This window comes from Acartia tonsa, chromosome 14 (assembly GCF_053477335.1).
Source record: "Acartia tonsa isolate MP-2025a chromosome 14, ASM5347733v1, whole genome shotgun sequence".
NCBI classification, from domain to species: domain Eukaryota; kingdom Metazoa; phylum Arthropoda; class Copepoda; order Calanoida; family Acartiidae; genus Acartia; species Acartia tonsa.
Genome location: NC_137273.1, coordinates 39,517,569 through 39,589,657, shown reverse-complemented (window position 1 = coordinate 39,589,657; position 72,089 = coordinate 39,517,569). Strand labels below are relative to the sequence as shown.

Below are 72,089 nucleotides of genomic sequence, written 5' to 3'. Positions count from 1 at the left end.
CTATCAGAAAATACATGAAAATCCACTTGTCAAAGTTCAATTATTATTTATAAAAAGTACCTTTCACTTGAAAAAGGTAGCGCATTTATTATTCAATATTATTAAGTCTGAAAAAAAAATCTGTTAAAATTCATACGAAATTACGTAAATACAGGATGCTTAATAAGGGCATGCTTTTATTATATTATTACTTGAATGATTATAGAGTTGCTACAATTTACCTAATTGTTATAGGAATCATGATGCCAAGTTTGATTCAATAGTACAATTCTAACATGCTTAAATTATCAATAAAAGAAGGTATGGAGAAAGGAAAGTGACTTGAATGGAAGGAGGAATAGAAAGCTTTTATTAAAACAGACTAACCGACAGACAGACAGGAACTCTTAAATAGCAGCTTTGCTATTCGTAAATAGTTGTTAATAATACCTGATTAAGATTATTATTATTATTATTGATATTATTGTTCACATTAACAACCAGAGTCAACACTGCCATCACAAATCTAAATATTATTATTATTATTATTGATATTATTGTTCACATTAACAACCAAAGTCAACACTGCCATCACAAATCTAAATATTATTATTATTATTGATATTATTGTTTACATTAACAACCAGAGTCAACACTGCCATCACAAATCTAAATATTATTATTATTATTATTATTCACATTAACAACCAGAGTCAACACTGCCATCACAAATCTAAATATTATTATTATTATTATTGATATTATTATTCACATTAACAACCAGAGTTAACACTGCCATCACAAATCTAAATATTATTATTATTATTATTATTGATATTATTATTCACATTAACAACCAGAGTCAACACTGCCATCACAAATCTAAATATTATTATTATTATTGTTGATATTATTATTCACATTAACAACCAGAGTCAACACCACCATCACAGATCTAAATATTATTATTATTATTATTATTGTTGATATTATTATTCATATTAACAACCAGAGTCAACACTGCCATCACAAATCTAAATATTATTATTATTATTATTGATATTATTATTCACATTAACAACCAGAGTCAACACTGCCATCACAAATCTAAATATTATTATTATTATTATTATTGATATTATTATTCACATTAACAACCAGAGTCAACTCTGCCATCACAAATCTAAATATTATTATTATTATTGATATTATTATTCACATTAACAACCAGAGTCAACACTGCCATCACAAATCTAAATATTATTATTATTATTATTGTTGATATTATTATTCACATTAACAACAAGAGTCAACACTGCCATCACAAATCTAAATATTAATATTATTATTATTATTGTTGATATTATTATTCATATTAACAACAAGAGTCAACACTGCCATCACAAATCTAAATATTATTATTATTATTATTATTGATATTATTATTCACATTAACAACCAGAGTCAACACTGCCATCACAAATCTAAATATTATTATTATTATTATTATTGGTATTATTATTCACATTAACAACCAGAGTCAACACTGCCATCACAAATCTAAATATTATTATTATTATTATTATTATTCACATTAACAACCAGAGTCAACACTGCCATCACAAATCTAAATATTATTATTATTGATATTATTATTCACATTAACAACCAGAGTCAACACTGCCATCACAAATCTAAATATTATTATTATTATTATTATTGATATTATTATTCACATTAACAACCAGAGTCATCACTGCCATCACAAATCTAAATATTATTATTATTATTATTGATATTATTATTCACATTAACAACCAGAGTCAACACTTCCATCACAAATCTAAATATTATTATTATTATTATTGATATCATTATTCACATTAACAACCAGAGTCAACACTGCCATCACAAATCTAAATATTATTATTATTATTATTGATATTATTTTTCACATTAACAACCAGAGTCAATACTGCCATCACAAATCATTATTATTATTATTATTGATATTATTATTCACATTAACAACCAGAGTCAACACTGCCATCACAAATCTAATTATTATTATTATTGTTGATATTATTATTCATATTAACAACCAAAGGTAACACTGCCATCACAAATCTAAATATTATTATTATTATTATTATTATTATTATTATTGATATTATTATTCACATTAACAACCAGAGTCAACACTGCCATCACAAATCTAAATATTATTATTATTATTATTGATATTATTATTCACATTAACAACCAGAGTCAACACTGCCATCACAAATCTAATTATTATTATTATTATTATTATTGATATCATTATTCACATTAACAACCAGAGTCAACACTGCCATCACAAATCTAAATATTATTATTATTATTATTGATATTATTTTTCACATTAACAACCAGAGTCAATACTGCCATCACAAATCATTATTATTATTATTATTGATATTATTATTCACATTAACAACCAGAGTTAACACTGCCATCACAAATCTAAATATTATTATTATTATTATTATTGTTGATATTATTATTCATATTAACAACCAGAGTCAACACTGCCATCACAAATCTAAATATTATTATTATTGTTGATATTATTATTCACATTAACAACCAGAGTCAACACTGCCATCACAAATCTAATTATTATTATTATTGTTGATATTATTATTCATATTAACAACCAAAGGTAACACTGCCATCACAAATCTAAATATTATTATTATCATATTGAAATTATTATTCACATTAACAACCAGAGTTAACACTGCCATCACAAATCTAAATATTATTATTATCATATTGATATTATTATTCACATTAACAACCAGAGTTAACACTGCCATCACAAATCTAAATATTATTATTATTATTATTATTATTATTATTATTGATATTATTATTCATATTAACAACCAAAGTCAACACTGCCATCACAAATCTAAGGATGGTTCTATACAGTGCAGTGTTGGAGTAAAAAATACTGCCATTTAAGGTTTTGGCATAAAAGGTTTTAGAAATAAAGGTTACTATTCAAATAATAAAACTTTGGAAGAGGACTGTTAAGGGTTAATCTACTAACGAATCCAATTTTAATAAAGTAGAAATTTAATAGAAAGCTTGTATACCTGTTCCAAGGTAAATTATGTCCTATTTGTAAGGAGATGGAGGGGTATAGGTTAACCACCTTAAGAATAAAGCCCCTTCTCCAAAAAAATTATATCATAAAAGGTGATTCCATATTTTCAAAAGCAAGTGGTTTTTAAACCCTGTAAGATCTTGTAAACAGCCAGACTTATCGTTCAATGATTTAAAAAGAACTTTTGTACTTGATAGCTTTAGGCCATTTTTGCAAGGGAACTTTGGGTTAAATTAGGAACCCAGTAATAGTGTCTGACTGATTATGACGTAAGAAAAAAATTAGCCAATGAGAGGTCATTATTGACCAATGGTAATATTTATAGTGGCCTCTCATTGGCTAATTTTTTTTCTTACGTCATAATCAGTCAGACACTATTACTAGGTTCGTTAAATTAGAATAAATCTGCACGCTTCGCGCACCTTTTTTCTGTTAACAAAAAAAAACCAGAAGTAACTCTGATATTTTTAAAGCTTTAAAAAATAAATATACTTACGTGACATAGTTGAAAGCATTGCTGCCTCCAAGAATACCATTCATATTTGCACATGTTCTAAAATAGAATAATCATTATAACTTATGATAAAATATATGCTCTACAACATTGTTTGTCTGTAGGTGCGTTTCAAGTTCTATAGTTCAAGTATACTAAAATACTCTGTATTAGTAGAGGGGCATAACTATAGCCCAAAACCTTCCACATAGATTTCAAAATATACAATACATAGACCTATTTATAGCAAGCTTTGGGCCAAAACTGCAAAGATTTATAAAACTATCACAAGATTTTTAAAACTATGAAAAAATAACTTAAAACCATCCAGGAAGCAATGTTATGCTTCCCTAAAAAGGAGAAGTAGCTGCACAAAGTGTCTAAAAAATCAATCAAATGACGTCATAAAAATGAGGGAGATGAGAGGAGAAGTGGGAGAAAAATTCCTAAAAAAGAGATCGATAATCCCTCATTTTTATGACGTCAATGGCCGTTTTTTTAGTTACTTTGTCCAGCTACCTCTGGGAAGGAGGGAACATTGGTCTGACAATTATCCTACTGCCTAACTAAAGTTATATTCGTTGACTAGACTTTGGGTACTGAGAAAAAACAATGGTACCTTAACTTTTTCTTCTTTCCCATGTACATTGTTGGCATATCTCTTTTTATTCTTGACAACAGTATATCTATAAAAACAAGGATGACAACATCCATAAAAACGAAGCTCTAAAACGATAGGACAAACGAACATTAAAACTTGTAGTGCGTCAGAACTGAATAAGTAGAATATTAATATTAGTCTAATCAATATCTTAAATATAGGATACTGTTTAAGTACATACTTACATTTTTAGGACTTATAAGAATTATAAAGATGCTTCACTTATAATATTGTACCTTGTGGTAATATGAATCAGTATTCCAAAAATCAGATTAATAGGATAATTATAACAACAAAATTATGTTGTAAAAAAAGGAAAGAATCCAGAAAAGAATCAGTATGTTTTAAACGGACTTTATGGTATCGACTATAGAGTTGCAACGCTTTCTAAATAGTACCTAATTGTTATAGACATCATGAAAAGTTTAAAATTTACAGGGCAATTTTAACATGTTAAAGGAGCTAACTATCCCGGATAGACGAACCGACCCTAAATATAGAAATTCTTTGCTTTCGATAACATCCACATGTAGCGAAGCAATAACATGATATTAAAGAAGGTGTATCAACTTTTTGCTTTTTATTTAAGATAGCTAGCCGGTTCTTTCAGTAAGTAGTAGATGTAAAATTATGCAATCGGTTTTTTTGTAGACCTCTTATTTTTTAAGTAATTTAAGTTTAAAAAAAAAATAATTAAGTCGGTTTTAAGGTACTAAAACGCAACGAAATAAAAGAAGAAAATGGCCAGTATGAACAAAAATAGTAAGATCTTTAATTTGACACCTTACTTTTAAAATTCTGTTGAGTAATTATTGAAAAAATCTATTTTTTTAACCTCAGTTTAATAAAAACTTTAGACCTAAATATTTTCTCAAACAGACATAAAAAACATGGGTTCATATATACCTTTAGAATCAGAAAAATATTATGAATCTATTCTAAGCAAAATTGAAAAAGTTTTATAAAACTATAATAAAAAAAATAAGTTTTTTTTAAGAATCATAATTTTCGACTTTAAAGGGTTAGCTTGAACCAAACCTGAACAAAACCTAAACAAAAGACAATGCAATGTAGCAGATATTTTTTAAACACAAGAAACAATAATGTATTTTTAACTGCATTGTTTTGAAGTTTATAAACAGACTGATGCATATTTGTTCATAATTTTTCATTCTTTACATGTTCTTTAATATCACTATATTTATTGTAGTATCTATTGTATATATTGTATGAACGTTCTCCTTTTTTTCTGGCAATTCTATGGGTTAGTTTTATAGGTTAAGCTTCCCGATTCGTCAATTTTTGCGATTTGTGATTGGCTAGTTTAGTAGTTACAATTCTTAAAATAAATTTTTTATTTTTTCTATTTTTTATTACAATTTTTTAAAACTTTTTCAATTTTGCTTAGAATGGATTCATATTATTTTTCTCATTCTAATGGTATATATGAACCCATATTTTTTATGCCTGTATGAGAAAATATTTAGGTTTAATGTTTTAATTAAACCGAGGTTAAAAAAATAGATTTTTTCAACAATTACTCAACAGAATTTTAAAAGTAAGGTGTCAAATTAAAGATCTTACTATTTTTGTTCGTACTGGCTATTTTTTTCTTTTCTTTTATTTTGAGCAGTAGAAAAATACAAAAAGATTTGTCTAAGTCATTAAATGCGTTGAAATGTGGAAATGTCAAAGATGAAACTGTACTTAAGAAAATCATTGATATTGAAAACAGTCTATGTAAAATGGAGGATGAAGAAAATTATCGTAGGTTAGAGACTTCTGGGTATTTCCACATTTTAAATGCAGAAAAGGCGTCAAAAGCATTTAGTAGTTTGCAAAAAAAACAAAAAAAGCTGACTCTATCTCACAAATTAAGAATGACTTAGGTGAATCTTTTACATGCGAGAAAGAAAGAAATGAGTTTTTAACAAATCACTTTAAAAATAAGTTTGGTACAGCCTTTATTTCCAACTCTTCTCTCGTTGATTTTTTAGGCAATAATGTATATCACCCAAAAATATTAGAACATAAATTAAACAACACAGATAGAGAAAAATTAGAGGCAGACATTTCTATTAATGAATTAAAAGAGTCACTTAAGTCAGCCAATTTAAATTCTAGTGTAGGACCAGATGGTATTCCTTATAGAATGTTGGTTAAGTTTTGGGACATTTTAAGCTTACCTTTACTACGAGGCTTTAAAGAAATGATTAATAAAAAACAGTTAAAAGGCATGCTAAGATGTGGTAAAATTAGACTTATAGCCAAAAAAAATTCTGACCTTTCAAAAATTAAATCTTGGAGGACAATTTTTTGTTTGTCTATTGTGTACAAAATTTTCTCTGGGGTTATTGACAATAGGTTAAAAAAAGTAATTGACAAAATAAATATCAGATCTCAAAAAGCCTATTCTTCTAAATACACTATTCAGGAAAATTTGATTCAAATTTATGAACTAATTTCTAAAACTTTAGCTTCTAACTCGTCTCTAGCATTTGCTTTAATTGATTTTCACTCAGCCTTTGACTGTATTGGACATGAATATTTAAAAGATGTATTAGAATTTATGAATTTTGGCCCTAATATGATAAACATGATTTTAACAAGCATGAATGATAGATTTGCCCACATTCTTACTGACACTGGAATAACACCTAACTTTCCCATGAAAGTTGGTTATATGCAAGGTGATAGGCCAAGTCCTAACATTTTTAAAATTGCCTTAACCCCATTATTACTTATGTTATCAATAAACAATGAAATTGTAATACCAAGAGCTATACCTTTTAAATTGACTGACACTGACAAACAGCCTGACCCTGAATCAGCATTTGCTGATGATTGCAATGTTGCATTTAATCCAACTGCCATTGCTTTGAAAACTATTTTTCAAATTCTTACTTTCTTTGCTCAAGTTTCTAATTTAAGAACAAATGTTAACAAAACTAAAATTTGTATAATAGGTAGGAAGCCATCAAATGATTTTTTTCGGGAGTTGGATGTAATTGGAATTGACGTGGTTGATGAATTTGATATCAAAGGTTTACGCACTTTTCTACCTTACTACACCTGGTAAAATTGCTATTATAAAGGGATTCATGTTACCTTTACTGAATTATGTAGGGGCAGTTGTCTATCCATCTGAAGAAATAATTTCTCAAATTGAAAATCTTATTATTTCTTTCTTATGTCAAAGTAGACCAATAGCAAAATCCAAAATCTTTTCAAGTGCCGAAAATGGAGGTTTAGGAATACCAAAAGTAACAGATTTTTTACGATCTCTAGATATTTTAATGTATAAAAAATCTTTATCCATAGTTGATACTTGGTCTTCAGAATTAAAAAATACAAGATGCCAAGCAAATGATCCATTTTATTTTTATGAAAAATTAGATAAGAATATTAATCCCATTTTATCAAGAATTATTGAATCATATACAATATTTTCAAATTCATTTTGGCTAAAACATGACAATATAAAAGACATGAGAATTTTTAAAAATGATTATTTTTGTAATAGTGATAAACAAATTGTAAGCAGGGCTATTTTTACAGAAACAACATGGTTACGTTATGAAAATGATATTAAGTTAATTTGCTTTGGAGACCTTTTAAATACTGATAATGTATGTCTAGATTATAGAAACTTTAACATCAAATCAAAAGTCAATTTTAATTACATGGAATATCTGAGACTTAGGGGATTTGTTCAGCACAATATTGCTATATATAGGTGTAAACTTTCAAAACCCCAAACTAAAATCAGTTCCCTGTTTTTAAAGCCAAAAGTAAAGTCAAAACATTTTCGTTACTTCTTATCAAATGATGAACAGAGGATAGAAAAGTGTAAGACTTATTTAAATAGGTATAACTGGGCGAAAATCAGAGAATTTGACATAGAGAGAGAGCGTAAATGGCAAAAAGTTTGGAATTTGTCCTTTATTCCTATAAACATAAGAGATTTCTCGTTTAAATCAATAAACAATTTTCACTATTTTAATGCCAATATCGCTAATTTTAGGCCAGAGTCTCCAGAATGTACACTTTGTAGACTGGACAGGAATCTACCCGCACCCAAAGAAACTGCCCAGCACTTTTATCTGGACTGTCCTGTCACCACTAGTATTACTGCCAACTACTTCACAAACCTTCTACAAAATATTGAACATAATTTTGAGTCAAGCTGGCTATTAGTAGGAGTTCCAAAAACGCTCACCAGTAACATCATAACTGTATTGAATATCGAAATCATTCTTGTGTTATTTTTCATCTTTCAGTCAAGACTGAAAAAAAAAGCTTCCATTAAATTCAAATCTACTTGAATTTATTTCCTTTCAAAGGAAATTTTTGCTTAAAAATAAAAGTTATAAGCTAGGATATGAAAAATTAACAACAATACAATTTGACCCTGGATAAAATTCATTTCTACTCTGTCGGTTAGTCAGCTCAAGTATGCTATACAGGGTAAATACCTAGGTATGGGACCAGTCGATAATGATCCCCTGGCGACTCTTAAACCTAATAGGGTCAGAGCTGTCTATTATCAGAATACCTGTCCCTGCCCCTCTCATCTTAATTCAGTCTGCTAAACACATCTTATATGTGATACACTATTTTTTTGGAGGCTTTATTGATGACTGAGCTAGGGAAATACCACAGGATCTGTGACTTGAGTTATAGGGGCAATAATAAGGTAAGGGACCAGTCGAAAATTATCCTTAATTCATCCTCTGGCGACCCTTGTACTTAACAGTGTTAGAGCATTCTGCTCTTAATAAAACTGTCCCTGCCCCTCCTTTCTTTATTCAGTCTGCCAATCACACCTTAAATGTGATCCATTATAATCTGAGGAATTAAAATATGACTGAACGAAGGGAATGTCACAGATTGTAAAAATCGTTTTTATTTAACCAATGTAATTTTGAAATGCTATTCTTTTATATATGTGTACATAAACAATTTTTACCCAACTGGAATATTTTAAATGAGTTTTAAATTAATATTGTTATACTTTTAATGTAATCTTTGTAAGTAAATGATAAAGACAAATAAAGAATCAAATAATGATAATTTTGTTGCGTTTTAGTACCTTAAAACCGGCTTAATTACTTTTTAAAAAAACTTAAATTACTTAAAAAATAAGAGGTCTACAAAAAAACCGATTGCATATCTGAATTCTATGAAAAATTTTACATCTACTACTTACTGAAAGAACCGGCTAGCTATCTTAAATAAAAAGCAAAAAAGTTGATACAACTTCTTTACTGAAATTTTTAACTTGATTTCAATTCTGAAAAAAATATTAAATTCGACATTTTTAATTTTAAAGGACATAAATTTTAATTAAGCCTTAAAAATGACCCTTAAGATATTTAAAAACACTTTGACTTAATGAATAGGAGTAAGTTCTTTGATTGTACTACATGATTTATATAAAAATTAGTGGCTCCGCTCCTAGCATCTACGGGATTTGTAATTTAAGTGGTTGGAAGGGGCCAAAAATAAACTTATCCATCACAAAACTTGCATTACTTTTATAAAACCAGCTAATTGCTTTGTGATGCCTCCAAAAATGAAGAACCAAATCGTTTCAGTGGTTAGAGAGCTTTTAAGAGACACACAATCAAAACCTTACCACAAGATTTCAGACATAAGTAAATTGTAGAGTTGCCTGGCTGATAAAAGCTAACCATTATCAAAAATTTCTAATAAGCTGTTTTCCAGTTGAACAATTTCATGTTTTTGTTGATAATACTGATTTTCTATCGAGTGCAGTGATTGTAAAAAATTATCTGTTGTAGGTGTACTAAAATAAAATATTTTTAGTAGCGAAGCTACTCTATAATTCACTATGTCCGTCCGTCAGTCCGTCAGTCCGTCAGTCCGTCAGTCAGTCCGTAACGCTATGGGGGAAATGGGATTTACTCAGCTCCTATAAAAGATAGGATTCTGAAATTTTTTGACAACATTCCCATCATTAAGGAGCACAATTAACTATAAACCATCAATGGCGGTCGGACGGCTTTTTAGCAGGTTTTAGGCTATTTTTTAAATTTTGCACACTTTCCCCCATATCTTTGGTGTTTATGGTCCGATTTTCAAAATTTTTTCAGTTAAAGATATCAAAATTAAATTTTCCGTCGTTTGGAGAAAACAATAATGACGGTCAGACTGCCTTTTTGCAGGTTTTTGGCTATTTTTATATTTTTTACATTTTCTCCCATATCTTTGGTGTTTATGATCCGATTTTCAAAATTTTTTCAGTTATACATATCAAAATCAAATTTCACATTGTTTGAAGAAAACAACTATGACAGCCAGACTGCCTTTTTGCAGGTTTTTGGCTATTTTAAATTTTTTACATTTTCCCCCATATCTTTGGTGTTTTTAGTCCGATTTTCAAAAATTTTTAAGTTAAAAATATCAAAATTAAATTTTCCGTCGTTTGGAGAAAACAATAATGACGGTCAGACTGCCTTTTCGCAGGTTTCTGGCTATTTTTTTATTTTTTACATTTTCCCACATATCTTTGGTGTTTTTAGTCCGATTTTCAAATTTTTTTCAGTTAAAGATATCAAAATTAAATTTCACGTCGTTTGAAGAAACAACCATGACGGTCAGTCCCATCCACAAAATTTTGTGCTTCGCTACGTATGGATGTTGTCATCCTTGTTTAATTACAAATTTGATATCTAAATAAACAGGAGAGAGAGAGAGAGAGAGAGAGAGAGAGAGAGTATAAAACAAGAAAGAAAGATGGAAGGGAGAGATAAACGAGATATTTTTAGTAGCGAAGCTACTCTATAATTCACTTTGTCCGTCCGTCAGTCCGTAAGTCAGTCCGTCCGTCAGTCAGTCCGTAACGCTATGGGGGAAATGGGATTTACTCAGCTCCTATAAAAGATAGAATGCTGTATTTTTTTGACAACATTCCCATTATTAAGGAGCACAATTGACTATAAAACATCATTTGCGGTCGGACCGATTTTTAGCAGGTTTTAGGCTATTTTTATATTTTTCACATTTTTCTCCATATCTTCAGTGTTTATGGTCCAATTTTCAAAATTTTTTCAGTTACAGATATCAAAATTAAATTTCCTGTCGTTTAAAGAAACAATCATGAAGGCCAGACTGCCTTTTTAGCAGGTTTTAGGCTATTTCTATATTTTTCACATTTTTCTCCATATCTTCAGTGTATGGTCCGATTTTCAAAATTTTTTCAGTTATAGATATCAAAATTAAATTGCCCGTCTTTTAAAGATGACAACCATGACGGCCAGACTGCCTTTTCAGCAGGTTTTAGGCTGTTTTTTTTATATTTTTAACATTATTCTCCATATCTTCAGTGTTTATAGTCCGATTTTCAAAATTTTTTCAGTTCTAGATATCAAAATAAATTTCCCGTCTTTAAAGGAAATAACCATGACGGCCAGACTGCCTTTTTGGCAGGTTTTAGGCTATTTATAAATATATTTAACACATTTTTCCATATCTTCAGTGTATATGGTCCGATTTTCCAAATTTTAAAAGTTTTTAAGAATTTAAAAATTAAATTTTTTGTCGTTTTAAGAAAACAACCATGGCGGCCAGACTGCCTTTTATCAGGTTTTTGGCTATTTTTATATGTTTTACATATTTCTCAATATCTTTGTTTTTTTTGATCCAATTTTCAAACTTTTAGATGATATCGGTATCAAAATAATTTTTCCCATTGTTATTAGCATCTTTAATATAATTTACTTTGACCATTGTCATCATACAAAATAAAACAAGGTTTCATATTTATTTTATCCAATACATCTATTCTTGATTTTAGTAAAAACCTTTTAAATCTACCTGTACGTATTCCTATCTACGATTTTTTGTGCTTCGCTACTTATGGATGTTGTCATCCTTGTTTCTCATATTTTGCTACTTTTCTTCTTTAAAACAACTAAGATAACATCCATAAAAGCGAAGCTCAACAAATTAAATTAAGAAATATGAAGTAACAACGCTTTCGATATTCACCAATATCTAGAAGTCTAGATTGGTTCAATACAGGATTCTAGATATGGACATACTAACATTTTAAGACTTGATTATAGAGATATTTGCTTATAACATAGTGCCTAGTCGTCCTAGAAATCAAGATATCAAAATTCAGATGCCTAGGATCATTTAACAAAAACTTTTTTAAGATAAACCAACGGACATCTGATAATAATTATACAGTTGTTACACTTTCTAAATTGTATAACTATAACACGCCATGCCAAGTTTGAAATTGTTAAGACAATTCTAACATGCCTAAATTAACGTTAAGAGATATCCGTTCGTACGGACATAGAGTCCGGACATAATTCTCGAAAAGCTTCGCTTTTAAAAATATGATAACTTAAATTGCTGAACTACTTAAAGGAATAGTTTCAATTCAAATAGATAATAATATAGCTAAATACCTGTATTTTAAGATCTCCATCCCGTCACTTTTAAAAATGAATAGTATTGATACTAAATAATCATTATACAAATTTTATATGTAATATATTACGCTTGTAATAGCTAACTGTTTCAAAGAAAGCGAAAGTTAAAAGCTAACTGTTGATTAGTGGGCATAAAAAACTACCAAAAATAGTCGAAAATTGAAAAAAAAACTTAAAATATGTTGTTTCTATATTTTTGTTGCTACACTTTATTGATTAACTATATGTAAGCCCCGGAAGGCCACGAGGGGCCATTTCTAATGGGAGGATGGTGGTACCATCATCCAAAATAGTTATAAGCCTTCGCAAGAGCTATTAGAAGCTGCACTGTAAAGGAGAACCATATCGAATAATAGATCTCCTTCCAAATAGATTGACATGCACTGCACATACAGACAGATATCCTATTACTTTTACATAAGGATGAACTGATTTCAGTTTTCATAGAATATATTTAGGCTTTTACCTATTTTATTTTAAAACGTCAACTTCTTGTTTTAGTATATAAATTTAGTAATTTTGCATTTATAATATTTTTCTTCTGCAATTTTTTTTTGCTGATTGCTAACTTTTATAATTGACTGTATTGTACAAACATACATATAAAAAATCTACAAGTGAAACTTTCTGACGCTAAAAATAATCTTTCTCCTCAGTAACGTGTCAAAAAATAAAACGAAAACATTATAAAATAATTTAAGTTAAATTTAATGAAATGTGATTATCAAATAGAAATGGATATTCAAGGAATGTAAAATGATAAAATAAAGTTTTTCAAGCCAATAAAATGTATGATTATTATATAAATGTAACAGGATGTTTGTCTGTTCGTAGCGAAGGATCTCGCAAACCTCTAAACCGATGAGGTTCTCCTTTACAGTTAAGATTCTCAGGGTCTAGGGAAGGTAACTCCACCTTCCTAAGAAAATTTGCCCCCAGTAAAAATGTTTCTAACCATATAATACCCCCCCCCCCCCTTTTACCCCTTTTTTTAGGCCTCTACTGTATATTCGGTTTGTTCTGATTTTTATCATTTTATTTTTAAATACAGATATTAAACATACAGATTCAAATTTTAAAACCTCAATGTTAAATAACAATGTGATATTCAAAGGTAAAATATTTTTTTGCAGTGAAGCTACTCTATAGTCTAATTTCAAATGTTCGTCTGACATTCTACGCTTTCAAAAAAAAATAGATGATTAAAAAAATACCCACGAAACCTATACGTGATTTTCAGCTGTCGTTGGTAGGGGGAAGAGGGGGGCAACAATTAGTAAAAATAATGACCTTATCATCTCTCTCCCCCAAATATTATTTTAGAAAGAAATTACTTTTTTTAAGAAGATTATTATAATGGACTACTCCAATATGACGTCATTCGGGATACTGCGGCCAAAGTTTTTAGATTTATCCCTTTGATTTTGGTACTATAAAGAGCTTCCTTTATTCTAATAATATTTTTTACAGGTGCAATGATTGAATCTCTAGAAACACTTCTTGAGGACTTTGATTTAAATACAGGTGATTATAATGTAAATAAAACAAAGAATACAACATCAATAAAAGCAAATTTTACATTAGGAAAAACAAACATTAAATTTTGTATAGTGTTAGAATTAACTTAATAAGCAGAGTATCATCAAATGAATCAGTATGTTTTGAACGAACATGCGGACTTTTTTGTTAAGATTCTAGAGTTGCCTAAAAAGTACCGAACTTTTACAGGAATCACAATGAAGTTTAAAATGAATATGAATATATCAGTCATGCTAGACCATCGCATATCTTAAAAATCTGAAAGGCTTCATATTTTAAGAAAACATAATGATGACTAAAAATCAGCTATATAACTCACTTTGTCCTTTGGATGTTGTTATCCCTGTTTTGAAAACACAAATTATCACTACGGTGTCTAAAAATGTTACTTATATACTTTTAGCATTAATGTTGCTTAAATGCTAAAACTTTTTTTCTTGCAAATATAGTTTTTGAAATATCATATTTATTATTAAAATTCTTTATATGATTTTAAAATAGATTTCTATAATATTAGTTTTAAGAAATTTGTATTATTGAATATTTACATATACATGTTTAGAAATTTGGTCCTTTCTAGTGTAAAGACGTCAAATAAAAACGAATTAAAATGTAGATAAACTATTTGACGATTTTCAATCTAAAGTCTATATTTTAAGAAAGCTAGGGCGATTGATCTCGGGATAGTGGAGAAACCTTCCCCCCAAAATTGTAAAAAACATATATGGGAACTAAAAGGAGCTTAAATGAATATGAAAGCAGTATTGATCAAGCAGTTATAAAGACATCTAAAATAACCTAAAGTAATTAAGTAACTAACTAAAAACTCCTTCCCCCCCAAAAAAATTTTTTTTCTTCTTATATAAACAGTACAACATTTAAAGATTACAAAATTATTCTCCTTAAAAAGAAATAGGGTGTCTATTTGTCTATGTGTATGTGTCTATTTATAGCGAAGGATCTCGCTGAACTTCAAACAGACATTGTTCTCCCGTACTGCGAAGCTTCTTTTGGGTTAAGGAAGATCTAAACATTCAAAAGATATTGGCTAAAGAAAATAGATGTCTCTAGGGGCGTTGCCGCTAGTCCAGGAAAAAATGTAAAAAATACTAATACAATAACAGGATAAAAAGATAATTGAAAGTTCCCAAAAAATTCCAATGTAATTGTATGTGTGCATTAATTTTCAGGGATCTATAGAGATAAGACAATGGCCGATAAATTGATGTACATCCCCAATGATGATACACAAAATTATGTAGTTTAAAATTAGTATTTGAAACGTTTGAACACTCAACTTATTGAACGAACCAATCAAAATTCACTGAAGTCCCCAAAGTTGTTAAGCCACCGAATTGGTTCTTCTGGGAAAATTCTAGGTAGGCAGGGACAGGACAATGGCCATTAAATAATTCCTCTAGTAGGTAATTTTTTCTATTGACATTGGGGTCAATGATAAATTTGTCTTATCCCTTAAGATCCCTGCCTATTTATAGCGAAGGATCTAGCAAAATTTCGAACAGATATGGTTCTCCCTTACTGCGAAGCTTCTTTTGGGTTATGGAAGGTTTACAGCTATTCTAGGTTAAGGAAGATCTAAACATCCAAAAGATATTGGCTAAATAGATGTCTCTAGGGGCGTTGCCGCTAGTACAGGAAAAAATGTAAAAAATACTAACATAATAAAAGGATAAAAAGATAATTGAAAGTTCCTAAAAAAATCTATTGTAATTGTATGTGTGCATTAGTTATTTTATGAAAATTCTAGACAGGGACAGGACATGGACATTAATTCATTCTTCTATCTAGCCTCCGACACAAAGTTTATTTTGATTAATAAATTTTTTTAGATTAGATTAATCTTTTTTTTTATTAGAACTGAAAGGGAAATTGGACTGCAAATTATACTGGTACCCAAAGTTTATAAGCACGTTTTCCTATTCGATGGCTTAAAAATTTGTAGACTCTATAAGTAAATCTTGATTGATTGGTTTATACTAGCACTGTCCAAACTTAATAACCAATCGTTTTAATCAACAAAGTAGATACTTTATCAATTTAACATAATATTGACCTATCCCTGAAGATCCCTGTCAATTGTCTTCTCCATTTCTATAAAAGTATATGAATGTTATTGGCGTCATTGCTTATGTAGGTGCAAACAAAACAACATAAAGCTGCTCTGCAAGTCACACAAGCTGCGCTCCTAACCTTTAGTGGACTGGCAAGGCCGTCCAAGCTTTTTCATTTGTGGGGGGGGGGGGCGGGTTAAATTTAAGACTCAAAATTTTGGGGTTGCCTTTGGTAATCTACAATACAAAGTAGCTTGATGTCTGTCCGTCTGTCCGTCTGTCCGTCTGTCTGTCCGTCTGTCCGTCTGTCCGTCTGTCTGTCCGTCTGTCTGTCCCTTAAGATCTCGGTAACCACTGAACCGATCGGATTCTACTCTTCAGGGAATATACCTACTGGTCCTGTGGTGGTTTTAGGCCATTTTCTGTGAGGGGTGGGACACCCCCAACCCCCCCAAAAATAAAAAAAATCCAACCCCCAATTTTTTTTTACATTTTTTGTAAAATCTCAGTAACTGCTGATCAAATTAGGCTCTACCATTCTAGGAATATACCTACTGGTCCTCTGGTGGTTTTAAGCCATTTTCTTGGGGGGTGGAACACCTTAACCCCCCAAAAAATAAAAAAATCCCCACTTACAAAATTTTTTTTTTAATTTTTTTAAAACAAAAACCAGTAATTAGGGTGGGGGAACCCCACTGCAACATAGGGCGAAGCCCCCATGAATCCCCCCCCCCCCCGAAAGGGATAAGACAATGGCCAATAAATTGATGATGATGCATAAAATCACATTTTCTGTATATTACAATATATGGTTGAAATGTTTGGACATCTAATGATCCAACCAAACAGAAATCACAAAAAAGTCCCAAAAGTTGTTAAGCAAACGAATAAGATAACGCTAATTTAAACTTTGGGTACTAGTGTAATAAGCACCCCTTTCTCTATCTGGTACCGTCTACATTTTTTTTCTTGGAAAGAAAGGCCAGGGGGGGGGGTGGTCCTATGTATCTCTCCTTCTATCTCTATAACTTAAAATTTAATCTTGAACAATGGAAAACTTCCCTGTAAAATTGTAGAACAATCGGTCAAGACGTTTACGAGATCTTAGTGGACAACATACATTCACATGGAAAAAAATTATGTCTAAACTGTTCTCTATAATATGGCCCTTAAAAAGAGCTAATTGGCGCGAAAAAGCTATGAAAAACAAACTAATTTTTGTTTTGTTATTTTTTTAGATGTTGAAATTATAAGACAAGGTAGAAGCAATTTTCCTACAATAAGAAAGAAAGAGAAGAAAATTAGGTAGTATATTTTCTATCCTTTAACAAACATTTATATGTTATATACAAAGACGTCCAAGCTTTTTTTTGGATGGGTAAATATTAAAAATTCTTGGGGTGCCTATCTATATATCTATCTATCTACCTACCTATCTATCTATCTATCTATCTAGAACCTGTCAGAGTATGACTGGAGTAATGGGAGGATCCAACGCCTTCAACTTTTTAAATTTTGTGGCTGGAGTTTTTACTTTGGTAAAGATTTTAAGTAGCAAAGCTACTCTATAATTCGAACTTTTCATTAGTCTCTCTGTCTGAAAGAAAAGTTAAGGGTTTACGTGAATATCTCGACTACTACTCTAGATAGGCATCTTAAATCTTTTGGGAAGTTTACTTACTTCAATAAGCATCTAGTATAAAATTCATTGGTCGAACAGTCTGTTGGTAATTCTCTAACGGTAAATAAATATCTGATGGAAAATGTTTCATTTACTCTACTGCTATCTTAGATAGACGTCTCATTTTTTGTGAAGATTCTACTGACCAATCATGTAAAATTTACCTCTCCTAGTCTAATATCCAACTTAAATATATCTTTATTAAAGGGAGTGTGAACGTAAATATTTCTCATCTGATTATCAAATCTTAACATTTTCTAAGCACATTTCACTACACTGATCAACCAAAAACGTCCTATTAACAAAAATATCCAGAAATAAAGCCTTGATTTTATGGTATTTTGGAAGGGAAAAAGGAAAAAACAGGGAAAATCTGAACGTTTTTGTTTCTTATAATGTTTGTAGGAATATTTAACTTGTCATATATAGTTGAAACAATTTACTTACTGTTAAGGATTTATTTTATGATATAAAATTGCCAATTAGATTTTTTATAACGTAGTAATTAGGTAATAAAGACCTATTTTAAATTCGTATTATTGACAAAAAAATACCTCACTGTCTACAAAGGGTTGAATCTCATAGGTTATTTAAAATAAGAATATCCCTTTTTATTGTGTTGGACAATAAATAACCCACTTTCGAGAATTAGTTTACACTTTTATCAGACTGTTTATAAAGAAATATTGCGTCTTTATTATTTACAAATTTGTAATTAAAGGTGGGCGAGAGATGGGCCATCTAAAGTTAATTGGATACTAATAAAATAACCTGTTTCTAGCTTTGTTATTGTATTTGGTTTTCAATAAAAAATATTGCTTATTTTATCAATTTCTAAGTAACTATACATTGGTTTAAAGCAAGGATTATGTTAAAAGTCAGCTTAACCGTTAGGAAAAATCCAGAACTATGTGAAAAAGTTTAATTTTAGCTATAATGGGAGAAAAAAGCAATTTAATGCACATTTTATATAATACGGAAAATTTCTTCCTTTCCCTTTACCTTATAAAAATCGTCGGAAAAAGCCGTTTTTTAAGCAAACAAAAGCGCGTTTTGCTCTATCTGTGAGATATTATGAATGAGATAATGTTAAGATATGATATTAAGATGAGAAAAATTTACGTTCACAGTCCCTTTAAGTATTTTTAATTTGCACTTTGATGCTAGATAATGATTTTAGAATCCCATGTTTCTTTAATTCGTAATCATAATTAGATCATCTTTCAAAATATTAGATATATATTAAAGTAACAGGATGTCCATCTGTCTAAATAACTGTTTTTTTCCTGTGGGGTTGGAAGAACGACTCCCCCAAGAAATTAAAAAATGCACTGAAAAATAATTCTATTTCGTATTTTTGCTATAGGATAACTAGCGGCTAGGCCCCTTGAGGGGGTGATTTAATTTGATAACCCATTTTTTTGGGGTGGGGGGTTATTTTTTCTAGGTGGGATTACTCGCAAGAGGGTGGAGGTACCCTCCCCCAAAGTAGAAAGACTAAAAGATAGACAAAGATACTTTTACTGTATAATAAAGAAAAGACAATTAATTACATCTGAAATCTACAGGAATTGGCAGACAGACAAACTTACTAACTTGATCTGAAGATGAGTTTTGATTTCTAAACATGCAATAATTACATATTTTCATATTTTGCATAAAAACCATGAATTTTATGATTTTGCATAATTTTACATGTTTTAGCTTTGTTTTCCTTATAAGAAGCTTCTCTACAATTAATCTTGTCTGTAGTGGTTTAAACAGACAAATAGCATAAAACCATACCCATACTTATTTGTAAATATTGAATAGCCTAAAAACCATCTCAGGACCTATGGAAAGCTTTACTGTGAAAGAAACCATATTTGTATAGTAGTTAGCGAAATCCTTCGCTACAGACAAAAAAGCTTAATCCTTATACTAAAGTAACAGGATGTTTGTTTGTCTGTTTGTACCGAAGGATCTTGCTAACCGCTGAGTCGATCGGGTGATCGGGTTCTCCTTAACAGTGCAGCTTTTCATAGGTCCCGGGAAGGTTTATAACTATTTTGTGGAAGGATACCACCCACCTCCCCAGAGAATTCGGCAAAAATTTTAAAATGCCGCCCTGCGGACATTTTGCAATTAGATAAAAACATAATGAACACTAGATTGAAAAGAAACAATTTTACGTGTCCCTATAGGCCTCTAGGGGTGTAGCCGCTAGTACTTTATATAATAGAATAAATAACAAAATAATTAAATTGGGGTATTAATTACAGTTTAACTGTGTTTATGTGTAGTTTAATTAAAAAGTAGAGAGGTTAGGTTAAATAAGTTATTATCTTAGTTAGATTAAATCAAGCTCTTGCATTCGGTTGTAAGAGCTAAAGCAAAAGATATAGTTAGTTGGATGAATAATATTTCAAAGAAGGTATCCTTACTTTTGTGATTTTTTTTAATAGCTAGTCGGTGTTTTTAGAAAGTAGTAGAGGTAAAATGATCCATAGAATTTAGACATGCAATCGTTTTTTATAGACCTCTTATTTTTGAAGTAATTTAAGTTTTTTAAAAATTAGGTTGGTTTTAAGGTACTAAAACGAAACAAAAAAAAGATCTTTAATTTGACACCTTACTTTTTTAATTCTGTGGAGTAATTTAACATGGTTTTCTTATTGAGCTTAATATTTTGCAGTTTTTTTAGTAAGGTGCACTGCTGTACTGCGTCATAATCTTTCTTGTTATAAATTTTAATTTTAAATAGATTTTTCCTTGTGATTGTATACTGTTGTGTTGTAGGGAGGGAGTGGACATTGGGCTGTTTATTACAATAGTCCCCAAAGTTTTATATTAAAGTTTTTTTATTTGTTGGCATCCCAACTTTGGGGACTTTTATTGAATTTTGAAGGGTGGCTCATCAAATTGAGTGTTCACACTTTTCAACAACTTTTTATATTCTCTAAAAGGAACAGTTTTGTGCATCACCAATCATTGGGGACGTACAGTATATTAATTTATTGGCCATTGTCTTATCCCTTTACATCTCTGATTTGGCTGTCTATTTATTTGTCATTTTAATCTTCAAAAATATTTTTTTATCTTCAAACCTATCTTAATCCTTATTATCTTTTAAAATCATGATTAATCGCCTTTAAATGCCTCTAAAGTGATAAGACAATGGCCGATTAATTTATCTACAAACTCAATGATGATACACAAAATTGCCCCTTCTGTAGATTACAATTATTGGTTAAAACGTCCAGACATTCAATTTGATAAACTAACAAAAAAAAAATCAAAAAAGTCCCCAAAGTTGTTAAGCCAACAAATAAGAAAACGTTCTACAAAAAACTGATTGCATATCTAGATTCTATAGATAATTTTACATCTACTACTTACTAAAAGCACCGACTAGCTATTTTATAAAAAATCACAAAAGTTAGAACACTTTCCTTTAACAATTGGTATTTTTTGTACAATTAAAATTTTAGCAATAATATGTATTATACAATCCATATGTTAATAGTTATTTATTGCATCGTATTATAGACAGCTTACAATGGATATTAAAAAGAAAAATTTTAATGTTAAAATCTGTTTTGTTAGCCCTGAGAGGTTAAAGTCTCAGGCTAACAAAACTGGTAATAATTCTTTAATTTTGATTTTTAAAACTGTCTGTAATACGATGCTATACATGATTTTTCAGTATGGCTGAGGTTCTAATCCAGCAGATATTAATCGGTTAGGAAGTCATACTGGAACATTTGTATTTTAGATAGTGAACGTGAATAACAACATAAACAACAACAACAACAATTTGAATAATCTGAATCTGAATGCTGAGACTGCCAATAACAACAATGCGAATGTGAATAACAATGGAGCCAATATTGTGCTAGCTATGCCTGGAAGGTAATTATTATTTCTATAATACAAAGTAGAACGATGTCTGTCTGTCTGTAAGTCCCTAAGGAACTCGGTAAACACTGAACCGATTGGATTCTACTCTTCAGAGAATATACCTACTGGTCCTGTGGTGGTTTTAGGCTATTTTCTTGAGGAGTGGGACACCCATATTCCTAAAAAAATCCCTCCCTTTTTTTTTTGAATATTTTTAGAAAATTGGCAACCCATTTGCAATTTTTCAGCTGGGTAGGTAATAGAAGATGTAATGATTCCCTTACTCGCATCATTATATTTAGGCACGTACATATCTTTTTAATTACCTCTTGGGGCAGAGCCCCTAGAGGCTAGGGGACAAGCCGCTATTATCCTTATATAAAGCTAACATGATCTGTTTGTGTCTGTCTGACCTGAAGGATATCCGTAATTACTGGACCAATAAGGTTCTCCTTTACACTGTAGCTTCTCATAGGACCTGGGAAGATTTATAACTATTTTGGGAAGAGTACCACCAACCTCCCAAGAGAAAAAGCCCCTAAAAATAAATGGCAAAATATATTCTAAAGTTCCACTAGTGACCGCCACTGGCGTAGAGAATATTTTATACCAAAAACTATTTAAAAGTGCCACTAGAGGACTTCACCTTCATAGAAAACATTTTAAAGTGCTACTAGGCTTCTAGGGGCATAGCCTATAGTAAGTGATATTGTAGCATTCAAGCCTTTTGGAAGTGGTAAAATAAAAAAAATTGGGTGTGATTCAAGTCTTCTTTTTTTGGTAGTGAAGGGGGGGGGGGTTGATTGAGCGTGCAATAAAAGGGTTTGTTGTCTGTTGGATGTTACTTAACCTTTTGAAGTTGGGTGTTTGGACGTCCCTATAAATAAATATTTGACACCAAAATATCAAACTGTAAGTTCCTGAAACATTTATTGAAATACCAGTCTTATAATCTTTACCCACACTTTACTTAGTTTGATTGAATGCATTTTATGATTAAAAGTGTTACAAAACTAGTGAATATGAAAAAAATCTTCAATTTTAATGATTATTTATGTAGAAAATCATTTGTTAAAAATTTGTTCAGAAATTAACATTAAAAATCCCACAACCTCTTTTATAAATTTTTATATAAATAATAAAGAAATTTTTTGTTTAATAAAGACCTAAAAAGTCCATAATTTACTAGTTACAAGATAAATTAAGGAATAGTTATTTATCGCATCGTATTATAGATAGCTTTTCGTGGTTATTTAAATGAAAGATGAATAGATTAAAACCAGTTTTAGAAGAAATCTAATTTAACAAATGTGGTACTTGCTTACATGTGGTTGACTGGAGCACCGAAACCCCCCCCCCCCCCGCTTAGTTTTGACAAAAATCAAAAATAAGGGGGGGGGGTAGTTTTTTAATGTCTGGAAAACGGCAAGGAGGAAAAAAGCAAGGCAAGGCGAAGACTTAACCCCCCCCCCTTAATTTTGAAGAAAATCAAAAATAAGGGGGGGGGGGGGTAGTTTTTTCACTGTACAACACGCCAGAAAGTTGAGTGAGGTAAATCAAGTAAATCCAGTACGCCAGAGGGGAAACCTTATTACAGGGATATTCATGTTTTGGGGCATAATTTCCTTATTTATTGACTGATTTTAGTAATTGATGTATCCCTGAACAGGGGACTGTCCCCATGAAAACACTTCTGATATATTCTCCTTAAGACTACCTGTTCAGGGATACATCAATTACTAAAATCAGTCAATAAATAAGGAAATTATGCTCCAAAACATGAATATCCCTGTTATAAGGTTTCCCCTCTGGTATACTGGATTTACTTGATTTACCTCACTCAACTTTCTGGCGTGTTGTACAGTGAAAAAACTACCCACCCCTTATTTTTTATTTTCTTCAAAATTAAGGGGGGGGGTTAAGTCTTTGCCTTGCCTTGCTTTTTTCCTCCTTGCCGTTTTCCAGACATTAAAAAACTACCCCCCCTTATTTTTGATTTTTGTCAAAACTAAGCGGGGGGGGGGATTTCGGTGCTCCGGTCTTCACATGTAAGCAAGCACCACAAATGTCTTTAAAAGAAAATATATTTCAATCTTAAAAATTTATTTCTATGTAGGTAGGAAAACTTATAAAATGCAATATCTAAATTAAAATTTACCATTATTTAATAAAATAAAGTGAAAATAGATAAAAAAAAACATTTGATTTATTTAATTAAAAAATAAAAATAAGTTTGGATGACTTTTATACTTTTTGTTTGATTTTACAGCTTTGTATTCATGAATAGAGAAGCAGGAATCTAAAGGGATAAGACAATGGCCGATGTACATCCCAAATGATGATACACAAAATTACCCCTTCTGTAGATTACAATTATTTGTTGAAATTTTTGGACACTCAACCAAATGAAGCAACTAATCAAAATTCACTAAAAGTCCCCAAAGTTGTTAATAAGAAAACGACAAACGTCCTAAGCGACAAACCTTCTAAACGACAAACCTCCTAATGCGACATCTTTTAAGTAAAACCCCTAAAATTTATTAAGTGTGAGGTAAGGGTCGCTATTTTTAATGCAAGGTTGTATCGGGTTCGAAACCATGCCGTTGGGTAGCCAACACAGACAACTGTCGGACGGATTTTTAAATTTCACCCTGTGGACAAAGTTATTCAAGAAAGAAATTTCGGTTTTGAATTTCGTCCCTGTGTGTTTTATCGCCATATTGGATTTTATTGTTCAATTTTTTTAACAGCAGTGGTGGATTTTGTCCTCAAATTTTGGAAGATTTTTTTTATTTTTTAACTTTTGAAAATTTTTAGGACGTTTTACTTAAGAAATGTTGCATTAGAATGTTTGTCCCTTCAGGTGGTTTGTCGCATTAGGGGGTATGTTGTTTAGGAGGTTTGTCGCATTAGGATGTATGTCGCATTATGAGGTTTAGGACGTTTGTCGCATTAGGACGTTTGTCCCTTTAGGAGGTTTGTTGGTGTACCGAAAATTTCAAGTTCAAATTTCATCCCCTAAAAGCTTGCACTCATCCATGAAAGAAAAACAAATATTCATATTTTCAAATTCTTTAAAACATTGCTTTAATGAAGTCTTTTATAAAACCACTGTATATATGATTTATTTAAGGCTGAATTTCCGTGACCTTAGCAAAGCAACTGATAAAAATGGCCATTTATTCACTCCCTTCAGGAGTGGTTTTATGAAGAGCTTTATAAAAGCAAACTAATCTTTGCTTTTCTTGTTATGTTTGTTCCGTAACTCCAAGGTAATGAAAATTGAAAATTTTCAAATCTAATTTTCTCAAAAATTAGATTTCATTGGATTTTCTGGTTGACAGATATGAAAGCTACGCATCTTGTATGGCTAGATACTTATATCGAAAGTGCCAAACATGTTACCCTAACATATTCATTTAATAAAAATCAAACTGTGTACAGTTAAGATTCAGTATTAAGCCGAGATTTGAACTCATCACCTAGCTACCCAACGATGAGCAGATTAGCTTTGTGTTAAGCCACAAGGTATAGTATGTACTGTACATCATATAATTAATCTTAAAATATAATTCATCTTTAATTCGTTTAGAAGGAGAAGAAGAAAAAGAAGCATACATCTGACAAGGGTAACTTTTTACAGCCGTAAACTATAATAATAAATATTTAGGGGGGTGTTAAAAAAATTGCGCGTTAATTTACCATTTCAGGGACACTTTTGGGAGTGAGTGGGTGAACATCTGGATACCCTCCCCCCTCCCCCCGTTTTCTTTATTAATGCACTCCTTTTGTTGTCTTTAATGCGCCCCCGGTGCACTTTGCGCACTGCCCTCGTAAAACCCTCTGCACGCCACAGCTTGTAAACCTGTGATTATTACTATGTATTGGTTTTAATCAAAGATGTCTAAAATGTCAAAAACCAAATCACCTTCTTATCGCACGCCCCTTAGCGCAACCGTTGTTATAATTAAACTTTTTTTCGATTTAGGTGCTGCAAAGAGTTCTAAGAGAAACAAGACAATTAAAGAAAATTTCTACAAATGAATTCAACAAAAAGACATAACTAAATTTGTTTTATTGCATGCTTACAAATTATAAGATAGTTTGATTACCTGAAATATAAGTTTTAAAACTGAAATTATCTTATTGCCTTTTTAAGATCATAATAGCTGCCCTATCAACGGTTATGATATAGATTAAGGAATAGTTATTTCTCGCATTGTATCATAAACAGCTTTCCGCAGATATATAGAATGTACAATCATAAGATTAAAATCAGTTTTTTAGCCCGTGCCTTTGGCACCTCGGGGCTAAAAAACTGATTTTAATCTTATGATGGTACATTTTTATATTCGTAGAAAGCTGCATATAATACGATACTAGACATCGTTTTTTCATATGGATGAGAACCGGTTCTTATCCACCGGATTCGAATGAATACGAGAAATGTCTTTCTGGTAATTTTGCCAAGAAAAATATTAGTATAACTGATTATCTTATATTATATGGACCAAGGCATTTCCCGTACTTTTTCTTTTAATGTTGATCATCTGACATACCAGCAGAATGAACCATTAAAATCTCGGATGATCTCAAACTTTGATATTCATGCATTTAAGTATTCAGGGAGGAGACAATTTGACAGAATTTGGCAACAGTTAAAACTACAAATGGGGTAATAATGTCTATCATAATTTATCTTTCACTGTCTTATCCCTTAAGATCCATAATATAAATTTTAAAAACTTAAGATGAATGTATGTGATAAAGAATCGGATAGCAACATAAATATAATCAAAACTAGATAGGCTTTTACTTTATGTTTTCTCATTACAAATATTATTTTTTAACAGCAAATATTTTGGATGTAATAGAGCTTCTTTGTACAAAGAGGCTATTTCCAGCCTATTAATGCCATTTGAAATAGTCGAAAATTAAATACTTTGTTGGCGTAGAGTTGACGTAATTTTTATTTAACTGAAGGGATTCGGGTAAGAAGGGAGGAGAAAGAAGGGAAGGGGCTGTAGGAAATTTTCACTAAGAATTGTTTATAAGAAGCACATTCTCTTTTCCCTGCTCTGTATACGCTTATGGTTGTTAGTAGTCAAGTCACTCTATAATGACACCCCTGTCCGTCTTTAAGAAACAGAATTTTGGAAACGTCTATTTCTAAGCAGCCATGCAAGAGATAGATGGCTGATATTTGAAAATATTCAGGATTTCAATGAGTTTGTGTATATGATGTAATTGGCCCGTCGGTCTCTCGTGTCGGTAATGCTCTGACGGATATTTCTGGGGAGTATGCATAAAATTGCCTAACATATCTCATAAATGTGTTTAATTTTCACGGGAACGTATGTACTCTGTTTAAATTTCTTTTTAATCCAGCCAACAAGGAAGACGTGCCTTTTAAACAGGGGTACCAAATTAAAATCAGTACCAGGTTGAAATACTTAATCTTGATTTAACAATCATGAAAATATCCATAAAAGCGAAGCTTTGAAATGTAAGGACAAACGAACATATCACATGTAGAATGTTAGAACTGAAATAACAGAATATTAATGCATAAACCTTAACTATTTTATTTGCAAAACTGTTTAAATAATTATACTGTTTCAGGAGTTGATTATAGAGATGCTTCGCTTATAACATTGCGCCGTGTTGTAATAGGAATCAGTAGTCCAAAACTCAGATTAATAAAATAATTTTAACATACTAAAAATATGATGTCAAAAAAGAAACAAAATCAGCATGTTTCAATTGTATGTTAGAGTAACGATTTCTAAGTCGTGCCTAACTGTTATAGGAATCATCATGCAAAGTTTAAAATTGATAGGACAGTTCCTATATCCTATTGGATTATTTAGATGATTTTTTAAGATCAAATGAGGACCCCCACCCCCAATTCCAACTTCAACTAGGTAATTCTTATATAAAAGTAACAGTCTGTCAATCTGCGTGTCTGTCTGTATCAAAGGATCTTGCTAACTGCTTACTGCCGAACCTACATGGTTTTCCTATACATTGTAGCTCCTCATAAGTTCCTATTTTGTAGAAGGGTCAACAACACCTGGATTTATAACCCATAGAAAAAAAATTACCCCTCCCTCAATATTTTTTACTTTAAAAAAAACACTAAAATTTAGAATGGGATCGAATCCCCTCCTCCATAACGTAAGTTCTCCGTAGAGGCATCTAGGGGCGTATCCGCTGGTCGAAAATTAAAGTAGCAAAATAAATAACTATAAATAATAAATTTATACAACTATGAGTCTATGGTGCCTCTGTCCAAATGCCCGAAGGCTAAAAATGTTAAGTTTGAAAAAGCTTGCACATTTACCAACTCTACTTTCATAGAGTAATAATAAAGAATTTAAATTGCAATTCGCTGATTCTCGTATCTTTTCAAAGGAAGCTTTTCTATAATTAGGGTCTGTCTTATTCTTTGATTGTTTGATGTCCTAGGACAACAAGGTACACTGCTATAAGCGAAGTATTCTTATAAGTTCTAAAAATATAGGTATGTATGTCCTTAAACAGAATATTAAATTCAAGCAGTTTTGCTTCAAATTTACATACAATTTTTTGAGACATATTGATCTAAATTCTGTTTTGACACTATACATACAATTGTTAATGTTCGTTTGTCCTACCATCTAATTTTAGCTTTTATGGATGTTTTCATCCTTGTCTGTTTAAAATCTGAGCTGAGAATTTCATTTTTGTTGCTGCGCTAATTATGGACAATTTATTTTTGTTCTTATGTCTTCCACTCTACAATAAATTACTCATTAAAGTACATACGGAATAATAGCATCAATCATAAAAAAAATGGTTACACAATTTAAACCATTATTCACCTTAGTTTGATTTAGACTACTTTAAAGCCATGATATTGATTTGAAATAAGTATAATATAAGACCGTTTACCCTCATTAGCGTAATTGGTTATATTGCTGTCAGGGAGATGTCAGGTCCGAGTTTGGACCACACAACGTTATACTTAGGACGTTGAAAATACCTACTGCTGCTATGTCAGGCGCTTGTCAAGGGTATGGGAATGCCTTGGTGAGTAAACAGGAGCAACTCATTACCAAGCCCAGTTAAGACTTACACACAAAGATCGTGCAATCAAAGGGTTGGTTTTCTATCAGGCAAATGGACTCTTTGCACTGCAATTATAAGACGTGGAGTCAAGGCGTGTGAAGAGGTCTTTAACCCAAAAGCCCTCCAGATGTCATTATAATAAGACCGTTTCGATGCCAGTACATGTCATACATAAGATGAATAAATGGCAAATTTCGCCTCTATGTTAGACGCATTAGAGGAATGCCTTGGCTGTAACCTGCAACATAATTATGAAAATCATTAAATCATTAGCATATATACCTCCTGAGTAGTTTTGACTTAGAGACAAACGTTTTTCAATCAAAGGGTTGGATTGCTGTATGGGAAAGTAAATAATACTTTAATAAAGTAATTCAAGGGGTCCAGTTCAAAACATGGAAATGTATGTTGCTTATTTTCTAATATCTTTATATGAATATGGTGTTTTAAAATATAATCAACATTTGAAATTAGACTTCATATTACTTTCTATATCTAATACTTATATAAAAGTAACAGGATGTTTGTCTGTTTCACTGTGTGTCAATCTTTCTGTTTTGGTGGAGGGTAACTTCAACCTTTCAAGAGATATAGAGAGCGCCACATAAATAACAAAGAATCTACAAGCACATAATTACCTTTACTAAATAATTCAGAAGATGTTTTATATTACTGTCTGGTAGTTTTTCTTTTTTATAATGATCTTAAATTCCTTACAATTTATTATAATTATAATTTTTAAAAGCGAAGCTTTTCTATAATTAGGGTCGGTCCGTCCGTCCGTCCGTACGTCCGTCCGACCGTCCGTCCGAGATAGATAGCTTTTATTCGTTAATTTAGGCATGTTAGAATTGTCCTATCGATTTCAAACTTTACATGATGATTCCTGTAGTAGTTGGGTACGATTTAGAAAGCGTAGCAACTCTATAACAATTACCAGAATGTCCGTACGTCCATTTTAAACATGTTGATTTTTCTACTTTTTTAACAACATATTTTCAAGTGTTTTAATTATCCGTTTGATCTGATTTTTGGTATATTGATTCCTGGGACAACAAAGAACAATATTATAAGCGAAGCAACTCTATAATCAAGTCCAAAAATGTAAGTATTTCCATAAACATTATCCTATTTTTAAGCAGTTTTTCAACAAATTTACCTACAATTTTGATTCGACATTTATACATTTATGTTCCGATTTTTCAGTTCAGATACTATACAAGTGTTAATGTCCGTTTGTCCTACCGTTTCAGTGCTTCGCTTTTATGGATGTTGTCATCCTTGTTTATTTATTAATGCATGTTTTTTTAACCATCCTAATTTGAAAACATCTAGTTGTAAGAAAGTATTAAGTAGGTATTATAGGGTGTATAAAAAAGATAAAAATGTTCAGGGGCGTTTCTTCGTATTTCCACAGTAGCTTTACTTCTATTTCTAGCCCCTGCGAAGTGCTCTAACCCAGAGGGGGCAAACAAATAATTTAACCTAACCTAACCTAACATAGCCTATAAAAAGCTACTGTAAAAATAAGACGAAACGCCCCTTATGAGGCGTTGTCACGGAAGGTACTATACCCAAATATTCTAAAATTGATTGTTTAATTGTTATTTTATCTGTAACATTTAAGATATGTGGTTCATGATTCCTTACATAAGCATGCAGAAAAGGGAGTAGGCCCTAGGGGTGTGTCAGCATACCCCTTAAATTTTGAATTCAATAAGACTGTCCACCTCTCTTTACCAAAGTTTATGAGCCAACGAATAAAATAACGTTTTTATAAATCTTTGTATACTAGTAAAATTTACAGTCCAACGTCCCCTTCTTCCCTGATGAAACTAAAATATACTGATTTAATATTTTTAGTACACCCTATTAAATCTGAATTGGTATAAAAGGCAGAATGTCTGGGTATATCCGACCATTTCATAAATTTCTACCAAACCAATCATTATGTTATGCAATTTTCATTTTTATATACAGTTAAAATATCTGTACTTCGATTTGGTGATGAATTCTTAAAGCAAAGTTTTTCTATAATTATTATAAGCAAAGTTTTTCTACAATTAGAGTCTATATGATCGTTCGTCCGTACATTTTCTGATGAATTATGTATGTTATTGTTGTCCTATTGATTTCAAAGTACGATTTCAAAAACCGTAGCAACTCTATAATCGTTACCAATCGTTTGTCAATATAAAACTTAATATGATTTTGAACAAGAATTTTAATGTGGTATAATTATCCTTTTCATCTGATTTTTGGAACAATGACTCCTAGGACAATAAGACACAATATTCGAAGCGAAGCATTTCAATAAACATTTCCAAAAATGTAAGTATGTCCTTTAACAGAAGATGATTAAAGTCCCTCAACAGATTATGACGTCATATGATAAAATAACCAATGAAAGGCCAACATAAATTTTACCATTGGTCAATTACAGTGTATACTGGCCTCTCATTGGCTATTCTATCGTATGACGTCATAATCTGTTGAGGGACTTTAATCATCTACCTTTAACAGTATCCTGTTTTTACGCAACAAGTTATATACAATTTTTTTTGTACATTTAAATAAATATTCTGCTTATTAAGTTTTGACAATTACAATTAATATCAATAAAAGTTGCCTAATGAAATATTATTATATTTTTTTTCTATCTATCATCTTTTGTACTTTTACATTATGCAAAATTATTTATTATATAAATTTCTAAAATATGATTTTATTTTTAATAAATCAGAGCATAAGGACCACCAAAACTGCACTTGAAGTATCATTTTTGCCAAAAACAAATTGTATAACTGTTTTATGTAAATAACTTTCTATAATTATAGGGAAAATATATTCTTTATTTTAAGATACAAAAACAAACACTTATATTCTTAGATTTTCCCAATTTTTAGTAGCGAAGCACATATATAATCTCCGTCAGTCCGTAACACTGAGTAACCTTGTCAAAATACATGTGTATTATTGGATGATTTGTTTTGCATGGATGCACTTGATTAGTTAATTATGAAAGCAAATAAAAAATTCGGAAATTCAACTCCAATAAACTTTTTAAAATTTTTGAAAAATTTTCTTGTTTTAGAATTTAAAAATGTTTGGACTTCGGAACCTATTTTTGTTGTGTTTTACTGTCTGTCTGCTATTAAGTGCCGTTGTGGGCCACCCTCATGAACTTGCAAAAAGATCACCAACAGTAAGTATAACAGCCTTATAAGAAAACTATGGGTATAGCCCCTTTCGTGACAACGCCACTTAAAGGGCGTTTCGTCGTATTTTCACAGCAGATTTTCTCCTATTTCTAGCCCCTGCGGGAGGCACTAACCCTGCGGGGCAAAAAACTAACCTATTCTAAAGTAACCTTACTAAAGCAACTGAGAAAATACGACGAAACGCACCTTAAGAGGCGTTGCCACGAAAGAGACTATACCCAAAACTATTTGTTTGCATAAAGTTACTCTTTAATTGAGATTTGTCTGTTCATGTGGTTAAGGCTTCGCTTCTTATGATCATAATTGAGCTTGACTGATAGGCCTTCTGCTTTTTAAAAAAAGGGAATATATATAAATCCTAAAATATCAAGTAGTAAGATATACAGGGGCGTCCAAGCTTTTTTTTTTGGGGGGGGGTAATTCGTGTTTGGGGGGGTAAAATGGCGCGCGAAGCGCGCCGAAATTTTTTTTTACCCCCCCCAAAATTTTTACCCCGGGGGTAAAATTTGATTGGGGGGGGGGTAATTACCCCCCCTAAAGTCTGTTGGGGGGGTAAATACTCCCCCCAAATCTGTTGGGGGGGGGGTAATTACCCCCCCAAAACTAATTTACCCCGGGGGTAAAATTTTGGGGGGGGGGTAATTTAATTATGTAAAAAAAGCACCTACCTAATCTATTAAGTTAATAAGTACTATCCTATAACATAAAGTAGTAAGTAAGGTTTATTTGACTATAGCTTCAGATTTCATTACTTTTAATACTGAGTTCTCCTTTTTTTAATTACCCCCCCCAAAATGGTTTGGGGGGGTAAATACCCCCCCCCAAAATCGTTGGGGGTGCCTACGGCACCCCCAAGGTAGGGGTAATTTTTTTTTGGGGGGGGTATTGTTCAAAAAATTTTGGGGGTGCCAAATGGCCGATTACCCCCCCCCCCCCTTGGACGCCTATGAAGATATAACTAACCACTGAACCGATTGAGTTCTCAAGCGTGGGGAAGATTTACACGTTTCCCTTGATGGTTCTTGGCTATTTTGGTGTTTTTTCTCCATAAGATTGACTCTAAGTTGTCTTTGCATTAGTTTGCAACTGCTGAGGAAGCTGCAGCAGCCGCCACCGCTGGCAAAAAAGGTGGAGCCGCTGGCAAAAAAGCAGCTGGTGGTGAAGAAGGAGAAGGTAAGAAAATAATTGGATAGATAGATACATTAATAGATAGATAGATAGATAGATAGATAGATGGATAGAAAGATAGATGGATAGATAGATAGATAGATAGATAGATAGATAGATAGATAGATAGATAGATAGATAGATAGATAGATAGATAGATAGATAGATAGATAGATAGATAGATAGATAGATAGATAGATAGATAGATAGATAGATAGATAGATAGATAGATAGATAGATAGATAGATAGATAGATAGATAGATAGATAGATAGATAGATAGATAGATAGATAGATAGATAGATAGATAGATAGATAGATAGATAGATAGATAGATAGATAGATAGATAGATAGATAGATAGATAGATAGATAGATAGATAGATAGATAGATAGATAGATAGATAGATAGATAGATAGATAGATAGATAGATAGATAGATAGATAGATAGATAGATAGATAGATAGATAGATAGATAGATAGATAGATAGATAGATAGATAGATAGATAGATAGATAGATAGATAGATAGATAGATAGATAGATAGATAGATAGATAGATAGATAGATAGATAGATAGATAGATAGATAGATAGATAGATAGATAGATAGATAGATAGATAGATAGATAGATAGATAGATAGATAGATAGATAGATAGATAGATAGATAGATAGATAGATAGATAGATAGATAGATAGATAGATAGATAGATAGATAGATAGATAGATAGATAGATAGATAGATAGGATAGATAGATAGATAGATAGATAGATAGATAGATAGATAGATAGATAGATAGATAGATGGATAGATATATGGATAGATAGATGGATAGAGATAGATTTTTTAGACCTTTAAGATTTGGGGACAGGAATGGCTTAATTTTATCTTATTATAGAGAAAGAAGAAAAACCGGTTTGGTGCCAGTTCTCAAACCCTTTCAGGTAACACACAATGCCCCCTCCCTCCCCGCCTTTAAAGTGCCCACCCCGTTTATTTGAAAAAAAAAATATGGGTAGCCCCCAACAGGGCTAGAAGAACGCAGATATAGGTCTTGCTGGTGTAGAACCCCATTCCTATAAGCATAGGCGTCCAAGGGGGGGGGGTAATGGGCCATTTGGCACCCCCAAAATTTTGTGAACAATACCCCCCCCCAAAAAAAAATTACCCCTACCTTGGGGGTGCCGTAGGCACCCCCAACGATTTTGGGGGGGGTATTTACCCCCCCAAACCATTTTGGGGGGGGTATTTACCCCCCCCAAACCATTTTGGGGGGGGGTATTTACCCCCCCCAAAATAAATGTTCTTTAAAAAAAAATTTTTTTGGGGGGGGTATTTACCCCCCCCCCCAAATTGAATGTTCTTTAAAAAAAAAATTTTACTGTCCAACCAGTTAAAACAGTTCTTAACCATGATAACAAAAAATTTAATAGTTTGATCATGTTTTATTTGCTTGGGCCTTTATAAGGGCTAAAACCATCCCGGGGATCTATGATGTAATTGTAAAGCACTGAAGATTCCATAAAATAGATACCTAACTAAATTAAATATTTCATTAAATAATGAAAAAGAATTTCTATAGGAGATTTCTTTTGGGAGGATGTCAGGGTGTCTCAAAACTAGTTATAAAACTTACCAGGACCTATAAGACGCTTCACTTTAAAGTAAAATCATATTGGTTCATTGGTTAGTGAGTTAATTATTGTATTTTTATGTTCTAAAGAATGAGATACTACTATATATTTGAATAGTAGTTGCGCCCTTAGCATCTAAGAACTCGTGTTTTCTAAAGGGTAAAAAGGGAGGAGAAAAATAGCCTAAAACCACTCAAAGGATTGACCTATAATAGTGTGGAACCATCATGGGATCTATGTGAAGCTTTCCTAAAAAGGAGAACTCAGTATTAAAAGTAATGAAATCTGAAGCTATAGTCAAATAAACCTTACTTACTACTTTATGTTATAAGATAGTACTTATTATTAACTTAATAGATTAGGTAGGTGCTTTTTTTACATAATTAAATTACCCCCCCCAAAAATTTTACCCCCGGGGTAAATTAGTTTGGGGGGGTAATTACCCCCCCCAACAGATTTGGGGGGAGTATTTACCCCCCCCAACAGAATTTAGGGGGGGTAATTACCCCCCCAATCAAATTTTACCCCCGGGGTAAAAATTTTGGGGGGGGTAAAAAAAAATTTCGGCGCGCTTCGCGCGCCATTTTACCCCCCCCAAACACGAATTACCCCCCCCCTAAAATTTTTTACCCCCCCCAAAAAAAAAAGCTTGGACGCCCCTGCCTATAAGTGATAGGAATAATAAAACTCATTATTATACCTCATAACAAGTTTTAAAGTTTTTATCCAACAGACAGAACGACCATCAGACGTTTAAATTCTTTGCTTATAAAATTATGCTTACTATTTTTTAATGACACATTCCTAACCAAGCAGCAGTCTGTATTTGTAATAAAAAATCAGCCATGTGACGTCATAAAAATGTGGGATTATCCATCTCTTTTTTTATGGGTTTTCTTTCCCACTTATCCTTCCTTATGTTTATGACGTCACATGGCTGATTTTTGGGACACATTGTCCAGTTACCTGTATTTTAACTGTTTAGGTCACGAGTTCGAGTTGACGCCAAGTGCCAGGAACTCGCAGAAGCTGCAGAAGAATAAACTTTATTTTCATTTATAGTTATCTACTCGTTTCAAAGTTTATTTCCCTTTTTTCCCTACAACAAGCTGATATTTCTTTATACACTTGTACAAGAGACTGAAATGAAAATCCAATGTACATTTATATATTTTATTTTATTAAAATAATAAATGATGTTTTATGTATAAATAAATTTGAATGAAAAATATATAATATTATTGCGATTTTTCTGTTTTTGGATATTGAATTTAATGGTCTTTTTAAAACAATAATTAAGGGTATTTTTTCGACTCTAAGACATCATCTAGAGAACCCAAGGCTTGTAATGGGACCAATACTCTATATCTATAATACAAAGTAGCTTGATGTATGTCTGTCCGTCCGTCTGTCCCTTAAGATCTCGGTAACCACTGAACCGATCGGATTCTACTCTTCAGGTAATATACCTACTGGTCCTGGGGTTGTTTTAGGCTATTTTCTGTTTCTCTGCAGCTGTAACAGGTTAATTACCATGCAAAGTTTGAAATCGATAAAACAATTCTAACATGCCTAAATCAACGATAAGAGCTGACCCTTATGTACAGACTAGGACCCTAAATTTAGAAAAGCTTCGCTTTTAAAAGTAAGAAAATCAGAATGGATTGTTTATTTAAATTTGATATTAAACACATTTTGATAAAATTTTAGGTACTTGGATTCAAATTATTACAATATTGATTATTTTATTACATTTATTATTATTAAACACAATTTATAAATAAATTAACAAGGATGAAAACATCCATAAGTAGCGAAGCACTCATGGGGTGTTATTAAAATATGGAAAATAAATATCTTAGATAAAAAATCACGAAACCTTTAATCGCCAACTTTTCTTATTTATTTTTATGATTTTAAAGATTTATATTTTTAAGACAGACAGACGGAAAAAGTAAATAACCCACTGAATGATCATTGATAAAGGGAATCTTCAAAAAAATAAACATCAGAGCTGGATCTTTAAATCATTTCAATGGTGCGCTAAACCACCCCGCGCAAAATTTCAGCCAATCACAGCGGAGTATTTTACAAAATGCGGCGCTGTGATTGGCTGAAATTCTGCGCAGGTGGTTTAGTGCACCATTGAAATCATTTAAAGATCCAGCTCAGCTGTCCATCTTGAACAATTGATATTTCCCCTCATGGTGTTACGAACTGACGGACGGACAGACAGAGAAAGTGAATTACAGAGTAGTTTCTCTATTAACAGACAAAAGTAATTAATTTGTGTTATGATTATTAATGTTATAATGGCGTACATGAATTTATCGTCCATTGTCTTATCCCTTAAGGTCCCTGGGAATAAGGAAAAAAAACTTTTTTTCATGCCAAATTATGCATGAAAAATAATTGAGGTAATGAAAAATTAATAGAAGGTTTATTCATGAAATTATACAGTTATAAGAATAGAGAAGCAATTGGGGTTACTTTTTTTAGAAAGTTCACTCTAATTATCCGTCAGTCAGCCGCTCCATATGATTTTCTAGACTACTATTCAAGATGGACGGCTTAATTTTTTTTTGCAAAGTGATTAACTAATATACTAAGTTGTAAGTCAGGGAGGGGACATTGGGGTGTTTATCACACTAGTCCCAAAAGTTTTAGAGTACCATTTATCTTATTCGTTGATTAAAGGAAGCCAGCAAAAAATACCACGCTTTAACTGCTGAAAGACTGCCACAAGTAGACCAAATACCCCAAATTTGAAGCCTTCAGCTTCTATAACAAAAAAGTTCTAGGCATTTTAAAATGACATTTTATGTACAATGAAAATTTTGAAAGAATTGCAATGCTCATGTTGAAAACTTTGAAATTTAACTACGTGGCCTAGAAACAAAATTATAAGCTTATTTTTGTCTTAAATTTAGGTTTCCAGTAACTAATTATATTTTTACAATAAAAATACCCATTTTTACAGTCAAAATCATTAAAAAAAATTAAGTTTTACTTGCGTTGTACCGAATGTACTGTAGCTAATCAGAAGGCTGAATCAGCTTAACAACCAATCACAGCTAAGCTTGTATTAGTTTACCCCTTTGTTTCCGCTATGATTTTCGTTTAAAAATGCAATTTAAATCGAATTTTTTTTCATAGATTTTGACAATGAAATGTGGTGTTTTTATTGTAAAAATGTAATCAGTTACAGGCAATCTAAGTTTCTGACAAAGATAAGGTTATAATTTTGTGTCTAGGCGACGTAATTTAATATTGTTTTTTCTTTTATGAGCATTGGAAATCTTTCAAAAATTCCATTGTACATAAAATGCTATTTGAAATGCCTAGAACTTTTTTGTTATTGAAGCTGAAGGCTTTAAATTTGGGGTATTGGGTCTTCTTGTGGCAGTCTTTCAGCAGTTAAAGCGTATTATTTCTTGCAGGCGTCCTTTAACAACTTTGACGATTTTTTTTAAAAATTGTCAATGTTTGGTTCATTAAGTTGAGTGTCCAAAGGTTTCATTCAATCATTAATTGTAATCTACAGTAGATGAACATTCATTTATGGGCCATTGTCTAATCCCTTTAGATCCCTGACTATAAGTTTAAACAACTCTGAAAAAAGCTATATCAAAACGAATCAGGTTTTACTATTTTTATTCATAATTTTGACACCTCTAAATTCTTATATGCCTCTATTTTTAAACATGACAGAAATCTAATAATGTTTCATTCATGTAAATAAGTAAAAATAAACCCAATAATAACATAATACATTTCAAAATTCATGTCATTTTTTGGTAATATAACATAATAGTTGAAAAAAATAGATAGAATATTTCTTTAATTCAATTTTTTTTAATATTTAAAATTGATTATTGGTTTAAAAATAGTTTGATATATGTAAATAAAGTTTATAAAATAGGTTCTTATGTAAATATTTCATTAATAAAATAAGAATTGGTGTATCCATAAGTAGCACAGCAACAACAGAGAGCTGCTATACTGCGTAGACGCTGTAGACTCAAGTTTAGACAGAATATATTTACTATACTTTTTTTTTTTTTTAATAAGTATCGCTGAATCGGCTATAGTAACCAAATCACCGAAATTATTTTAGTAAAAATCTTCAAAAATTATATTTAAAATCTCCAAAAGTTAGATAAAATCGAAATGTGAATAACCCTCCTATGATTTTATACTTATAATACTTTTTGCATTAACAATGGATTTCAACTAACGTCTAATTACACACGGTTAAACGGACATGCTCTTATTTATGAGTAGCTTTACTACTAAACATTTTAATAAAATATAAATACATACATTATAATACTTTTTTATGGACCTCAAAAATGCATTTGACAACCATAATCAAGACACTAAAAAACAGTTATTTTTGGCTTTAAACATTGTTATCGGTTAATATACATATACATAATTCTTTTATGGTTTCATAGACAGTTGTCCGGAGATATGTAAAAAAATCACCAATGAGATGTGTATTTTTTCATGGATTAAATTCATTTGACTCGGACCTACAGCTCATCTGGGTCAACAAAACTGTAATTTATCAATTATTATGAAAAAATATTTAAATCTTTTAAAAGTAACAATTATAAATTACAGAGTTAAATAGTAGTGACCTAGGAATGAATTTTCTGGAAGGTGGTAAAATGTCTCAGAAAACAGGGGACAATTCTTTTCACGATTTCACGATTGACGTCAATCGGCAAAAAGTGTTTAATTTGTCCTTTTTTGTCAGACACTTTTACCAGCAAGATATTAAAATAAGCTTGTATTTTAACAAGGTGTCAGGTTAATTTTAGAGGCAATTTCAAATATTAGAAAATCCAAAACTGTGTTACAAGTTTTTGACAATGGATATTGATTACGTGGATATTTTGTCAGGGATTTTTTGTCGTCAATTTAGGTTGCTAGTATGGTCCCTATAAATTGGTCAATTCTTTCCTCCATGGCCAGGGGAGAGAAAGGGTTAAAGTCATAAGGGGTGGGATGGGTGTATCGTTCTATTTTAGCCAGCTGAGAGAAACATTTTATCAGGGTATGCGAGAATCTCTCACAATATCCACGTATTTTATATCCATTTTTCTGATATACTTTTTGAAAACTAAAAAATACTTAAGGGGTGATTCTCGTATTTTTAAAATGGCTTTTGATTATTCATAGGTTATTTTAGGTTAGATTTTGTTATATTGGGTTAGGTGAATGCCCCACAGGGTTAGAGCCCCCCACAGGGGTTAGAAATAGGAAAAAATCTACTGTGAAAATACGAAGAAACGCCTATAAGGGGCGTTGTCACGAAAGGGACTATACACCAAGCTACTTTGAGCTACTAATTTGAACAACATCTCTGTCTAACCCATAGTCGCCATGAGCCACTTAGCCATTGTGCTGTTTATTCGATTTCTCATAAATTTCTTGTTTTTGTAGAAGAAATTTTGTGTACAGTTTCCACCGGACTCGTCACATTGCTTCAGCCGCTGTGCTGAAAATATAAGATAGTTATTTCTCGTATTCATTCGAATCCGGTGGATAGGAACCGGTTCTCAGCCATACGAAAAAACTATGTCTAGCATCGTATTATATCCAGTTTTCTACGAATATAAAAGTGTACAATCATAAGATGAACCCAGTAAAAGTGTCGGACTGTTATGACGTAAAAAAAATAATTAGCCAATAAGAGGCCACTATAAATTTTACCATTGGTCAATAATGGCCTCTCATTGGCTAATTTTTTTTACGTCATAATCAGTCCGACACTATTACTGGTTTTAATCTTATAATGATGAAAGAAATAACTATTATCACATTATTGTATTATAAACAGCTTTCCAAGATATAAAAATGTATAATGATAAAATTAAAACAAAATTTTTTAGCCCCAAGATGCTGAAAATGCACCGGTCAACAAAACTGGTTTTAATTTTATATCATTGTATTTTTTAATATTGTAGAAAACTGGATATATTACAACACGATACATGATTTTTCAGTATTAATAATGAGATATTAATCGGTTTTGAACCCAAACTGGGAAAATATAGCGGGGGTTCCTCTGGTAATCCTTATATAAAAGTAACAGGATCTGTGTTTATCTGTCTGTCTTTCTGCCTGACGGTTTTGGTTCTCCTTTACAATGTAGCTTCTCATAGGTCCTGGCAAGGTTTACAACTATTTTGAGGGAGGGTAACACCATCAATCCCAAAGAGAAATCTCCACAAGAAAAAAATTCTAGGGGCGTGGATGTTAGAAATGTCATATAGGCTTTAACATGCCATATAGTTCAGGGGAAATCTACACAAACAAGGATGAAAACATGAAACGGTAGGACAAACGGACATTAACATTGTATAGTGTCTAAACTGAATAATCAGAATATGAAGTAAAAGAGTCGAAGCAAAATTGTAAGTAAATTTGTTGGAAAACTGCTTGATACAGAATAATGTTTATGGACATACTTACATTGTTAGAACTTGATTATAGAGTTGCTTCGCTTATAATATTGTTCTTTGTTGTCCCAGGAATCAATATACCAAAAACCAGATCAAACGGATAATTAGATCACATAAAATTTTGTTGTTAAAAAGTAGAAAAATCAACATGTTTAAAATGGCCGTACGGACATTCTGGTAATGATTATAAAGTTGCTTCGCTTTCTAAATCGTACCAAACTACTACAGGAATCATCATGCTAAGTTTGAAATCGATAGGACAATTTTAACATGCCTAAATTAACGAATAAAAGCTATCTATCTCGGACGAAAAATCAACATGTTTAAAATGGACGTACGGACATTCTGGTAATGATTATAGAGTTGCTACGCTTGCTAAGTCGTACCTAACTACTACAGGAATCATCATGCAAAGTTTGAAATCGATAGGACAATTATAACATGCCTAAATTAACGAATAAAAGCTATCTATCTCGGACGGACGGACGTACGGACCGACCCTAATTATAGAAAAGCTTCGCTTTTAAACAAGGATGACAACATCCATAAAAGCGAAGCACTGAAACGGTAGGACAAACGGACATTAACACTTGTATAGTATCTGAACTGAAAAATCGGAACATAAATGTATAAATGTCGAATCAAAATTGTAGGTAAATTTGTCGAAAAACTGCTTAAAAACAGGATAATGTTTATGGACATACTTACATTTTTGGACTTGATTATAGAGTTGCTTCGCTTATAATATTGTTCTTTGTTGTCCCAGGAATCAATATACCAAAAATCAGATCAAACGGATAATTAAAACACTTGAAAATTTGTTGTAAAAAAAGTAGAAAAATTAACATGTTTAAAATGGACGTACGGACATTCTGGTAATGATTATAGAGTTGCTACGCTTTCTAAATCGTACCCAACTACTACAGGAATCATCAAGCAAAGTTTGAAATCGATAGGACAATTCTAACATGCCTAAATTAACGAATAAAAGCTATCTATCTCGGACGGACGGACGTACGGACGGACGGACGGACGGACGGACCGACCCTAATTATAGAAAAGCTTCGCTTTTAAAAATGAAATTTCAACTCACTTTGTCTGTCAGAATATGTTAATTACTCAGCCAATATTAGAGATAAAAGGCGGATTTTTTTGTCTACATTTCTATGATTACGGGGCATATTTAAGTATAAAATCATTAGCTTTTCTTTGATCAGTTGCTGATTAATAATCATTTCTTTACTTTGTTGTGCTTATCTACTTATGGATGTTGTCGTCCTTGTTTTTTTTTTATATAATTGTACGCAAAATAGTGTCTTAGTACATATATACATCTTGTTATCTTTATGTATTTTTTTGTTATTATAATGGTTGTTTATTTGTAGATAAAGGGAAAGGTAGCTTTATTACTGTATAAAATTTGCTCCCTAAATTCTTTTAGATGATTACTTTGATTCATAAGTAATGCTATCTACTCTATATGTTGATAATTAATTAAAAATAGTGGTTGAAACTTTTGGACACTTAACTTGATGAACCAACCAATCAAAAATCAAAAAGTCCCCAAAGTTGTTAAGCCAACGAGTAAGAAAACTATATCTTATAACTTAGGGGACTCGTGTAATAAACAGCCCCCTGTCCTCTTACTCTCTAAATGTTCGAGCATCGAACGACCTCTCCCCACTCAAGGGCCCCTAGAGGCCTCGTAGCCGCTAGTATTAAATGACTTACCGAATTTTTTCCACGCCTGATATCTGCTGTAATCCAAGCTACTCTGAGGCTGTCTTTTCAATAGCCTAAACAATAAATTTATAAGTATAGATGTATGTCCAGACAGGTACCTGGATCCCGCTGTTTGGGACCTTTTTTGTCTGCTAGAAAACTGCTTTCTGCTCTTTTGTAGCGACTTGGGTGTGTTGGTTGGTCTACAAGGACCCAATTGAAAGTCGGCACAGGGTCTTCGAGAAGGGGACATACAGTTATTTAACCACTTCCCCCTCTATTGCTTTTTCTCTATTGTCTAAACAATAAATTTATAAATACAGATATATACACCAAACCACTACCTACTTTAATCTGCATAGACAAATAAGTTTGCAAAAAAAGTTTGTCTTCAAAATTTGTGCTTTTTTCACTGAGCGTGACAATAAACTTTTAACACAACCCAAGTTTTCAAAGTTTTTTCTTCTAATGACAATGCTAAAACTGTAAGAGAACTTGAGTAATTTTGAAGTATATACACCTTAGAATGAACAAGGTTGCATTATGGGTTCTTGAAACTTTAATTGTAAATCTATTTAACTTTCGTCCCCTCTATTCTGTAACTTTACTGTCGAAAGATTACTTTATAGTTTAACAGTTAGAGAGAGGAGGGAAAGTAAACTATCCCAAACCATAAAAACCCGTTCTACCATTGGATTAGAATGAAATAGTTTTGAGAAAACATTGTAGCCAGAAAATAACAGGAAGTATGTACGACTGTCTGTTAATCTGTGTGTACCGAATGATCTCGCTAACAGCTAAACAGATATAGTTATACTTTACAGTGAAGCTTCTCATAGATTAGGGGAAGGATTATTTCCATTTTTAGATGGGTACCACCATCCTTAAAAGAGAAATCTTCCCTAAAAAAATGTTCCAAACCCGTGGCCGATGGTATTTTTAAAAACATTCTCTAATTTTTTCGTCAAATAGTTTGAATTTACAAAAGGAATAATTTTGTCAGTCATATCTTACTTTTTTGTCATGCATTCCAAAGAAAACGAATTAAAAAAAATATAGATTAAATGAACTAATCAACCACGAATCGCGCCTGACTTAGTAGCTGGATCACTTACCTAATATAGTTTTTGACAACAGAAGTTTTGTGTGGTATTTGTATATCCATTCTCACTGGATCTACCTACAAAATAAAACTAGGATGGCATCATCCATTTAAAGGCGAAGCTCTGAAATGGAAGGACAAACGAACATTAACAATTGTATTGTGTCAGAACTGAATATACAAAATATAAATTACATGTTTTGACAAAATTAAATTTCTTGAACCCAGTAAAAGTGTCGGACTGATTATGACGTAAAAAAATAATTAGCCAATGAGAGGCCACTATACATTTTACCATTGGTCAATAATGGCCTCTCATTGGCTAATTTTTATTTTTACGTCATAATCAGTCCGACACTCTTACTGGGTTCAATTTCTTGCAAAACTTCTTAAATACAGAATACAGTTTAAGGGCATACTGACATTTTTAGGACTTGATTTTAGAGATGCTTCGCTTATAATATTGTACCTTAATTGTGCCTTATTGTAATAGGAATCAGTACTCCAAAAATAAGATCAATCGGATGATTATATCACTTAAAAACTGTTGTTAAATACGTTAAAATGCAACTTGATTAAAATGGACGTGCGGATATTCTGGTAACGATTATAGAGTTGCTACGCTTTCTAAATCGTACCTAACTCCTAGAGAAATCATCATGCAAAGTTTGAAATCAAAAGGACAATTAACTTGCTTAAATTAACGAAAAGAGCTATCCGTTACGTATGGACGGACGGACATACGGACCAACCCTAATTATAGAAAAGCTTCGCTTTTAAAAGGGAGCTTTCACACAAGGTATCATGTTGAACACCTTAACACCCAGTGTAGTGATCTAAAGGATTAAGACAATTGCCGATAAAATGATGTACATCCCCTATGATGATGCACAAAATTACCCATAATGTAGATTACAATTAGTGGTTGAAACGTTTGGATCTCAACTTAATGAACTGAACTTGTTCAGGCAACGAAAAAGAAAACTTTGGGGACTAGTGCAACAGCCCAATGTCCCCTGCCTCTCTGGTTACATCCCTACCACATTTCTTAATTGAAAAATAGTTTTTTTTTGTTTGTCTATTACTTTAGGTAAGGTTAGGTTAGGTTATATTAGGTACTCGGGAGCACCGCATGGGTTTAGCATTGGAAAAAAAGCAAAAGTGATACATCAATTAAAGCAAAAGCTAACTATTCCAGACGATCATATACTTGTAATAAAGTAACAGGATGTCTCTCTGTGTGTTTGGGTGTTTGTATGTTTGTACCAAAGGATTTCACTAACTGCTGAACCGATCGGATTCTCCTTAACAGGGTAGCTTCTCATAGGTCCCGGTAAGGTTTATAACTATTTTGGGGGAGGGTACCACCACCGTACCAAGGGAAATCACCAAAAAATCGAATCTTTAAAAAAATATTCTCGCTTTTACTTAGAGACTTGAACGCATTATTTATCAAATTAGATATTTAAAATACAAACAAACACTTAAAGTGCCACTAGAGGCCACTAGGGGCGTACCCACTAGTAAAGAATAAAACAATACACTTTAGTTTAAGAATGATAACATAATCCCTAAGTAGCATAGTCCCAAAATATATTTGGTAGACAAACGTGCGATATCCTTTTAGGAATGTTTTTTAAGGCAGGCTAGGAGGCTGAGCGGTGCGGCCATGGTAGTTTGTAATTGGGGAAGGAGGGGGTTGTGAAGTTGTACCGATGAAACCTAATTGTTCTTTAAAAAACAAGGACAAATTGTTCAACTTGTAGCATAGTGACATTTACCCAACAAGAATAAAAATAAATTGTGGGACTTATAAACTTTATAAACTTAGCAAAGGATTGGATGCTAAAATATCCCGTATTATTAAAAAAATAATGTAGAATCTGATTGTCCATGTCAATTTTAAATTCCAGGTATGATTCTGCAGGTCCTTTTTAGAGTTAGGGGATTATCGTGTCCGTAAAGGGGTTCGAGGTACAGGGATTACATAAATAAAATAGAAAGGAGACAAAAACGTTTTATTGATATATGTATAATCCAATTTTAGAGGCATGACGTAAATTTTGAAAATATAATTCTAATTAAATATTGATCTGTCAACTATAGGAACGAGTAGTTTTAGAGAAAAAAACTTTTGTTCTTTTGAAATGAAAGATAATTTTTTTAGTAGCATAGCTACTCTACAACTAGTTTTTCTATGTAACTCAGTTAAACAAGAATTAATGTCTGTTAACCCTAAACGTATGGGGGGGGGGGGGCGTTTAACGCCACTCCCTCTGATTTTATCCATCTCATTTTCTGTGTGTAAAAGATAGAGGGCTATAACTGAGTGACTTTTTAAATATGGATATGACACACAACTGAGATTAAGAAATGTTTGAATGTCTCCATCCTGGCGGGCACAGGATGCCAGCAAACCTGGCAGGGTCATCCAGGTAAAGAGCAAAAATATTTTTTTCACTTAAACAAAGCATTCTATCTTACCGAAATACTAAAATATCCTCTAGAGTAGTAAATACTTATATGAAATATAGGTGTTTAAGTTAATTTCAGGTTTAAGGTATGATCCTGCAGGTCTCCAGAAATCTTTAAAAGCCTCATGTGACCACAATTTTTGACTTAGATACTTCAAATTTTAAACTAAAGCTTTTCTTACATTCTACACAACATTGTATTAAAATTTCAAAAAGATCCGCCTCCGTTTTCCCGCTGATCGATCAAGATGCGGCTAGGGGCTCGACTGTTAAAGTTAAAGGGTTAAAGAATGACCGATTGTTCAAGTATTTATTCAGTGAATGCTCATTGGTCAACATAAATATTAGCTGTCCATTTTAAATATAATATTCTTTTTTTCCAATTGTGTTACAGTTAGACAGACGGACAGACAAAATTAATTATAGAGTAGCTTTGCTTCTACATTAAACACACAGAAACAAGGGTGATAACAAGCTTATGGCAAAGCTCAAAATATAATTAACGATCATCAATTTACTTTATAGATTCACAACGCAATTGATGTTAGAGATGCTTCGCTTAATACATTTTGCCTAATCGGCGTGGTAATCACTATTTCAAAATTTAAGTGTATAATAGAATAAACATGTCCATAAATCTATAAAAACTGCAAATAAATCATGTTAAAAATAAAATGTAAAACTTTCTGATTATATATTTGCTTAATTGTACCTAACTGTAACAGGAATAGTTATGCAATATTAATAACTAGAGGCTACGCCCCTAAAGGTTTCTAGGGCCACTTGAGGACGAGGTAGAGAGGGGGATGGAGCATTTGACTCCCATATTTTCATTTTTAGTTTTAAAAAGAAAAAGAAAAACATTGAGGGGAGGGAAGAGCGTAAAATTTTTCTAAGGGCAATTTCTCTTTGGAGGTTGGTGGTATATACTCTCATCCAAAATAGGTATAAACCTTCCCAGGACCTATGAGGAGCTACAGAGTACACACAAACAGACACAAAGACATATACACAAACTTCCTGTTACTTTTCTATAATGATTCTGCTTTACCTGTATGCGAGGGAGAGTATTATATTCATAATCATCACAGAGTTCCATTTCATCACATGATACTACGATAGATAGATAGATTAATATCGTGTTAACCGCTGAACCAATATGGCTCTCATTTACAATTAAGCTTCTTAAAGGTCCAGGGGAGGTTTATAACTATAAGGGCAATTTCCACCTTCCCACCACCCAATAATAAGTGTTGACTTTATAGTAAACTGAATTAGAAAGTGATTTATCCTTTCGCGACACATTACAATCTTTCCCGATTTTGTATTACTTTGCGGAACATGATTCCAGTTACGTCATATTTTTCTTTCCCAAAAAAGGGAAGGGGGGAAGAAAATTTCTTCAAAAGAGATGGGGAACCCCCCTTTTCTCCCATCTCTTTTTTTTCTTCCCCCCTTCCCTTTTTCGGGAAAGAAAAATATGACTTCGCTCTTCACCCAAGCGTCCCCTTCCCTAATGTGCTCTGGAGGTATATAGGGGCGTAGCCGCTAGTATAGTAATAAACAAAGTATAACACAATATCTTCTATATGTAAATATTTCCATTATCTATCTATCTATACCTACCCAGGGAGTAAGGGAGGGGACAATGGATTGAATATTCAATTTTTAGGAGTCTCAGACTTTTGGTACTGGCTTAAAGGGAATGTGCACGAATTCAGCAGGTTCTGACTGACTTTGGGTACTAGCGCAGCAATGCCCCGCTAACTAGCTGAGTTAGTTTTGAATATAGCAGACAGAAAAATTTGTTATTGATGGCTGGTTTTAACAAATATTTTTCCCCAAGAAAATGTCATTTCATGTATAGAAACTCTACTGTGATATTTATGTATTAAACAATCTAAGAACCCCTTGAATTTAGGTGGCAGTTTAAAATATATGAGAAGGGTTGACGAAGTTCTAAACAAGATTTTTCTATTGATTCATTACAGAATGTTTACTACATTGCAATGTATTGGTAATTTGATTTTCAAGTAAATGATTTTTTCTTTAGAACTAATTTTGTTCTAAATTATATTACCATAATCCCTTTAGAATTTTGGTCAAATTTTCTTGATAAATCTGGTTTTCATTGCTTTTCAGCAAAAACTCTTAAATTGAATTAATTGCCCATTTTCCCCTCCCTTACTCCCTGATACCTACCTATCTATCTATTAACTATCTATCTATATATCTATCTATCCTTCTATATATATATATATATCTATTTATATATCTATCTATCTATCTATCTATCTATCTATCTATCTATCTATCTATCTATCTATCTATCCTTCTATATATATATCTATCTATCTATCTACCTGCAAAACCGATGCAAAGAGTGAATAAGATATATGGCAGGGCTGATACCATACTTTAAGTTTATCTGAAAAATCTATGAAAAAACATCAAATGATATCTCATCTATAAATGTAAAGAATTGGTTCTTTCCCTCGAAGGGCCTAATGACGTAATTATTATCTTATATTTTAATAAGATTTGGTTTGAATATACGCCAAAATAAGACCTATAATCATGGTCAGTCTGTCCATTTGTAACGATTAGCTATTTCTGTTTTCATACCAATTGAATCAGAATCGAAAGGTACACGGCACACAAAAACGCGCGATATTATTGTTGTGCGTACTAAACCTATGCAGCCAGTTGTCTGGATGCTATATGCATTCAAACTTATTTTGTCGAATCAATGATCTATCGATTTATTCTAGATCCGTTAATATTTTAAAAAGCATGACAACACTCATAAAAGCAAATCCATTAAATCAAACGGTAGAACAAACGAACATGAAAGTGGCATAACGTGTTACAAATTGCGTAAATCAGATTTCTGTTTAAAGCAGTTTTATTTCTCAATTTTAGAGATGCTTAGCTTAAAATATTGTTTCTTTTTGTGTTAGGAATGATTGTTCTAAAAATTAGATGAATATGATAATTATGCTGCGTATCATACAAAATTAATGTCCAAAAATTTAATGCTTTATAAACCGTTCGATTACTAAAGTTTGAATTCAACAGTACAATCAAAATACTATTAACGATTAAGATATCCGTTACGTACAGACGGACGTACGGACTGACTTTTATTATAGAAAACTTCACGTTTACAAAATAACTTTGGTACTTCTGTAGAATGAAATTATTAGTGAAAGTTTAGATACTGCAGTAGTTTGTACAATTTAGTCAAGACTTAATAAACGTAGAGTACCCAAAGTTTTTAAGCAAAAATAAATTAAAATCATGCTTATAAAGTTTTCGTCTCTAGCATAATTTACAGTCAAGTGTCCCCTCCCTACAAGGTTTGAAATCATTAGTTTTTAATATATCATATGTCTTACTGAAGTCAAACTGCTAATAATAAAGAACAACAATAATAATATATATACACAATATGTTGATATTATGACAGGGGAATTTTTTTCGTCAATCTAGGTTGCTAATATAGTCCTCAGATATCGTTCAATACTTTCCTCCAAGGTCAGGAGAGGCAATAAATAATAAGGATAGGGGGAATGGGGGGCATCGTTATATTAGCCAGCTACGCGATAATCTTTCATAATATCCACGTATTCTATATCCATTCTTACTATTTGAATGATAAAGAAGTAAGTGTTAAGTGCCTAATAGATGTTTTCCGTTCACTTCTGGTTCAGGTCATACAAAAGACGTTAAGAATTATTATTTTTAGAAAAGCCATACGATCAAAGGATCTGTAATTTGTAAGATTTTGCGTAATGTGAAAACAGAATAAAATTACTAATGTTAAAAAAATGTATTATGTTTAAAAACTAACTTTATAATCTTGTAACTGTCAAGTGAAAGATAAATCCAATTAACATCAATAAATGAGCATACGGACAAAGTGATTTAAAGAGCAGATGTTCAGTGCACGTAATGTAAGAAGAAACTTATAGGAAAAAGTAAATGAATGTTCCCTATATGTATAGGAAATTAAAATAAATGTCCATGATATGTACGTGACTGACAGATGAATACCTATATATTTTCGAACGGAACAGGTATAATTAAAAATGTCAAGTAGATTTTAAAATTTCAATCTTCAATAGCTGTAGATAACATCACATTTCCCCCTAGGAATGTCTGTCTGACGGACAGGCGGACTTTTCTAATTATAGAGTAGCTTCGCTGGTAAAAAATGAAATTATGTCCAACATCCGAAGCTTATAGTGCCTACAATAAATATCGCCATACTGACCTACCAATGGTCAATTAGAATATATACTGATATCTAGTCTGTGTATTGGCCTATCATTGGTCATTTGTATTATATGACGTCATTTTAATAGGCCCTATCAAAAGGTTTCCGAAATCCATTTGCCGTAACACATACTCGTAAAATGCGCTCGGTTTTACTATGATTGTAGTTTTATAGTATTTCTCTTACCCCCCTATATCTCTCTTTTTTTTATCTCTCTCCAATTCTCTTCTTTTTTTCTCTAATGCTGTCTCTCTTGCTATCTCTTTCTCTAACTCTCTCTCTTTCTTTCTCTCTCTTTCTCTTCCCCCCCCCCATTTCTCTCTCTCTCTCTCTCTTCTGAATAATTCGTTGTTCTTCATAAACAGTAAAATACAAAAATAGGAAAATGCATTTTTATGTTTTAATTTTATTACATATTGCTACTTTTCTTTTGCTCTTTTCTCTCTCTCTCGCTTTCTTTCTATTTCTCTCTGTCTCTCTCTCCTTTTTTCTTTTAATTATCTTTTATCTTTCTCTCACTTTCTCACATAATCGCTTCTATTGCATGAAATTATCCGTGTTAGCTATTTTGTAAGATTGACGGATTTGTAAGAATTCCGAGATTCATTTGTTAACTTATATCTTTTTATACCTTTTCTATCAAATGGTGGTGCATTCGAGCACAAGAACACCCCTCCCTCTCTCTTATTCTTAAAGAATTGAACATAAAAGAGGGTATTTTTTTCTATGCCTAACCCCTGCGGGGCACCTCATTGCCAGTTATAACCTAACCTAATCTGACCTAAAGTAATAAACAAAAAAAAAACTACCCCAACTATTACATAGTCACCTTTACCCCCCCTCATTCATTCCTCATCCCCCCCCCCCTACCCCCCCATGAATTTTTTTATGCAAAGCCGGTACAGTTCATAGAGTGTTTGATTTCAGTTATTAAAATGTTTTTTAAAAAAGAAAAGTTCAAATGTCAAAAAAAACAAAATTTATTACAATTAATTTTCAAAATACCTCTTTAATTTATTAGGAATTCTACAATTATGATTAATTTGGGTTTAAGGGTACATTGAACATTATAGTTTATATTATACTGGTACCCAAAGTTTTCAAGTTCGATCTTTTATTCGTTGGCTTGATTGGTTGGATCAAACATAAAATGTTCAATATTTCCTCTAATGATTTTAATTTACAATATTTAATAATTTTGTTTATCACAGTTGGGGATATGTATGTATGTAGCCTTGATTCTCTGAAGTTATGATTCAGATGCACGAGGAGATTGGAGGTGAGAATCCTTTGACCAATCCTAGATTGGTAAGCTTCGCGCACAGCTGAGTGTATTCTATGTTACATCACAAGCTGACCCGCAATTCTCGTGGAAGCTACTCAATTATTACATCACCCTGGCCTAGAGTTTTGGCAGGTGTTTCATATTAAGTCATCCTAATTAATGGCACTCTCATATGAATGAGGAGCATGGACGAGGGAAAGCACGATTACAGTTGCTTGATAGGTAAGATCCTAACTTCCTACAAATCACCCTTCCTTACAACCTAAGGGCATCACAGAGAAGGTTGCGTGATTATATTCTGACAAATTGCAACAGTATTCCTCATCCAAGTGCAATATCTATGAGGGGACTTGAACTCGGATTTTTCCCAACCACAGCGTAGTGCGCTAACCACTACTCTATGGGACACACCTAGTTGGGGATATAAATAAATTTATCGTCCATTGTCTTTCTCTTAGGATCTCTAAAATTGATTAAATATGGTCTAAAAGTAATTCATAAGTAAAATTGAAAATTTTCTAGTACTCATTTGATTAAACTTTGTTTTAATTCTTTTTTAACAATCAATTAAAAATTTCATAAAAATTTAGTATTATGTTGATTTTTTATAGAATAGTAGAATAGAATTTATAAACTATTGCAATACATTAACCCTTAACGGTCGGGGGGGGGGGGGGGGGCGTTGAACGCCCCCCCATCCGGTTTTTTCTATCTCATTTTCTGTGTGTGAAAGATAAAGAGCCCAAACTGCTTGACTTTTTAAGTATGGGTATGACACACAACTGAGAGTTGGAATTTTTGAATATCTCCATCCTGGCGGGCACAGTTGCCTGCAAACCTGGCAGGGTCATCCAGGTAAAGAGCAAAAATATTTTTTTGACTAAAACAAAGCATTTTATCATACCAAAATACTAAAAAATCCTCTAGTAGTACATCCTTATATGAAATACAGGTGTTCAAGTCACTTTCAGGTTCCAGGTATGATCCTGCAGGTCCTGATCCTCCAGGTCTCCAGAAATCTTTAAAAGGCTCCTGTGGCCGCAATTTTTGACTTAGAGACTTCAAATTTTAAACTTAAGCTTTTCTTACATGTCTACATAACGTATTAAAATTTCATGAAGATCCGCCGCCGTTTTCCCGCCAATCGCCGACTGCGGCGGCTGGCAGCTGCCAAGTACAGCTGCGGCCGCTGAAATTTATATTTTGATATTTCTAATGTAAAATTTACATAAAAATAAACATTTTCTGGGAAAAAATTTTTCTTCTAGCTTCAAAAATAAGAAAATTACTGCCGTTTGAAATTTTTGAATAAAAAAAGACCTAAAAACAAAGGTTGTTAAATAAAAGGGTGAAGGAAGCGAAAATTGACTTAGACTTATAAAAGGTCGGAAATTCATTTTCAAACAGGGGACTTGCACAAAAAAATTTAGCCCTCTAGCTCTAATAGGAACTGAGATAATTAGGGGGGGCGTTGAACGCCCCCCCCCCCCCCCCCCCCGACCGATTAAGGTGCGGCAAGGGGCCCGACTGTAAAGGGTTAAATATAAAATTTACATAACAATCGTATTACAAATTGCATAGCAAGGAGTAATTAAGACTTTGATTAGGCCCCTTCAAATGATTTTATTATAATTATAGTTAGAATTACAAAAAATATGTATTAAATAAAGATGTAAATTACACAAATAAATACTTAATACATTGATCAATAATTAAGTGGGTTGACTAAATAACTATTTACAGAAATTGGTAACCCACGACCGTGGCTCAACACGTAGTGCATCCGCTCGTCGTCGAGGGGGTGATAGGTTCGAAGCTCGGCTAAAAACCGTGTTATAACTAAAGACGGTAAAAATGGTTCCTACTGCAATAATGTCAGGTGCATGACATTAATAGTTAGAATAGATTAATAGTACGTTACCATGTCAGTTAGGACTTCAAAGACAAAGGTCGCACAATCAAAGAGTTGGTTGTCTGATGGGTGTTACCTAACCTAAAACACCTGGTGTTTGGACAGCAAAGGGAGACATTTGGCTCCCCTTAGTTATCCAGAGATGTTTGAACTGGCGTTTGAGTGTAAAGGGCAGCATTCCCGCCCGTATGAGGGAACACAGTAATAGTGTCTGACTGATTATGACGTAACAAAAAAAATTAGCCAATGAGAGGCCGTTATTGACCAATGGTAAAATTTATAGTGGCCTCTCATTGGCTATTTTTTTTTTGTTACGTCATAATCAGTCAGACACTATTACTGTGTTCGCATGAGGTAATTGATAAGGTACAGAAATTGGTACATATTTTTTTTCTTACAGGAAAATCATTTTATAAGAACGAGGGTAATAAAAATCGTAGCATTATAAGTTTATTTTATATTTTATGATTGAAATAATATTTTACTTTGATATCCGCGAAAAGCTGTCTATAATACTTTGTGAAAAATAACTATTAGATGTCTGAAATTTCAAGTCCTTTTAAAATAACTGCAAAAAGATAATTGTTAAGGCGAAAACTTTGTAACAAAATAATTGGGAAGTTTTTTTGGACAACAAGGAAGGCAACATACATAAAAGCGAAGCTCTAAAATTAAACATTAAGAACAACTATCTTTTACACTTGTATAGAGTCAGATAATTGGGAAGTATTTTTTTGTAAACAAAGTAAATTTTATAATTTGTCAACTTGCAATTATGTTTTATAATTTAGTAGCGAAGCCAATTTATAATTCCCTTTGTCTCACCGCCAGACCGTCCGTATGGCATATGTGATTTGCTATTCTTGATGAACAACTATTTTTTGTGAAGATGACCTGTACCAATGAGCATCCAGGATATGATTTATCTGGGCTGTAAGTTTGTCGGTCATGCTCTAAAAGACAAAAAAATTCTTTTCTTTAAATTATGGCATATTCTTACATTCTTTATTATGACAACTGACCATTTTCTATTTAACTTACTTTGGCCGTTTATCAATCGCTGATTTGACGTTACCTTGTTACAATATGAATTGATCAACAGATCATCAAAGAGAGATGGGACAATGGGCTGTTTATTTCAATAGTACCTAAAGTTTCATAATATTGTTTTCTTATTTTGGGACTTTAAACTGGTTGGTATATAAAGTTGAGTGTTCAAACGTTTAAACCCCTAATTTTAATCTACAGAAGGTGTGCTTTTGTCTATCCTCATTGGGGATGTACATAAATTTATTTGCATTGTCTTATCCCTTTAGATCCCAGACTTTAAGTCTCCAACCCTTTAAATTTCTCTTTCTCATTTCCCTCCCTATTTTATTTATCTTTGGTTTCTCTAAGTCGGTGCTTTAATCCTTCGGTACAGACAGACCAAAATCTAAAAGAATACAATGAAATTGACGGACCCAAGACTTGTAGAGTTATTCTGCCACTTATTATCCGTAACTATAAAACTACGTAAAATTGTATTTTCTATAATTTCTATAAAATAGGATTAGAGTACTTGAAATTTAAAAGTTAGTGAAATGCGCATCATTAGTTTGAAAATGACATATGAAATTATTTTTCCATAGTGGCTCCGAATCCTATTATATTCCACTGGATTAAAACCGGTTAGAGTTTAATTGAAAAAGATTAAGAGTTTAAGATGAGTTTTAAGAAACAGGTATGTACAGGTTATAAACACTATCCTTTCCATCCCCCCATAATAAATTTGGGGAAAACTAATCGTAACTCCCATAATAGATTGGCCTGGGTTAAGGGATCGACAGTGCCCCCAAAAATGTAAGGGGGTGTGGTCATTTTACATCCAACTGTTTTAAAACTGTTTAGATATATAAATATGTTTCCCTAACTAAAATGCGATTTTGCCCCTAACATCTAGGGGAAGAAAGGCAGCATACACCTTAAATTGGACAACACAATCGGTTCAGTGGTTAGCAAGATCTTAATGGACATAGGTATAGCCCATACTACTTCATATAATAGAACTCTGTTTTCAAAGGGATACGAAAGTATAAGAAAAATAGTTTAAAATCAATCTGAGGCTAAAATCTAAAAATTGAATTGGTACAAAACCACCACGGGACATGTATAAAGCTTCCTGAAAAGGGAGAACTCGATCAGCTCAGTAGTTATTAAGATCTTAAGAGACAAAAAAACATACTACCTTTTATAATAGGATATTTTGCCTTTTTACCTTTTCATTGAACATTGTAACCTGTTAAAATCAGACAGAGAGAGGGGACAATGGGCTATTTATGACACTAGTCCCCAAAGTTTTATGATAACAATTTCTTATTCGTTTGCTTAACATCTTTAGGAACATTATTAAATTTTGATTGGTTGGTTAATTTAGTTGACCATTCGAATGTTACAACCACTAACTACAATCTACATAAGGGATAATTTAGTGTATTATCATTGGGGATATACATCCATTTATCTACCATTGTCTTATCCCTTTAGATCCCTGTGGTAGAATACCCATATTTGTATTAAAAGGGGCGGAGTTCTTAATTTCTTTGTTAGGTTAACTACGCAATAAGACAATAAGAGAGTGAGGGTGGGGGGGGTGGATTTAATCCGATTAAAATAGTCAGTTTAATTAGAGCTAGACAGGTGAAAAGTAATAAAATGTTGAGGTTCTTATTTGGATTATGTTTTGTACAGGTAAACTTTTTAAACCGATTAACAACCGCTGGATTAGAGCCAGTTCTCTGCCATGCCGAAAATCATGTATAGCATTGCATTACAGACAATATTCCACGAATATTAAAATAAAACCATAAAATTAATACCAGTTTTGTGAGCCCTTGGCCTCTCGGGGCGAATAAAACTGGTAATAATCTTTTATTCTATTTTCCGCGGACAGCTGTTCATAATAACTATTATTGTTCTTAAATGTAATGAAATTTGTTTCAATTAAAAGAGAGGCACCTTCCCACTTAGTATCTAAAAAGGTTTATCTTTTTAACATAATTAAAACTTATGAAAGAGAAAAAAATGAATATTAATACTTTTGATTATATTTATAGAAAAAAAAGTGACAATAAAACAAAACGTTACAATGATTAAACATTGGATATCGACTAAAATTTGAAAAATTTTATACATATTGATTAAAATAGAGAACACTTTAAAATACTTTGGGGACAAGTACGATTTACAAACCAATGTATCTATCTCCCTCCTTTCATTTTCAAATCTAATTTATGAGGATAAGTTAGACTGATTAAAAAACAGGGATCAAAAGGGATAGGTCTATTGCCGATAAATTAATGTATATTATCCCCAATGATATACAAAAAAATTACACCTGTAGTAGATTATAACTAGTGGTTGAAACATTTAAACACTCAACTTAATAGACTACCCTATCAAAATTCACTAAAAGTCCCCAAAGTCGTTAAGCCAACAAATAAGAAAACCATATAATAAAAATTTGGAGACTAATGTAATAAACAGCCCAATGTCCCCTTCCTCCCTGGATGAACACCTCTGTAAGGTTAGATTCTTACAGACTTATTACAGAGGCTAGAAACATGGAGGACAACTTTAATATAAGCTAAACTCAACACAAATGAAATGGAAAAACGAACATTGAGTTGATGCACGCTAAAGAAAGAGTTAATTTAAAAATATAAAATTGATATATCCCTTGCTTAGTCGTCCTAGGAATTACCAATTGAAAATAATGCTTTTAGGACAACTTATTCACACATAAAACGTCCAAATGTTTAGATTGGACATACAGACTTTTTGGTAAAGATTATAGAGTTTTCTCGCTTTCTTGCCATGAACATTTAAAATCGGTAGGACAATTCTAACATGCTTAAATTATCGACCAAAGGTTTTTTTTGGTCTTACGAACAGAAAAATATATCCTAATTAAATATATATTTGATGAAAAAGTTGTGTATATTTCAGGTTTTTACCTGTTCCCCCATTGAACCTGGAAGAACGTATCAGACGCCTGTTGCCGATTTTCAACAAGAAATTGGATTTGAAGGATATTACAGGTTGGCGCACCAACTTAGGGAATTTTTGAATTTTGATGGCTTATTAGTTGAGTGTCCATACGTTTCAACCAACAATTTTAATTTACAGAACTGGTATTTTGTGTATCATCATTGAGGATATACATCAACCTATCGTCCGTTGTCTTATCCCCTATAAGATCCCTGAGCTTGATCTTTAAATCATTTTAGTGGCGATTCAGATCGGGGCGCGCCAAAATTTCAGCCAATCACAGCGCTTCATTTTGAAAATGCAGCGCTGTGATTGGCTAAAGGTTTGGCGCGCCCCGATCCAAATCACCCCTAAAATGATTTAAAGATCAAGCTCTGGTATTGTTAGGTAATGGTATAATTACCAGGGAATATCAACCCTTCTCACATATTTTTAAATGCCACCTAAATTCAAAGGGTTCTTAGATTGTTTAGTACATAAATATCACAGTAGAGTTTCTATACATGAAATGATATTTTCTTGGGAAAAATATTTGTTAAAACCAGCCATCTAATAACAAATTTGTGTGTCGGCTATATTCAAAACTAACACAGCTAGTTAGCGGGGCATTGCTTCGCTAGTACCCAAAGTCAGGCAGAACCTGCTGAATTCTTTTACATTCCCTTTAAGCCAATACCCAAAGTCTGAGACTCTTAAAAATTGAATATTCGATCCATTGTCCCCTCTCTTACTCCCTGTATAATTACACAGATCTTTTTTTTTAGGTCAAAATTTGATGAACACTATGCTTTGGATGAGGAAAACGTCGATCAATTCAACGATTACAGTGTCGAATTTCAGGCAGGGGATGTTCACAATGAACATATAGACATATAGGGATTTTAGAATTTTTTAGAATTAGAGGGGAGGGGATGCCCCCCCCCCCTCCAACCTCTTTAGTAATAAATCCATTATATAAAATAACAACCATTTTTCTAAAATTATACAAAGAACAACAGGCTTCGAAGCAATGCATCTTACAAAATTTGGATTAAAACTTTTATTTACTTCTTGATCAAAAATTCAAAACCTACAATTCAAACTTTTTATTTTAGAATATATTGTACCTAATCTTTTAAGAATAATGGATTTAATCACAAGATAACATAATTAAGGAATAGCACCATAACTAAAATTAATTCTCATTAGATAAACTTTAATTTCATAAATATATTAAAGCTACTTCAATTAAGATTAAATTTAGATCACTCTATTTTAATAAATCAATTAACTAAAAACATTTCATGAAAAAGCTGTTTTATCCCCTGCTTTTAAGGGCAGCTCAAGTTGAATAATAGAGCTTATACATCTAAAAATGGATGTATAATGCGTGGATATTATGACAGGGAAATTTTTGTCGTCAATCTAGGTTGCTAATATCATTTTCATCTATTGGTCAGTATGTTTCTCCAATAAGAGGGGAGTAGATGTTGTAAATGTGGATAGATTGGGGATTAACGTTATATATTAGCTAGCTAAAAGTACCCTTTTATTAGGGTAGATGCAAATCTGGTGCAATATCCAAGCGATTTTATATCGATTGCTCTAAAATGAACCAATGACATGTTTTCTTATTAAAATACCAGCGTCTTATTGAGTGTCTGTTGACAAAGAAAAACAAATGATTGGTTCATTCTAGCGGCAAATTCAAAGTTGTATTATCGGAATATTAATGTTGTATACACTTAAATTGACGAATATTTTAAAACATAATTTTATTTTTTTAAATCTTACACTGAAAGGTTTTGTGATTTTTAGTTAAATCTTCTAAACTTTAGTTGATTTAGTATTATTAATCGATTTATTTTTACTTAGATCTTACACTATATTATCATATACTCTAATGATGTGAAACTTGTAGATCGCTAAAATCCACCACCCTCCAGTTAACCACCCTACAGCAACCTAAACTTAATCTCCCCCCCCCCTCCCGGGCATTTTTTAGGGTTCATACGTAACACCCCCATCATTGATAAACAGGAGCCCTATGAGATTATTGGTATAGAAGAAGAAATTGAACATGATGACGTCAATGAGATTATTGATATAGAAGATGACGTCAATGAGTTCTTTGCCGCTGAATATGAATTCCAAGCAAGGTAAAATATTATGTTTTTGGTGCTTTCCCTAAAAGTTCATTGTTGAACACTAAAAATAAGGAGAAGATAAGATATAGGATTAAGATATACATTTATATAGATTTTATCCCTCCCCCCTTAAAAAAATCCATAAGATTTTTAGGTTAGCCCAGCAGTAAGGGTTCCATGGGTCTTACATATACTTTATACCTATGGAAGATCAAGGATTTGGCCCAAAATATACAATCGTTAATTAATGGTTATATTATATTTTTATGATGAAATTGTTAAATATATAATTATTTATTTAGGTTAAATGGTGACTTGGGCCGCCAAGAGGGTAGATTTCTGATTCCAACAGAAGAAGAAAAAAATGGTTATGAGTCTCTAAATGAAGCCATATTACCTAGGTAATAAAGACCTTTTAAAGACATATTCTTTAATTAAATGATTTAATATTTCTAAAAAAAATTTAATAGAATTTAAATATATTTAGTAAAGGTTTTGTGACTTTTTTCACATAAATTAAATTTAATGCCAATTGGATATATGTAGGGGGAGGTACATGGAAAATAATGGATCTTCCCTTTCATATCCAGGTATGTCCTCTCCCGCCCTAGAATTTTTCTAGATTGATATACCTGCTTTTTACTTATTATTGTATCAATAAAATATTACAATTCTTAATATTTGTATATTTTTAGAAACTTGGAAGAAACCAATATAAGAGACCAAGTTATTGAGAAGTTTGGTAAGTAATAGTTTTTTCAAGTGAAAAAAGCAGCGAAGTATTTTTTGATTGTTTTGTTTTGTAGCCCGTACATTTAACCTCCGTCATCGTTTATTCCAGGAAGTTCCAGGAAGGCTGCCACCTCGACTGGTTTCTCCCAAAGTGATTTTACTGCTAGTGTGGTAGGTCTTGTTGGGCAGTTGAAAAGATGTTGTGTGTCATGTGGTGTGTTGTTGCAGTGTGGACATTTGTCTTGAATCTCAGCAGAGAATCTGTTGAGAGGGTATTTTTTTTTGTGGTCACTTCTACGAGTGGAGGCAAGAGGAAGGAGGTCGCCCCCACGCAGTATCTCCACCCCCACAACCGCAAACAACATCGGGGCGACCGTGGGACCAAGAACCAACAAGAACCGTTCCCTATCATCAACCAATGTCATCGTACACCCGGTTTTTCCAGCTGCCAGACAATGAGTATCCCTCAGCTAATTGGAATTTTTAACTAGTGTGACAACTAAGCATATACCAGCCTCTTTGCTTTGGCTATTATTAATACGAGCTGGAATAGAGCAAAATCCAGGCCCTGTCTGGAAATGTAACATCTGTAAGAAAAATCTGTCATCCATATCAATTGAATGCTCATCCTGCCATACCTGGATCCACATAAAATTATTTTTTGATATGGGATAGGTTCGTTCCGCTAGTGATCTTTACGCCATTAATCACATGTTACTGGGAAGGAGTGGACATTTCTCTTATTCGCTGGCTTATAAACTTAGAAACCTTTCTGAATATTGATAATTGGGTGTTTATCAAATGACTGTGTTCAAACTGTTATTCTACATAGGAGGGGGGTAAAAAATTGAAAAGAATTGAAAAAAAATTTTCTAAGAGGATAACGCCAAAATGATAAACAAATCACCTAACCTCTAGGGACTCTGCCCTCGTTGAAATAATGTGATTTTTAATTTAATATTTTCTGTAGCCTAAAACTTTAAAAAGACAGACATTTTGTTACTTTACAGACTATGTTGTTTTGATTAAACTTTAACATGACTTTTAAGTTTTCATACCATGGAGTAAAACAATCAGTTTTAACTAAACTCATGAATCACAAGATTAAGAGGTACAAAATCAAAAATTTTACTTTGTTTCTATAGAATCAAAATCTTAAAGTTGGTAAAATTACGTCGTTGATTATTATTTTCCTCAAAACAAAATCAAAAGCTTTTTTTTTTACAAAATTGCCTTATTTGTCTTAACAAAAGACACTATATTAATAATCTTTTTCGCCAAAAAGTTTATATTAGTTATTTCTCGCATCGTATTATAAACGGCTTTCCGCGGATATAGAATGTACAATTATAAGATTAAAACCAGTTTTTTAGCCCCTAGGTGCCGAAGGCACGGGCTAAAAAAACTGGTTTTAATCTTATGATTGTACATTTTTATATTCGTAGAAAGCGGTTTATAATACGATGCTAGACATAGTTTTTTCGTATGGATGAGAACCGGTTCCTATCCACCGGATTCGAATGAATACGAGAAAGAGAAATATCTGACAATTTTACTTGTAACAAAATGGACCACACGTTTTTATAGTTATAGTTGCAAAAGGACTAGAACTTTTTTTCTGAAATAAAGTTTTTTTGGCGTTCCACTTACGAAATAAATAATTAAACTTGGCTTTAAAAGTTAATCTACCTTAAAGTTTATAAAAGTTTTACTTTTGATAGATTACTGCAATGGTATTGCAAAATATGAAAAAATGTTGAAACGCTTTTATGAGCATTTATTTGTTTTGTGTGTGGGAGGGGGGGGGGGCACTTTACTACAAATGTTTTTTCATCACGGCTTTGAACCAGTTTAGACAAGAATAAGTCGAGTAGTTGGTTGAAGAACCAATAAAGATTTAATGAGAGTAACCGAAGTATTAAGACCAACCAATGAGGTACCGTGATTTCAAACTTTGATGAGCAGTATAATTTACAATTCAAGTTCACTCCCTAACTGAAAAATATTTTGAGTACATTTGCTGAAAGGCTTATGACTAAAGGTCAAATATCATTGTTTTTTATAGTAATTACTAGATGCTACGCCCCTAGGGGCCTCTATAAAGTTACTTAAGGGATGGGGTTTGGAGGGGGTGTCTACATTCCCATTTATAATTTGGTTTGAAAAGAATGAATAAAAGAACAATGGGGTGGGGAGTGGAGGGGGGTATTTTTGGGGGGAGTGGAGAAACTTTTCACCAAAAATTTATGATCCTTTTTCTGGACCTATGAGAAGCTTCACTGTATAGCAGAATAATATCGGCCCAACGGTTTGCGAGATTCTTTTGTACAGACACACAGGCAGAAAGACATCATGTTACTTTTATGTAGACTATTTGTTTTATGACGCACTATTTCTAAAAAAACATGTATTTTTTGCAATTTTATATAACACTTACACCCAAAATATATTTATTATCTAACTACGAAAATAAATATATTTACTGCTTAACTTAATAACAAATATATGTAGTTTGAAAAAAACAAAGGACTTTTTCGTGGGAGCTAGGGAGGGGACAATAGGCATTTCAAAAATCGTACTTCCAAACTTTATGATATTTACTACTAATACTAGTAGAAGCTTTAAATTAACAGGGGAAGGTTGAAAAAAATTCTTCAACTTTATCAAAATAGGAACATTAAAATTTGTTTTTTTAATCATAAATCATTAATGTATAGATGTATAATTAAGACAACTACCTGCCCCAAGTGGCAGAGACCCTTTTTGTCTGCTTTTTAAAAGGGACTTGGCTGTATTTATATTTCCGACGCTATAAGATGATTTCAAATACCTAAATTTTACTTTAATATTTTTATTGGTAGATGATTAATCTATTTACCATTGTCTTATCCCTGAATCCCTGGCCGAAAAAACATTATGTAACTAGAACAATAATGTCCATAATTATCAGTGATCTTAAGGGATAAGACAATTAACAATAAATTGATGTACATCCTTACTTATGATAAACAAAATTACTCCTTCTCTCGATTGTTTTTATTTTCTTCAAATTTGGAACCAACTAATTAAAATTCAATAACAGTTCCCAAAGTTTTTTTAGTCAAATAATAAAAAAAACATAGATTAAAGCTTTGAATACCAGTGTAATTTACAGTTCCATGTCCCCTTTCTCCCTGATAATTATGCAGTAAAATTAAACAGCACTTTTATTGCACAACGTTTGTTTGAATATTTATATGTGGAATATGCACAAAAAAACACATTCTGAACATCATGAATATAATAAACTTACAATAAAGTAACAGGATCTCTGTGTAACTGTAACAAAGGATCTTGCTAACTGCTGAACCGATATGGTTCTTTTTATAATGTGGTTTCATTTATGTTCTATTTTGGGGGTCTCTAGGGGTTTAGCCACTAGTAATGGTATTAACTGATTTATTTTGACACACATACAATTGTGGGGAAAAAAGCTAGATAGTTAGAATATTTCTTAAATTAATTTGGGTTGTGACCATTTTACTTGACACCCCCTGCATTGGGGGGATGTATCAGGGGTGTGTAAACCCCTGTCAAGGAAGATGTAGAGGGTTGGATTCCTAGGGAGTCTTATTTACCCCCCTTAGATTTTCCTGTGGTGGTGGATACACCCCCTTTGTGCACGATTCCGTTGTCAAAAATATTTTATATTCTTTTTAATTCAATTAGGTTTTCCCTAATCTAATATTTTAATCTATTCATTTATGGTCAAATACATTTATATTATTACTTGCATTCTCATAACATTTCTTGTATAATTTATGATTTAATTTTTTCGTGATCTACATTGGTCAATATACAATGAATAAAATTACCAAAGGTAGCGTAATAATTACAAATCTTGTGGAAATATGTCTATCCTTCTTACACTTTGTTAACAACTCTCGGTGGTTTTCCATAAAGTGCCTAGTCGAGCTCAGAAACCCCTTCCCTAATTTCAAAATAAACTAGAAATAGGGGTAGGGGATATTTTCGTGTGTTTTATTTAGGTCAGGTTAGGTTAGGCATTATGGAATACAGAGTAGTATCGTAGGGATAGGATGTCGTAGGTCGTACAGGGCCTGGGCTTAGCACAAAGCAAAATATACCCTACCTAAGAGCCTCTAGGGGAACTCTTGATAGGGGGGGAGGGTAGGAGTCATAGGCGTCCAAGGGGGGGGGTAATGGGCCATTTGGCACCCCCAAACGATTTTGGGGGTGCCGTAGGCACCCCCAAAATTTTGTGAACAATACCCCCCCCAAAAAAAAATTACCCCTACCGTAGGCACCCCCAACGATTTTGGGGGGGGGATTTACCCCCCCAAACCATTTGGGGGGGGGGGGGTAATTACCCCCCCCAAAATAAATGTTCTTTAAAAAAAATTTTTTGGGGGGGGTATTTACCCCCCCCAAATTGAATGTTCTTAAAAAAAAATTTTACTGAAAATTTTTTTTTGGGGGGGGAGGGAGTAATCTCTGCCCCCCCCCCCCCTAAAAAAAGTCATAGTGTGACTCGAGCCTTGAGGTGTAATATATTTTATGTTCCTCGTTTGGTCTCCTAATAGTTAATGAAAAGTATATCCTAATGTTTCAATTAAATCAGATCTTGAAGACGACATTTAAACCGGCTTCCAAAAAACAGGTTTCTTACGAATACGTTCATAGCAGACAGATTGTTATTGTTTACAAATTTCATCATACATGCTAAACGAGAATAAAAAAGTGAAGTTATATTTTAATTGAAAAAAAAGATTTAAAGTTATTTTGGTGAACTGTGTTACCAAAAATAAAATAAGTAGTACATTAGTCGTTGAAATATCAAGCTTTATATCATTGCAAACTGTCAGTCAGTCATAAAATCTTTAGGGTAGGGCAGGGCCAAGTCAGTTGCTAGGCGAAATCGTTATTATTTTGACATATCTTCATTAAATGACATTTATCTCCATGTTCTAATCGATTGACAGAAAATTACATGAAACATAAGTTGTTTGTTGTTAAATTGCCTACAAAAAAGTATAAAAGCAAATTTTTGTGAGATGATTTTTACGGGTACTTATTGGGTCTGAAAGTCGAACGAGAAAAAAAACATTTTTTGATTATTTTTAAAGGTCAGAAAAAGATTGGGTTGTACAAAAACGGGTAAGAGTTAGGAGTCTAGACGTCTTCATGGGACAGAATAAGCATTCAATTCCATTGAAATCATAAAAAAAGCTTGTTTAGTTTTCTCAAAACTAGTTATAAAACTTACCAGGACCTATAAGACGCTTCACCTTAAAGTATAATCATATTGGTTCATTGGTTAGTGAGTTAATTATTGTATTTTTATGTTCTAAAGAATGAGATACTATTATATATTTGAATAGTAGTGGCGCCCTTAGCATCTAAGAACTCGTGTTTTCTAAAGGGTAAAAAGGGAGGAGAAAAATAGCCTAAAACCACTCAAAGGATTGACCTATAATAGTGTGGAACCATCACGGGATCTATGTGAAGCTTTCCTAAAAAGGAGAACTCAGTATTAAAAGTAATGAAATCTGAAGCTATAGTCAAATAAATTTTACTTACTACTTTATGTTATAGGATAGTACTTATTAACTTAATAGATTAGGTAGGTGCTTTTTTTACATAATTAAATTACCCCCCCCAAAAATTTTACCCCCGGGGTAAATTAGTTTGGGGGGGGTAATTACCCCCCCCCCAACAGATTTGGGGGGAGTATTTACCCCCCCCAACAGACTTTAGGGGGGGTAATTACCCCCCCCAATCAAATTTTACCCCCGGGGTAAAATTTTTGGGAGGGTAAAAAAAAATTTCGGCGCGCTTCGCGCGCCATTTTACCCCCCCCAAACACGAATTACCCCCCCCCCCCTAAAATTTTTTACCCCCCCCAAATAAAAAAGCTTGGACGCCCCTGGTAGGAGTCAACACCCCAATTTGAATTTTAGTTTTAAAAAGAAAGAGTAACAAAAATTGTTTTAGGGAGTGGGGGTCATTTCTTTCTTTTGGCGATTTTCCTTGGGTGGGTGGTGTTACCCTCACCAAAAATACTTAAAATAGTTAAAAAGCTTCCTAACTTAAATTACAAACACAAGTTATAGAGTAGCTGCTGCTCTGCTGTTAAAAAATCTAATTTGATTATTTCATGATTCTAGTTAATAAGAAAAATAATTATTTTTTGGTTTCTTCAAAATTTCAATCTATTTCTTTGATATATATGCGTAATAATAAGAGATATTAAGGGATACGACAATGGAAAAGAAATGAATTTACATTCATAATTATGAAAAACTAAATTACTCCTTCTGTAAATTGAAATTGTTGTTTGAAACCACTTTGGAACCAACTAATTAAAGGGATAGTTGCATAAAGTGCATTTAACCATTTTGATTGCAAGCATAAGTTACAAGAATACCATCTAATATATATATTTTTGTATTTCAAACAAACAACTATGCACCACTGAAATAGTCATTATACTGTTTGTGCAAATAGGACAGCCATATAAGTTGCATATATCCAAAAATATGATTTTCAAGGAAGCTGTGAGTATTGGTGCAAAAAATATGACGTAACAAAAAAAATTGACCAATGTTAAAATTTATAGTGGCCTCTTATTGGCTAATTTTTTTTGTTACGTCATATTTTTTGCACCAATACTCACAGCATCATTTTCAAGTCTTGATATTTTTAAAACTAAGTGGTACAAAATTGATAATCTTTCAAATATATGTGCTATGCATGTAGTTTAAACTATTGAACAGAAAAACCCCTTTAATAAAATTATCAAGAGTTTTTAGGCTAACAAATATCATGCTTTTAAAACTTTGTGTACCAGGTACAGGTTTTTGTCAAGGGGTTGTATTCTTGTAGGGGTGAAAAAAGTTAAGCACGCGTTTTGTACCATAATAATTATCCCCTCCCTTTAATCCTGGTGATATATAGAGTCGGTTCATTCAAATTAGCCCTTTTTTCAATTCTTATTATTTTAGTAAATGATTTCTAACTTATATCAATCCACCTATTTATCTGTCGTTCTATCTATCCATTTATTTATCTGTCTTCCTATCTATCCATCTATATTTACATCTATTCATCAATTTATCTATCCATCTATCTATCTATCCATCTATATTTACAATCATCAATCCATCTATCTATCCACACATTTTTCCATCTTGTTATCCATCTTTCTATCCATCTTTCTATCCATCTTTCTATCCATCTATCTATCCATGTATTTATTCATCTTTCTATCCTTCTACTTATCTATCTATCCACCTATCTTTAAATCTATCTATCCACCTATCTATCCATCAAACTATCTATCTATCCACCTATCTATCTATCCATCCATCTAACCATTTATCTATCCACTTATCTATCCACCTCTCTATCTATCTATCTTTCCATATATTTATCCACCTATCATCTATCCATCCATCTATCTATCTTTCTATATTTTCATCTATCTACCCATTTATCTATTCATCTATCTATCCAGCAATTTATTAATCTATTTATCTATTCAGAAAAGTTCCTGACTATCCTATATGAGGAGGAGAGTATAGATGAAGAAATACGACGACCTTTCGAAGATCTTCTCAGTAAATTATACAATCATGAAATTTAATTACTTAATCTTAAGGAATATGGCAATGGACGGTAAATTGAAATTCATCCCCCCAATTATGAGAAACAAAATAACTCCTGAAATGTTTTGACACCACTAATTTCAACCCAACCAAGCAAAACTCAATAAAAGTACCCAAATTTTTTTAAGCAAACAAACAAGATAAAGTGCTTAAAAAACTTTGGGCACCAGTAAAATTTACCGTCCAATGTCCCCTCTCTCCCTACCCATTTTTAAGTTGATGTACATTCCCTTCCGCATGTAATCACATCAGAATAGTATTTAATTTTCGCATAAAAAAAACATAATATAAAAGTAGATACTATGGGAAGTATAAACGAAAGGGAAAAGGGCATTTTGCGCTGTTTTAATAGTTAAATTCTGATGTTTTTATAACGTGTGATAGAGAAGGAATAGTTATTTCAGTATGGCTTTGAAACCGATTAATATCCGGTGAATTAGAACCGGTTCTAGGCCATACTGAAAAATTATGTACCTATAGCATCGTATTACAGACAATTTTCCACAAAATTAAATAAAAATCATAAAAGTCATAGCAGTTTTGTGAGCCTGGGCCTTTGGCTCATCGGGTTAACAAAACTGGTTTTAATCTTATAATTTTTCATTTTAATATCCGTGAAAAGCTGACTATAATACGATGCGATAAATAACTTTTATAAAACTGATTCTATAAAGTAACAATTTTGTAAAAAGCCAAGCTTTTCTATAATTTAGGCAGGACCGTCTGTCCGTAACTTAGTTAATTTAGGCAAGTAAGAATCGTCACATCAATTTCAAACTTTTAAAATTTATTCCTGAAACATTTTAAAACAAGTTTATATGTTTATAAATTTGTGGCTCCCTGCCACCATCTGTTGTGCCCTTAGAAGCCTCTAGGGGCGTAATCAAATTTAATATATTAGGTGTGTATCCGCTGCTGATATTATATTATGTAACTAAAACTATCAATTATGAATGTTAAATAATTATTTCTAAAAATACTTTTAACCAAATAGTACCATACAATTCACGTCACTATCATTAATTTACCCAATTTATTCACATCATTTATATCCCACAACCCCCCCCCCCCTTAATATTTTTTTACAAGCAATAAAAAAAATGTGTGAATCCTGTGCTTTACTTGGTTTGTTATGTTTTGATATAATAAAATCATAGAATCTTTACAAATATATTCTTATTTTAAAAGCGAAGCTGCTCTAATATAGGGTCGTCCGTACGGCCATAACGGTTAGCTCTTGTCGTTAATTTAGGCATGTTAGAGTTGTCCTATCACTTTCAAACTTGGCATGATGATTCCCATAACAGTTAGTTACGAATTAGAAATCAGTAACTCTCTTTAATTGTTACCAGTAAGTCAGTATTTTTACTAAACACATGTTGCTTTTTAACCTTTTAACAACATTTTGTATGTAATATATTTATCCTATTTATCTGATATTGACAGGGTACAATGTTATAAGCGAAGCATCCCTGTAATAAAGTCCTAAAAATGAAAGTATGTCCTTTACTGTATCCTATATTTAAGCAATTTTGAAGTTAATGTTCTGGTTTTTAAGTTTTGACACTCTACAAATGTTATAGTTCGTTAGTCCTACTGTTTTAGAGCTTTAGTTCGTTATTCCTACTGTTTTAGAGCTTTGCTTGTATGAATATTGTCATCCTTGTTATTATAAAATTTGGAAGGGATATGAATGTACTAAATAATTGTTCCAAAAGTCAATAATAACTTTTGAGGTAAGAATTGGGCCAGTTACAAAATTTCTTTTTATGTAAGTGTAAAAGCAAATAAAGTTTGGTAATTTGAGTTTATAAAATATAAATTTCAAGTATTGTCTGATTGTTCTAAAACTGTTCTCACATTTTTAGATATTTAGCAAATTAATTTCAATAAAATATCATAGACTTGTCTTATTGATTTCAAACTTTGCATGATGATTCCTATATCAGTTAGGTACGACTTAGAAAGCGTAGCAACTCTATAATCGTTATCAGAAAGCCCGTTCATCCATTTGAAACAAACTGATTTTAACAACTTTATGTTAGTTATATTCCAATTTATCTTATTTTTGGAGTACTGAATCCTATTACAATAAAGCATAATAATATAAGCAAACCATCTCTGTATCAGCCCTAAAAATGTAAGTATGTCCTGAAACAGTATTCTGTATTTAAGAAGTTTTGCAACATATTTACGTACAGTTTTGTCAAAACTTATATATTTATAGTTTGCTTATTCAGTTCTGACACTTCTGCAAGAGTTAATGTTCGTTTGTCCTACTGTTTTAGAGCTTCGCTTTAATAGATTTTATCATCCTTGTTCTAACATAGAAAGCAATAATAAAAAATAACTGCTGCAGGCGTTAACTTAATTTTTAAATCATCTGTGAAAAAAACATTTTTGAACAATTCCAACTACTTCATATTTTGTAAGAAGTAAGCTTTTTTGATGTAGCAAAGGATCACGAACCGATGAACCGATTGTTGAATGTTGATAATTTGATTGGTTGGTTTATTATGTTGAGTATTTAAACAACAGATCTATAGTATAGATGTATATGCAGAAAACTACCTCCTTCCTTTTTCAAAGACCTCTTTCGTCTGCTTCTAAATTATTTTCTGCTACTTGGCTGTGTTGATATAAGCGACACCATAGGTTGAATTTTTAATGACCCAATAGAAAGGTTGCACAAGGCGGTTGCAATAGGGAATACAGTGATTTAGCCCTTTCTCTCCCTCTTGTGTTTTACTCTAATGTACAGTTCAACCATGAATTATAATCTACAGAAGGGGTAATTTTGCGGGTCGTCATTGGGGATGTACAGTACATCAACTTATCAGCCATTGTCTTATCCCTTTAGATTCTATCTTATATATTTGCTTCTATTTTATAATCTTTGTTTGAATAAGTATAGAAAATCGATGAAGAAAATAAATGTAAAAAGCAGGCATTTATTTGAACTAATGCTATTCATAGACACTGATCAAATAGATGAAAAGGTATATATGGACAGTAATTAAATAAAAGCTTGAGTTAGTATGTGGTTTAACAAATATTCCTTAACAAATAATTCTTGTTAAAAGACATAAAAAACTTATCAATCTATTAAAGTAACAGGATGTGTGTTTTGTCTGTTTTTCTTTTGTTTGTACCGAAGGATCTCGCCAACCGCTGAACCGATCTGGTTCTCCTTAACAGGGTAGCTTCTCATAGGTCCCGGCAAGGTTTAT

General features: G+C 32.2%; 3 protein-coding genes and 1 long non-coding RNA gene across 4 annotated transcripts; 3 read left to right on the top strand and 1 right to left on the bottom strand.

Moving 5' to 3' along the window:
- The first annotated feature begins 13,812 nt into the window (after nucleotides 1–13,812).
- LOC145306284 (uncharacterized) lies at nucleotides 13,813–26,064 on the top strand. The gene is made up of 7 exons (XM_080148359.1): nucleotides 13,813–13,869; nucleotides 14,226–14,279; nucleotides 17,605–17,671; nucleotides 17,823–17,904; nucleotides 21,802–21,938; nucleotides 25,519–25,555; nucleotides 25,915–26,064. Exons 1-7 carry the CDS (start codon nucleotides 13,842–13,844, stop codon nucleotides 25,987–25,989), a joined length of 480 nt encoding a protein of 159 aa, XP_080004485.1. The 5' UTR covers nucleotides 13,813–13,841; the 3' UTR covers nucleotides 25,990–26,064.
- A 6,069-nt stretch (nucleotides 26,065–32,133) lies between these two features.
- LOC145306116 (uncharacterized) lies at nucleotides 32,134–36,306 on the top strand. The gene is made up of 4 exons (XR_013874894.1): nucleotides 32,134–32,241; nucleotides 33,337–33,430; nucleotides 34,323–34,368; nucleotides 36,044–36,306. It is a non-coding gene; the product is annotated as an uncharacterized LOC145306116 (long non-coding RNA).
- A 4,038-nt stretch (nucleotides 36,307–40,344) lies between these two features.
- Nucleotides 40,345–49,270, bottom strand: LOC145306094 (uncharacterized). The gene is made up of 5 exons (XM_080148039.1): nucleotides 49,193–49,270; nucleotides 47,881–47,942; nucleotides 44,369–44,433; nucleotides 43,263–43,327; nucleotides 40,345–40,564 (listed from the first exon to the last, which is right to left on the bottom strand). The coding sequence occupies exons 1-5, from the start codon at nucleotides 49,242–49,244 to the stop codon at nucleotides 40,434–40,436; spliced, it is 375 nt and encodes a 124-aa protein (XP_080004165.1). The 5' UTR covers nucleotides 49,245–49,270; the 3' UTR covers nucleotides 40,345–40,433.
- A 7,683-nt stretch (nucleotides 49,271–56,953) lies between these two features.
- LOC145305465 (uncharacterized) lies at nucleotides 56,954–69,679 on the top strand. Its single transcript, XM_080147083.1, has 7 exons — nucleotides 56,954–57,035; nucleotides 58,293–58,384; nucleotides 59,099–59,174; nucleotides 60,354–60,472; nucleotides 60,763–60,861; nucleotides 61,156–61,202; nucleotides 68,737–69,679. The coding sequence occupies exons 1-7, from the start codon at nucleotides 57,000–57,002 to the stop codon at nucleotides 68,835–68,837; spliced, it is 570 nt and encodes a 189-aa protein (XP_080003209.1). The 5' UTR covers nucleotides 56,954–56,999; the 3' UTR covers nucleotides 68,838–69,679.
- Nucleotides 69,680–72,089: the final 2,410 nt, after the last annotated feature.

What these genes read in the sequence shown, in the direction of transcription:
- LOC145306094 (XM_080148039.1), bottom strand. Translation starts at nt 49,244, where the DNA reads ATGGTATCAGCCCTGCCATATATCTTATTCACTCTTTGCATCGGTTTT. An exon ending in TCTTTGCATCGGTTTTGCAG is followed by an intron (nt 47,943 to 49,192) that starts GTAGATAGATAG and finishes TATCTATCGTAG; the next exon opens with TATCATGTGATGAAATGGAA. An exon ending in GTTGTCAAAAACTATATTAG is followed by an intron (nt 43,328 to 44,368) that starts GTAAGTGATCCA and finishes TTTATTGTTTAG; the next exon opens with GCTATTGAAAAGACAGCCTC.
- LOC145306284 (XM_080148359.1), top strand. Translation starts at nt 13,842, where the DNA reads ATGTTAAATAACAATGTGATATTCAAAG. An exon ending in TAACAATGTGATATTCAAAG is followed by an intron (nt 13,870 to 14,225) that starts GTAAAATATTTT and finishes TATTTTTTACAG; the next exon opens with GTGCAATGATTGAATCTCTA. An exon ending in GGACTTTGATTTAAATACAG is followed by an intron (nt 14,280 to 17,604) that starts GTGATTATAATG and finishes TTATTTTTTTAG; the next exon opens with ATGTTGAAATTATAAGACAA.
- LOC145305465 (XM_080147083.1), top strand. Translation starts at nt 57,000, where the DNA reads ATGTTGAGGTTCTTATTTGGATTATGTTTTGTACAG. An exon ending in AATGAAGCCATATTACCTAG is followed by an intron (nt 60,862 to 61,155) that starts GTAATAAAGACC and finishes GTATATTTTTAG; the next exon opens with AAACTTGGAAGAAACCAATA. An exon ending in CCAAGTTATTGAGAAGTTTG is followed by an intron (nt 61,203 to 68,736) that starts GTAAGTAATAGT and finishes TTATCTATTCAG; the next exon opens with AAAAGTTCCTGACTATCCTA.